At 38.0% G+C, this 72089-nt stretch overlaps 3 protein-coding genes across 7 annotated transcripts in view; all 3 read left to right on the top strand.

Moving 5' to 3' along the window:
* The window catches only part of LOC111874701 (dynein regulatory complex protein 1), an 18544-nt gene extending 17222 nt beyond the window's left edge, over nt 1-1322 (top strand). The window contains exons 14-15 of the mRNA XM_023870422.2: nt 635-723; nt 1058-1322. Of these exons, the coding sequence (XP_023726190.1) occupies nt 635-723; nt 1058-1183 (215 nt within the window). The 3' untranslated portion in view covers nt 1184-1322. The remainder of the gene's footprint in view (nt 1-634; nt 724-1057) is intronic.
* A 5512-nt stretch (nt 1323-6834) lies between these two features.
* Nucleotides 6835-45092, top strand: LOC111874697 (zinc finger protein 385D). 3 transcript variants are annotated; one of them, XM_023870412.2, is made up of 10 exons: nt 6835-6925; nt 10053-10116; nt 10522-10639; nt 19343-19450; nt 24771-24981; nt 31455-31544; nt 33152-33290; nt 34925-35083; nt 40342-40508; nt 44117-45092. In XM_023870412.2, the coding sequence occupies exons 3-10, from the start codon at nt 10584-10586 to the stop codon at nt 44306-44308; spliced, it is 1122 nt and encodes a 373-aa protein (XP_023726180.1). In that variant the 5' UTR covers nt 6835-6925; nt 10053-10116; nt 10522-10583; the 3' UTR covers nt 44309-45092. The 3 variants fall into 3 exon arrangements, with proteins under 3 accessions (XP_023726180.1, XP_033611456.1, XP_023726182.1); XM_033755565.1 differs by lacking the exon at nt 10053-10116; XM_023870414.2 differs by lacking the exons at nt 10053-10116; nt 19343-19450.
* A 21160-nt stretch (nt 45093-66252) lies between these two features.
* The window catches only part of LOC111874699 (androgen-dependent TFPI-regulating protein), a 16026-nt gene continuing 10189 nt past the window's right edge, over nt 66253-72089 (top strand). Inside the window, exons 1-2 of one of the 3 annotated variants that reach the window (XM_023870419.1) lie at nt 66253-66342; nt 71908-72089. In XM_023870419.1, the coding sequence (XP_023726187.1) occupies nt 71940-72089 (150 nt within the window). In that variant the 5' untranslated portion in view covers nt 66253-66342; nt 71908-71939. Of the gene's footprint in view, nt 66343-67749; nt 67857-71907 lie in introns of those variants that run through there. The other 2 variants (XM_023870418.1, XM_023870417.2) reach the window with 2 other exon arrangements.

Raw genomic sequence — 72089 nt, forward strand, 5'->3', positions numbered from 1 at the left:
CAGAGATCAGAAGAGGTAAATTTTGAATATTTCATGGTAAAGCAGATATATAGATCCACATTTTCTTGACCTTGGCAGTAGTTGGAGGTGAGTAGTCAGCTTCACACCCAGGAAAAGAACTCCCGGCATCCACTGGATAGGAGGCTGGGCGGGTCCCAGAGCTGATATGGACTACATGGAGAAAATAAATTTTTTTACCCTATCGGCTCTTGAACTCTGACCCCTCAGTTGTCCAGACCATAGCCAGTTGTTATACCAACTGCACTATCCCAGCTCCTGAACATTTTACAGTATAACAATTTAATACAACTCAAGATAGTAAAACTGACAATCATACAGAAAAGCTGTAAGAAAGATGATGCGTCCATGAGACACCTCTTTCCACTTTGTAGATATGAGGAGTGAGTAATTCAATAGATTGTCTGATTAGTTCAAACTGATTATCAGTCACAATGTAAGATTTCCTCCAACCACAAACACAATATGACATTTTTTATGTACATGGTGGGTAATTTACACAAGTTCAGCGTTTTCATCATACTTATATTTACTTTATATTTCTGTTATTATGACAGGAAATACCTTGTTCTTTGCAGTTCTTATACAGTACAATTCATAATTCTTTCATGTTTAGACCGCCATAAACTGAATGTGAAGACTGAAAAACTTAGACAGCAGAATGCTGACCTGAGACGGCTTCTGCATTTCTACATCCAGAACCCTGTAAGTAAGGAAATTTGGAAATAGTCCCATGTAGGTGATTTCTTTCTATGTACATGTATTTTAAAAATTATGATAATGTAGATTTTAACATTAATTTTATTTCACACTTTACTGGCTTATTGGCTCCAATACTGAATTACTTTGGTTACTCTTCTGTCCAGCCTTGTACATATTAAATGCTACATATACAGGAACTCTGATTCTTCCAGCAATTTTCTAAAAAGTCGGCACAGATGAATTTCAGATCATCTCTAAAATACATGGACATATGTATACAAATTTTTCTTAAAGTTGTGTATTCTTTGTTAATATTATGAACTTCTCTGATCTTTAGGAAAATGAATCCATGTTCTTGTCATCATGGGAACGTCTTAAACCCATCTCAAGAAATGGTCTCCAAAGGAAGAGCAAAATTAAGTTTGCAAGAGCAACTACAAGCATTGGCAGAAAGTCTACATAGAGGCAAGAGCTATCTTGTGAATCCAATACGCTCACAGCTACATCATTTTTTGTGTAACTAACTAACATCATGGAGCAAAGCCCTTCTTGAGAAGCCGCCAATTGTGTAGCTATTCAAGACTTTTCCAACAATTTATGGAACTCCAAGGTTCATTAGTGTTCACAAGAGCCCTTCACTGGTCCCTATCCTGAGACAGATCGATCAAGTCCATATCACCCCATCTCATATCTCTAAGATCTATTTTAATATTATTCATCCACCTATGTCTTGGTCTTCCATGTGGTTTCTTTCCTCCTGGCTTTCCCACCAATATCCTATATGAGGCCTAACAATAAAGTTCGCGAACTCGCCACTGTGCTTGTTGTGGCAACAGTGAACAGAAACCTCAGTATGGTTTGATGACGTTGGCATATCAGCGTATCACAGCTATGTTGTTGATCTATGGCAGTCTCTTTCTGAGTTGTGTCTATTATTGTCTGAGTGTGTTTTGGTGTGCTGTCATGAGAATATCGAAGCCTGAATTAGAGCAATGAGAAGAAATTAAACTTCTTGTTAAACTTCGCAAAAGTGGGAGTAAACTCAGATATATGTTCCGTGAAAGTGAAGAAAACAGCAGTTAACAAGTGGATGACACATTTTTCTGAGGGAAGAGAAAGTGTCACTGACAAAGAGAGATCAGAACAGCCAGCAATGAGCAGAACTGAAGAAAATATTGCAAAAGTTTGTCAATTGTGCAAGAAAATCGTCGGCTGACTGTTGGGAGCATAGCAGAGCAAGCGAACATCAACAGGGAAACAGTTAGAAAAATCTTAACTGAAGATCCTGACATGAGGAAGGCGTGTGCAAAAATGGTCCCAACAGAGCTCACCAAAGGGCACTGTCTGTGAGGGAGTTTTTAGCTAATAAACAAATAATTGTACTGGAACACCTTCCAATTCACTGGATATAGGCCCCAGTGACTTCTTTCTGTTACCGAAGATGAAGAAAATATTGAAAGGAAGGCATTTTGATAACATTGATGACATCAGGAGTAATAAGACAGCAGCTCTGAAAACCATTCCACAGAACCAGTTCCAAAACTGTTTTGAAGGGTGGACTAGGCACTGGCATCAGCGCATATCTTCCCAAGAGGAGTACTTTGAAGGTCGTTGAAGTGGTATTCAGCAGTGAGGTACGTAGCACTTTTACCATGATGAGTTCGCGAACTTTATTGTCAGACTATGTATTCTTTCATTTCACTTCAATTCATGCTACATGCCCTGCCTTTCTCACCCTCCTTGACTTGATCATTCTAATTATACTTGCCGAAGAGTGAACATTATGAAGCTCCACATTATGCAGTTTTCTCCAACCTCCCATCACTTATCTCTCTCCAGTCCAAATATTCTCCTCAGCACCCTGTTCTCAAATATCCTGTTTATGTTCCTCCCTTAATGTCAGAGACCAAGTTTCACACCCATATAGAACCACAGGTAAAATTAATTTCTGTATATTCTAATTTTCATGTTTTTGGACAGCAGATGAGAAGACAAAAGGTTCTGGACTGAATGGTAGCAAGCATTACCTGAATTCAACCTCCTCTTAATTTCCTTCTGAATCCAGTTTTGGTTTGTTCCTGTCATTCCAAAATATCTGAACTGTGGCACATTTTCAGCTTATCTGTTAGCTGTCTTCATGTCATGATTTTGCCCTGCATAAATATAAATTTGTGCCGGTCATGGTAGCCGAGTGATTTAAGTCATGCACTGTCTTCGCTCAATCGGAAGCCGGGATTGTGGGTTGGAATTGCACTCAGGGCATAGATGTTTGGTGTTTGTGTAACAAGCTGATCACCTGCCCAAGGAGTCCTACCATATGTCTAAAATCTAGTAAACCGAAGTGAAACGGAGAGTTTCATGGAGGTAGGCCAAAGCCCAAACTGGGGCTGTAGCACCAAAGGGGGAAAATATATATATATATATGTTTGTAGCATGTACCAGTAAAAATAAAAATTACTACAATACAATTACAACTTTATTCTAGAAGATTTAATCTCACATATATGAAAATATCATCCCATATGGCATTACATATTAATTTGTAGACAAGGCTGGCACATTATTCAGCACAAGAAGGATAACAGATGGATAAGCACAACATATCAATAGACCTCTGTTTATTACAATCTGCATCTTTCATGATTATTCATTGTGAACAAGCACATACAATAACAATTCTGTGTATTTACAATTCACTTGGGGGGGGGGGGGTCCAACTGGGTCCACTAGGCACAGTGGCCACTGAGTGTATTTACAATACTAGAATTACAAAAATCAGGGTGGCATTCATTTTAAATGTCTGAGACAGTGTAATGCATTTGCCATGATTTGAAAAGTACATATGGAAATCTCAGAATAGTCAAACATTTTCAAACTGTTTCCTTTTATAACACATATCACAAATGTTCATTATTTGGCTGTTCCTAATACTCTGGAAAAGACACACACATACACACGTCATACTTAAATAGGGATTTCTGCATCAGAGTTTCAACCTCAACTGAACATCCTTACACTGTGTTTAAAGTGTGGAGCAAACACACAAAACACATTTCATGCATTAATCGTTCATATTTACAGAAAATATGAATGTACCACATCAATACTGTGATCTGCTGCATTTGTGCAAACCTCATTAGTGCCTTGCAATATCATCTGATTGAAAACCAGCTCAGACAGATAATTCACAACACAGAAGTATATAAAGGAGATTTATAACCTGTGGCAAAATACTAACATTGTTATTTGCCTCAACAGTTATTTAACCTGTGACAGAACATGATTACTATACAAAAAGATATTTGGTTCTTGTTTAGTGAACTTCAAGGCTTACAAAACTACTTTTCATTTTCCACATTTCCATGAAAGTTAATGGTTTATTATACTTTCCATGCATGGCTTCTCACTGTCCTATACCAGATGAGGGAGGTCAAGTCAAAGTCACATTACAACTGAGAGTCAGTCAGCCAGTCAGTCTTGGTGCCAAGCCCCATGTGAGGTCCAAGACAAGATTGCTATTACCGTCAGACAGTTGCAGTTTTGTGGATGTGGGGTGCCTTCTCTGACAAGAAGACAGGTCTGTCATTTACCTCAGTCAAGATCAGTAGTACATGACATCATGTACATGTCTTCTGATCTGCTTGGAGCTCAACTGACTTGGTCCTTGTTGGATACGAACTGATTGGTCTCTTGCCGAGGTTGGACTGTTCTAGCCTACACTTAGGCTGAATAGAGAACACCCTGTCGAAGGGTTAAGTTTTGCCCGCTGTTATGCAAACGACTCTCTTGTCGCAGCGGGAATACATGTTTACTGCCTCAAACAATTAGTTGCTTAGACACTGCTAGCCTCTTTGTAACGATGGAAAACCCACTGTTAGGTTCTCGTGTTGTTCAAGTGATTTCCTAGGTAGCATGCTTTCTCACTGTCCTTTGCGTAGCGATGGATGTCCTACAGTCCGGCTTTCAAGCAGCACGTCATAATATATATACTGGTTTTTACCGCCGACCCAACAAATCTACCAAATAAATCATGTTAATTGTGCATGATTAGTATACAAAGTACAAACTCAATAATTTAGGATTGTGGAATGTATCACCTGATGATGGCTTCATGGCTAGCCGAAACATGTAGCAAAGTTGTATTTTAACACAAATAAACACACGAGGCCATCACAATGTCGTCAGTATAATAAAAAATTCTTGTATTTGTTATCTTTGGATTTCCTTTATAACATCAAAGGTCGCGAACTGAACCGGTTCGCTTGAAACATGCCGTATTATTTCCTATTTCATTTGACATGCTTAGATGGTCGCCAATCCTAACATAGTTGACTGTCAGCATGCTACTGATTACGCTTTTCTCAGCCTGTCTGCAATCAGGGATAGCTTGTATTTATGTATGTATGTATATGTGTGTACAGGTGGGCAATAGCAATTCGGCCCTTGCACCGCGACCATCACTGATCTATTGTGCTCCCCATTTGATTAATCCTTTATTAATCCCACACTTCGGATGAAATGTAGGACCCTATTTATGGGGGCATCATAATAGTCACTTGGTTCCATGAAATACTGGCCCAGGTGACAAAATCTTAAATAAGCTATGGCCTCACAATCACATAGAACATGTGTGGCTCATTCAGTCTCTTCTAGACACCTTAAACAAGTGGGATTATCTGTCAATCCCAGTTTGAAAAGGTGTCCTTTAAGGTGACAATATCCTGCAAATAGTCCTATCACACATCTTAACTGGTCTCTGTTTAGCTTCAACAGATCCTTCATTCTTATGGCAGAGGGCCCTGGTATAAATCCCTTTGCCTGTTTGAGTCAAATTATGGCTTCCCAGTTTTTTTTTTTTTTTTTTTTTTTTTTTTTTTTTTTTTTTTTNTTTCTGTTCATACAGTCCCTGACCGCTTTCTTGGAAACTCCAATTGAGATGCCTCAAGCTGGTTCAGGTCCGTGAACAGATGTTCAGATCCTGTTATTGCCAGTTGATCTGCCATTTCATTATTTCATTATCCACAATACCCTCATGATCTGGCACGGACATCAGTTGAACCCTGTTATGTTTGGCCAGTTGTGTGATGGATTGGTGGCAGTCCCAGACCATTTTTGAGGTGATCTGGTGAGTGTCAAGTGCTTTAATTGCGGCTTCACTATCTGATATATAGAACTTCCTATTTTTAGTTTCTATCTAGATTCTCAACTGTGCATGCTTTAATAGCACACACTTCTGCCTGGAGTACCGCTGTGTACTGCTCAAAGCTAAAGCTAAGTTTTCGCCTTGGTCCATGACAATACAACCCACCTCGTGCTTTCTTTTTTGTCTTGGCAAGGTTACCTTAGTCTGTATAGCGGCAAGCTACAGACTGGACGGTCAAGGTTCGATTCCCGGTAAGAGCAAGAGATTTTTCTCTACTCCACCGCGTCCAGACCGGCTCTGAAGTCCCAACTCATCGTCCTATCCAAAGGGTTCCTGGGATAAAGCAGCCGAAGCGTGAAACTGACCACTCACCTCCATTTAGTACCGAGGTCAAGGATGGTGCAGCCATACCTTCACTTCCTCCATACGTCACGGCGTAGTGCTTAGTTGCTCAATTAATTATGCACAAGGACAACTTTAAACTGGTGAATTATCCAGCCATGTTGTGATTGGATCAGATAAGCGGTAAGCGGCTAGACGATACCTTTCGTAAATAATTGTAATTATTTGCGTACACCTAAGTATACGCAAAAAAATTACCCCATAACTACTTAACCTTCGTCTACAAATAACACTAAGATCACTACCCATCACTGTAGCATGTTTTCTATCTTACAGTTCGTAGTCTTCGTAAGCTTCGTATTCGTAGCGAAGCGCATCATTTATCCGCCAACGGAACTGGAGGGTTCTGTGATTGGTTCACACCTACGCGATTCGATAAGTTGCGATAGATGTATTGTGATTGGTCCCAAACTATCTAGTTCAAGTTGATTGTGTAGAGATGGCAGTTCCTCAATATCTTTCCAGCAGTGACAGCAGCACACAGTTACTTTCCTTTGCCAATAGATGACACACTAATGGCATGTCCGTATCGATAGTAGTAGTCCTTTGTACCATCTGTTGGTAAAAATTGAACTTATGCCATTCCGTTAAGTAATCATTGTTGTGTTAGAAAGATTTTTATTTTGTGTGGTTTGGTGTAAGTTATTGCTCAATTTGTTGGTAAGTGTGTTTTTGAAAACTATGAATATAACGTTCACTCTATTTTAATGTATGTAGACACTGTAATTTATGTTCAACGGCTTAATTTGCAAGTCCATGTAGCCGGTTGTAGATGGCTGGCAGTGACGAGCTTTGCGTTTACCAACAACTTTAATCAATAATCAGCACGGTATCATTACAGAAATCGCGTTATTTAGAATCCGCATATTCGACATTTTTACTAATTTTGAAACTAATTAACATATTATTTCCATGTGTTGCGTTTATGCCTGAAGTGAGATAGTTCATTCAGAAATTGTGGCATTCCGGCAAGCTACGCCCGCAACTTGTATCGTGCACACAAAATTATAAAATTTAAAATCAATACGATTCGACAGTAAAGGACTGTGGTGCGATGGACTACAGGTGCCATCCTCAAATTCATTGCCGGGGTAAAGAAGTTCGATGCATAACATCATGCCAAGAAGGCATATAGAAAAGTGGCGGTAATTTTTCACGTATTCCAGACCGCGACATTAGCTAAATGTAACTCGTCAGCTTCACACTTCAGGGGAAAGAACCCTGGATACCCATGCTGTGGTGTAAAGAAATAATTATCTTTCCCCTACCAGGAATTGATAGTTATCGCATATAATATTTGTTTATTATTTGTTAGCATAATATGTAATAATGTGCCACCAGTACATCCCTAACAACTTCATTGGTACCGTAACTAACCAACTCCATGGAGTGGAGTCTTTCCTGAGAAGCCACCAGTCGCTCAGCTACTCAATAATTTCCCAACATCATATGGAATCTGAAGGTTCATTACCATTTTCACAAGAACCCTGCACTGACACTTATCCTAAGCCAGATGAATCCAGCCCATACCATCATATCCTATTTGTCTAAGACCCATCTTAATATTATCATTCCACCTAGTCTGTATCTTCCTAGTGGACTCTTTCATTCTGGATTTCCCGCCAAAACCCTAAATACATTACACCGTTTCCGCATTCATGCTACATGCCCTGTCTATCATCCTTAACTTGGTCATTCCTATTATATTTGGATCTTTGGAGTACGTAACTCAGTGAGATTGTCGTGGTTATTTGTAGTTACTAGTGTACATGTCTAATAAATCCGATTACCATTCCACCCCACCCCCCTATAATCACTCAACCACGTGACCGTTGATGTCAGAAGTGGGATAGGATTGGATTAGAAAGGTTTGGATTGAGTGGGGAATTAGGCTAAAGACATTGGATTGTTCTATCGCCATACTATGAAGACGGAACAATGATGGCACGCCTGTCGATCAAAATGAAAGCTGAAATAAGAACCAACCGAGAAGGAATGACGGCAAGCCTGGAAACCAAGATAGGGCCCAATAATCAGAAGGCTGAGGTCTTTCTGGAAAATATGTGGATCAGTCAAAAAGAAGTGATTGACATAATGAAAGTCGAGAAAGGATGGAAGCCCTGATGGGCGTCAGTATAGGAGCGATGGAGGCCTACCTGGAGAGGAAGAAGCCAACCCCAGAGGAGACGGCAAACGCAACAGCACACCCTAAGGGCTCTAACGGAGCGACGCGCGAGAAGACGATCGGGGCAACTGAGGACCGACCTAGGGACTGCCGAAGAAACGGACCCAGAGCAATTGTGGATCCCGGCAGAAGGTGGCCGCTGCCCGCAGATGGTTGACTCTCCGTGCCGTTCCTGCACGGCGTAAGGCCCGCCATAATGAAGAGCCGACAGTCGAGGGGCGATAGAAGGGCCCGGAATGCAACAACGTCATAAGAAACCAAGGCCTTAAAGAACGACTGTGACTAGGAAACGAGAGAAATATTAACGACACTCTCGGGCAGGTTCTCGTGCTGGATATCGTGAAGCGAACAGACGCGTCTTCCATCAGGATTCGCAAAATGAGTGTCAGGACATAGTGAAGGAGTCGGACCCCACCAAAAACGGAAGAAGGGACAGAACACAGCTTAAGAGCCGGCGCGGTAGGAGCACCCGGCACCCCCGGATATTATCTCCCCGTGAATGGAAGAGATGGTAACACACGGATAGGTTGCTTAGGACAAGCAGCTTTAAGGGGGGAACAGTGTGATATATTTGCTCAAAACAAGCAGCCTTAAGGGGGGAGCAGTGTGGTATATTTGCTCAAAACAAGCATTGTGGAGCCAGAGAAACAGCCATTGCTAAGCAACAGCTGTGTAAACAGGCGACATAAAACGGCCGTTGCTAGGAAACAGCTCTGTTGACACATTTTATCGACAACGAGAGGGCACACAATAACAGAAGAAAAGTTTTCTGTGCTCTCCATACCTTCGCTATATAATGAGGACCAGCTGCTATTACGAGATATTTTCGAGACGATAGTTAAAAGAGCAGGAGGTTGGTGTGAGATAGAAACCAGCCTGCTAGGATGTGATCCTGGGAACAGAGGAATGTCCACTGTTGAGTGCTAAGAGTTGTTGTGAGAAGTGAGAATGTGATAGCTGAGCCCGGGGACAGTTGAGGAATTGAGAGAAAGCGGAACGTTCACCGTTGGAATTCGCTGCCAAGCAACGGCTAGTGATGACTCAGAAAAATGTTGTGCTGTAGATACAGTGAGACTGTCGTGGTTATTTGTGGTTACAAGTATAAGTGTCCAATAAAACTGATAACCAGTCTAACCCCCATCTATAATCAGTCCATCAAATGACCAATATGTTTATTTCACGACAATTAATTGAAGCAGCAATTTAATGAAGGTTACTGTGTTTTGGGATGTGATGCCCTGTAGTCTAATAGATATTTACCAACATTTTGGAAGAACTTGCAGCCTCCATCTTCAATACATCCATTGAAAAATTCATAAATATGTGTTAGACTACACGTTGTCACATTCCAGAAGACAGTTACCTTCATAGTCATTGCCATGAGAACCTCAGATTCATAACAGCTGTAACGACTTCCTGATGATTTTTTTCTTATGTCATTTGGATAAGGACCAAAATTTGTGTGAAGGTTGCAAGCTTTCATACCTGTTACCTGTATGTGGAAATACTTGTAATTTGGCAAGGAGACAAAGGCATTCTGAATTCCATTTTTATTTTACATGTGCATGTGATCTTTTGACGCCACTATCGTTGAAACTAAAGTGTCTGCAAGTGTATGTCATGCCCCATTAACGTGTGGTGTTTTGCTCACACAGCTGCTATATAGGTATGTATAAAATTAGCCTGGCTTAATTTTAAACCCTGTCTTAAGAGTGCATAATAATGCTGGACCGCTGAATAAACTCCAGCTGCTGTGTTGACAAATTGAAAGAAGTTGTTGGCACAGTCCCTAAATAATAACTCAGTATAAGGTTTACTGTAATACACTGCCTTCAGGCCACAGTGTAGTGCTGGAATTGAATTGCTATATTTGACGTGTCCTGGTCATTATAATGTGTATAGATGTGGATTTGAATAATTAAATTTAATGAAACAAATTGCTAACAGTGTTCATGATGAGAATTGTGCTCTAACAGTGATCATAATGTTACTTATAGTTATATGAAGAGTCATGATGCTTTTGTGAGTTTATAACCTGGTCATTGTGACATTTCTGTGTTGCTGTGTTCAGCTGTGCTGGTTTTCTGGACTGCCAGCCAGTTGCTAGTGGAATTATTCAGTCAGCTCTCAGCCATGAGTTTCTACACGGCTCCTGGTTTCCAGGCAGTAGCTGCAATGGTGGGTTACAGGTGAGTAGATTGTAATGTGATATGAATTGAATATGTAAATGGAGAGATTGGTCACTGTTTTCGTGGATCACAGTGTTGAAATACGTGTCATCTAATGTTAATACAAATAAAGTTTTAACTTAAAAACCTGTTTTTCTTATCTTGAAGATCGATATTGGATATAGAAAAAAAACGATTCCTTTATCTTCAACATTTAAACTTTTTTCATCTTACGTCTGGGGTTTTCATAATGCAGAAAATTTAGATTACTTTCTTCTGATTTATGACACCTTGTAGTCTCACGGGCATTTACCAATTTTTCACAGGAAGTTGCCACCTCCATCTTCAGTTTAGAAATTGGGGATGACAGTGCAGGCAGCAGATCCAAAGATTGGACAGTAACAAAGAAAACCATTATCTAAATTTCTTTAGCTGTCCTTTTTCAATGAACTTGTACCTTTCACCTCCTGCGCAAATTTATATTATTAATTTTATTTGAAGATTATGTTGGCCAAGTACCTGACAGTTCAGGGCTTCTGAAAGTTAAAAGTAAAAGAGGCATTGTTCTTTTATGAGAGCAAAGTACTACATTTAATTCATTTTGCCATTTGTGATCAAAAAGGTAAAGCTATCACTGTAACAGGCCATGGGGTTGTTAGACATTGAGGCACTCACATTTTCTAGACAGTTGGTCCACATGTGGCAGTGAGGTTGTCAGACTTACACGCCAGCTGCCCCTTACCCCCATAAAGATTCCTGGTACTCATTTCTGTTAGAGGCTTGAGTCAGCTTAGGGCTGAAAGCATTAGATCAATTGAAGAATCCATTGAATACATTGAGAATCAAACCCTGGGACATTCAAACTTGTAGCATAGTGCCTCAACCAGATATGCTACTGCATACCTCCGCCATTTGTGATATCAGTATGATTATTATTGTTCGGTTGTGGTGTTGACTGAGGGAACAGTGCATTCTTTTGGTTTATAAATGCTCGTCTTAACTAATTTTCTCCTGTTTTTGGTTTGTTCCACTGTGAATGGAAACTGTCGATTCTGAACTTCTTTTACTTTTAGAGTACTAATTAGGCTGAAGTAAGGCCTGAACTGCTACAACCTTCAGACTTTCAACTGTACTTCATGCACTACAGTTTATGATTGCATGTCAGTGCTTCAGGAAAAGCAGATGCCAGTAATGAGATATGTCAAAGGAAAGAATGTATATTTTTGAAGTTCATCAACAAAAAACATCACCTGTGTACGAGTTATTAAAGAAATTTAGGAACTAATGTGAGAATAAATAATTTATCCTTATTCCTACATCCCTTATTCACAAATCTGTAGTACTTTTTCTGTTTTATAGAAAATAGATGGTTATGTTGTTCACCAGTGTGTACCACTAAGGAAGAGAGCACTGGATACATGCATAAATCAAAAGTTAATTTTTGCATGAACTTCTGTTTGGTATAAGTTGTGTAAGACACTCCTTAACGTTTTTAAACATTTGGACATGAACCTAGGGTGTGTGAAGAAAATTTAAAAGCTGCTTCAGTGTTGTCATTTATTTAAAATTTGTGTCTCATTTATATCCTTTCTACAATTACCTGATGTAGCATGATTTAACAAATATCATTGCACAAGTACCAGAATAGTACTTTTGAAAGTTACTTCTGTGAGTTTTCATTTTGCATCAGAATGAATATGTGATTTTTTTTATCATTTCATAATAAGTTAATTAGGAACGTTCACTAATACTATTCTGCGGTTTATTTGGTCGTCAACACAACAAATTTAGAAACAAACCAGTTCAGTATCACTGTACTATCATTGGTTTTATTTAGCGACTGCTACATGTTTCAATAGCCAGTCACATTAGCTGTACAGTATAAGGCATGAACTGTCTTCGCTCACCTGGACGCTGGTATCGTGGTTTCGAATCCCACTTAAGGCATGGACNATTTCAATCGCCAGTCACATTAGCTGTACAGTATAAGGCATGGACGTTTGGTGTGTGTATGCATTTATTCTGTGTTTGTGTTGTCGTGTGATTAGCTAGAGGCCTTGCGATGAGCTGATCACTCGTCCAAGGAGTCCTACCATCTGTGAAAAATGATTACGGAACTAAATAAGATGCCAGGACCCTGAATGAACTGGAAGAGCCATTGAAGAAAAAAATGTTACGATCCATGTTTGGTTCAACATCGAGCAAGTTTCTTGAATACATGCTTGTTAGTGAATTGTCCTAATATGGATCCATATTAGTATTATTTTAAAAATCCTTTCATTTCTATATCTTGTTATAATGTATGATGGTATTTTGGTTTTATAGTTAATCCTTAGGGCTAAACTGTTTAAATTAGTGTTTATGTCTTGTAAGATTTGAGGCTTTCACGGCGGTGACTATGAAGAAAGCAGTCTTCTGGGATTTGGCACCGTGTATGTGTGGTGTTAACCGACGTTTCGGAGGAACGTATCGCCTCCATCTTCAGGGTAGAAGAAAAAATATAAGAAATCTGCACTGTAAAAGCAGACTGTGCACAGTCTGCTTTTACCGGTTCTCACGGTCTCTCTGCTTGCAGATTTCTTATATTTTTTCTTCTACCCTGAAGATGGAGGCGATACGTTCCTCCGAAACGTCGGTTAACACCACATATACACGGTGCCAAATCCCAGAAGACTGCTTTCTGTTTATGTCTTGTTGATACAGTGTGGGTTTACATGATACTTGTCATCTAATAGAGGGCGGTAGTGTTTTCTGGGATTCATTGTTAATGTTTTGTATGTTTTGAGTGATTACTCATGTACAGTTGTTGCTAATTGTATATTTATTTCTTTATGATATTCTTATGTAGCATCACGATGAAGTTATTTTCTCTTTGGAGTGTATGTTTGCGTTCTTTTGTATGGATGTTTTCTTCCTGCTATTGAATGTTGTTCCTGTTTGTGGTTCTGTGTGGACTCTCCACACAGAACCGCAGTATTGTGATGAAGTTATTTTCGTTTTGGAGTTTGAGTTTGAGTGCTTCTTTTGTATGGGTGTTTTCTTCCCACACAAATGCAGAACAGGAACAACATTCAGTGGTAGAAAACATGCATACAAAAGAAGCACACAAGCACACATTCCAAAGAGAAAATAACTTCATCATGATGCTACATAAGAAATTCATATACAATTAGCAGCAACTGTACATGAGTAATCACTCATAACATACAAAAGATTAACAGTGAATCCCAGAAAACACTATCACCTCTAATATACAACAAACATCACTGAAACCCACTTACTTATGTACTTACTTACTCATGGAGCTGAGCCCTTCTTGAGAAGCCGCCAATTCTGCAGCCACTCAAGAATTTCCCAACATTTTATGGAACCCGAAGGTTCATTACCATGTTCACAAGAGCCCTCCACTGGTCCCTATCCTGAGCAAGATCAATCCAATCCATACCATTTCATCCTGTCTCTCTAAGATCAATTTTAATATTGTCCACCCACCTACGCCTTGGTCTTTCCAGTGGTATCTTTTCTTCTGGCTTTCCCACCAATATCCTATACGCATTCGTCTCCCCCATTCGTGCTTCATGCCCTGCCCACCTCATCCTCATTGACTTGAGCATTCTAATTATACTTGGAGAAGAGTACAAGTTATGAAACTCCTCATTATGCAGTTTTCTCCAACCTCCTGTCACTTCATCTCTCTTCGGTCCAAATATTCTCCTCAACACCCTGCTCTCAAACACCCTCAGTCTATGTTCCTCCCTTAATGTCAGAGACCAAGTTTCACACCCATACAGAACCACAGGCAAAATTATATTTTTCTATATTCTAATTTTTATGTTTTTGGGCAGCAGATGAGAAGACAAACGGTTCTGGACTGAATGGTAGCAAGCATTACCCGAGTTCAATTTCCTCTTAATTTCCTCCTGAATCTGGTTTCAATCTGTAATCGTTGTTCCCAAATATCTGAACTGTGCCACATTTTCAAAACATCTGTTTCCTATCTTTATGTCATGATTTTGCCATGCATTTTGGTGACGAGACGACGACATATACGTAGTTTTCTCTGTGTTTATTTCTAGACCAACCTCCTTACTTGCAACAATTAAAGTTTGTGTGTTTTTCTTTATGGTATCTATATTCACATCATCGGCATAGACCGACAGCTGATGTGTCTCATAATTTGAGCCCCATCTGGTTTTCCTGGACCTTCCTAATGGCATATCCTAAAGCGAAGTTGACAAGGAGTGGCGATAAAGCATCTCCATGTCTTAGACCATTCTGGATAGGAAATTTATCAGATAAATGTTTACCTGTACGGACTTTACTATAAGTTTTGTTTAAACACATTTTAATCAGCTTAACTAGTTTCATGGGTATCCCACACTCTTATCAGAATATTGTACAATACTTCCCCCTAACTGAATTATAGGCGTTCTTGAAGTCTACAAATAGCTGATGTACTGTCTCATTGTACTCCAATTTTTTCTCCAGTATCTTACCAATGCAATAGATCTGATCTGTAGCTGATATGTTACGTCAAAACCCACACAGATGATCCCCAATAATTTCTTCTATGTATTGACTTAACCTTGAGAAAAGAATATTGGATAAAATTTTGTATGAAGTTGATAGCAGTGATATCCCCCGGTAATTACTACAGTCAGTTTTGTCACCCTTCTTGTGAACTGGTACAGTAATGGACTCCTTCCACTGATCAGGCGGTTTTTCCTTATGCCAAATAGAAATAATTGGTTTATGGATCTTACAACATAATATTTCGCCTCCTGCTTGATCAAGTTCTCCTGGAATTTGATCACTACCTGGCAATTTATACCTTTTCAATTTTGCAATAGCACTTTTAACGTCGAAAGGGCTATTATGATCAGGTACTAACTGATCATCTGTATGTATTTCTATCTGCCTAACATCACTGACCCTACGTGCATTCAATAACTGAGAGAAGTAGTTCTTCCACCTATTCAAAATGTTGTGGGAATCTGCAAGCAGATCACCATTCTCATCCTTCACTAAGTTACTTTGAGGTTGGTAACCCCTCTTAAAGTCATTTATTCTTCTGTACAGGTCTCTAATGTTCTTGTTCTTACTGTTCATTGCAAGCTCATCAATTTTGTCTTTCATATGTTCCCTCTTTTTATTCCTGAAATGCCTGCTGGTTTCACGTCTTATATTGTTTAGATTATCCCCATTTAACTCGCTTGGATCCTGTAACCATTGCAATTTGGCTTGTTTTCTTTGGTCTAATACTTTTGAGCATCCTTCTTCTAGCCATGGCTTATGCTTCTTCAGTTTATAATAACCTAGAATATCATTAGCAGAAATATTGGTAGTCTCTCTAATAGTTTCCCAAGCTTTATTAACATCCACCTCAGTGTTCAAGTTTTCCAAAGCCACGAACCTCTTTGAAATTTCAGCACGATACTGCTCTTTACCCTCTACCTCATTTAATTTCTTGAGGTTGAACCTCTCCACATGAACTCTGTGCATTGTTTGTTTGCTCACTGCCAGCCTTTCCCTAACCTTTGCCACCACCAGCTAGTGGTCAGTATCACAATCTGGTATTGACGAGGCATAAACACTAATTTAAAAAAAAATTAGCCCTAAGGATCGACTGTAATATCAAAAATGCTAACAAACTTTATGACAATATAGAAATTAACGGATTTTTAAAATAATACTAATATGGATCCATATTAGGACAATTCAATAACGAGCACTTATTTAAGAAACTGCCTGTTGATTGAAACTTTGCAAATGCAAAATAAAACCAGCTTTAGGACAATTATATTGAATTGGTTTGTTTGAAAATGTGTTGTGTTGACAGCCAAATAAACCACATTGTGACACACAGCAGGATGCACACAATAAAAGTACTATTATTCTGTTGAGCCCTTGAATTAATTGATATGAGCACAGTGTCAAGTAGTTACAGCATATATATTTTAGGAGTTATGTGTTAGATCCCTTATATACAAGCTTTCTTACAAGCATGTTCTTTTACAGTTTTACATTTTTTACAGAAATATAACAACTTCACTTAAAATATGGAAGAAATATAGAATTGAAAAAAATAAGTTCCATAAGAGAAGTTGATTGATTTTGTAGCTAGGGGTGGATTTTTTTTTTTTTATTTTGCTATGTAGGGGGTGCAGTCCAGCTGGGTCCACTTTCACAGCGGCCACTGATCGGCATATTGTAGCCTGTCTCAGGTGATTATAATGATGGAGAATTTGGTGAAATTAAATTGGCAGGGGAAACCGAAATACTCGGAAAAAACCTGCCCCATCTCCACTTTGTCCACCACACATCACACTTGACCAGACCCAGGATCGAACCCAGGCCACTGCGGTGGGAAGCCAGCGACTAACCGCTTGAGCTATGGCGCAGCCTTAGCTAGGGATGGAAAGTGGGATCCATAAGAAGTAAGGGGAATAAGGCACACTGGGTAAATGCATAAAATATATTGTGTTTTTATAATTGTAATTGTAATTAAACATCAGAAACATGATAAATGATACAAACTCCGTCCTAAGTGCAAACAATATATATTATATGTCTTTGATCTTGTTCTTTCTACACTACATGTTTCGGCCTCTATCGGCCATCATCAGGTGTATACTCTTAACGTATACACCTGATGATGGCCAATAGAGGCCGAAACATGTAGTGTAGAAAGAACAAGATCAAAGACATATAATATATATTGTTTGCACTTAGGACGGAGTTTGTATCATTTATCGTGTAGAGTGCAACAGGATGCTTAAATATAATATTGTAATCAGAAACATAGTCAGGAATGCAAATATTTGTTTAATATTCCAGACACTAGCTAGGAATTGCAGTCATTTTATATTAATATATGAATACTCCTTTTTAAACTTTATTTAGAGAAGAGGATAGCCTTTTGGGTTGTATAGCTTGGTAGATATCCACTGATGTCTCAGAGGAATTCCTCACCTTCATCTTCAGTGTTGAAGATTAAGAAACCAAGAACCAGACAGGAAGCAGAGCGGATGGAGACAAAATGTTGCTCCAAAATGGCTTTGGAGTTGTGCCAAATTACATGACATTGCAACCCAGAAGATTATGCTTGTCGTAGTCAATGTTGTGAGAACTTCAAATCCAACAATATTCAGAGAACATTTTAGTGACTGGAATGAGATTTATTTCCTGGACATATAAAGCAAGCAGATAGTATTGTATCTACGAACCAATTAGGAGTTAAAGAATGAAGTTTAAATAATTTTAGATTTCCTCTCTTAACATATAGTATTGCATAAGATGTGTAGTGAATATTTGAAGTTCTCTCAGTAGTGACTATGAAGATTATTGTCCTCTGGAATATGATGCCATGTAGTGTGGTAGTGTTACCAGCATTTAGAGGAACCCATTGCCTCCATCTGGCAGCTTGATCCTCTGGAACACTGGTAACAATCTATTGGACTATATGGTGTCACAATCCCAGAGGTAGCAATCTTCGTGTTACGAGGATTTTGGTCCGTTCATATTTAGAATTCACATAAAATTTGACCCCAGATTATTCCTTTTTGAATCATACTGATCTCTATTAATTCCTTTTCGTGCTTGAAGAATAAATAACGCTTGTAGAAATCTTATTTTAAAATTTTGTTGTAACAAACAAATTGATAAAATTTGAAAGAAGGCGATGTTTTCATGTCTTATGCATTTTTGTTTATATTAAACAGCTTTTTTCTGAATACACTGGTGGAGATAATGTGACATTTTATAGTTGAATCGCTTGTTGCCAGAAAGAATTGCAGGCTTTTGACAGTGGCATTCAGGATGTCATATAACCAACTCTTATTTTAAGGAAATTTGTTTGAATGCTGGCACCATGATAAGTCTGCTTCATGAGGTGGTAATTATAAGGCATGCTGATGGCTGATGTCTTCACAGACTAGTTAATTGCTTGCTGACATTGCACTGATGCAGGGAGTCATGCATATATTGTCTGTGGGTGAAATCATTAGCAAATAATTCACTTCTGATGACAGTACCAGAGGCATGCTAACTTTAATCATGTTGCTATCCACAGTAGGCCAAAGATCTGAATAAATGGCAATTCATGTACAATGTACATCATATTTGTTTCTACACATCATTCTGTTATTGCAGTGAAGTAAAAGTGTTATAACTTTTCTGTAATATATTTCAATCTGTGGAGCATGTACTGAAATATGCAGTTTGGCCATTGTATAAAGTGATATCCCAGGTCATTCTAATTTAGACTATACTATCATTTTATCAGTACATATTATTAAGTACTGTAAATATCAGATTTCATCAGAACCTATTTACCCACTGTAGAGTCATTTCTTATTCATACACAGATACACTGAGGAAGATCTGAGTATGCATAGATTTACAAAATGTGATGGAAAATGGTCTCTTCATATTGTCAGTAAGTGAATGGTGTTGACCCTTGGTGTACAGATTAGTGTAAATGATAAGATGTTGAAATTTATATAAATTAAATCCTTATCTTTTGTCTGTGCTAAAATGTTTAAGGATTTTGTAATTAAAGGATTAATTTGTGTTAATTGTGCCATCTGCTGAACTTTCTTACATGAGAGTAATGCAGGCCTGAAGACTGAAATATGAACTTCTGAAAGCTACTTGGTCTAATGTATACAATAAAGCGTATCCCTAAGTGTGGGTTTACTCAGCATGACCAAACTTTGGTTTTAGGTGGGTCGTTTACCCCAAGACCCCACTGGGTGGGTTAAACCACAATCCAAGTTTGCAGACACCTGACCTGCCTCACATCTGTGCCAGAGAAGTTGCCGCACTTACATGGTGATATAATTCAGCATGATCTAACATAAGTTATAGGCAGGCCATTTATGCTAAGCACAGGCGGGATCAGAAATTTTTATACTTTATAGTTGAATATAGTCCCATCTCTGCATATCACAGCATTGTAAGCAGATGCTGTCTGAACAAGGGAATTCAGATTCATTTGTGGGGAATACTAATGCCTTCAAACTAGAGAAAAAATCTAATCCCATTGGAAGAAAATCTGGTTACACAAAGACTGAGTCTGCTACTGTAGCATTTCCCTTTATTTTCCATCTTTGTACATTGTTACTTCAATTGAGACTGCACACAGATGTCAGTACTCTGGAATGTAAACTGGATTACTCATAGAAGATACTGAAACTAGCACCTCTTGTGCAGCCTGTCTATTTTAAATTACAAAATTACCTTTTGTGCTATCTTTGTCGTGCATTGATCAGTGTGAGTGTGATGATGCCACAAGTTATGAGCACTGTCAGCTGCTGTAGTCTTGAATGTATTGCTATTATATAATATTAAAAAAGGCACAAATTTCACATTCTATTTAAGTGAGTATTCTTCTTTATTGAATGGGAAAATTTAATTTTGAAATAATTGTGTAACATCTATAACTGATTGGGCTAAGAATCTGATATAAATATTTAATGGCATTATGGATTTGAGGTTGTCACATGGGTGACTGTGAAGATTGCTGTCTTCTGGGATGTGACAGTGTGTGGTCCAGTAGACATTCAGTGATATTTCAGAGGAACATCAGTGAACCAACTGGACTACATGGTGTTTTGCCCAGAACATAGTACTTTTCATTTAACACCATGTACCTAAATGGAAAGAGGCTGCAAGGATGAAAGGTTAAAATCAATATGGAAGTCATTTTGACAAGTAGAAGTATCTTTGTCTGTGATTGAAAATTTCTTGCAGATATCATTTATGCATAGTTAAATTGGACAGATTGCTTCTTTTTACATGCATGAAAATATGTTGATATTTGCTGTAATATGTTCTGGTTGACAGGTTATTACAACTTGTTTGAAAATATCTTTTTCCATATTATGAATGTGGAGGTTTAATAGAAAATTTCAAAACTTGATATTTTACTCATGTGTGAGATACTGAATTTGCCTTACATGGGGCTATTTCTGGATGTCTACAGTCATCATCTTCCCTGTCTTAGGTTCACACATTTACCCAAATTTATGGGATGTGTAAAAGTATTTTTTCTTACACCTTCAGTTATTAGAACAAAAGATTTGTTAAAGAATGTAATTGATATTAACTGTGTATCACATTAAAATATGTTGTTGTTTATTATTTTTGTCATGACTTTCCCTCCCCTCTTCCCAAATGAAATACTTGATTGTCAAATTAATTTCCCTGTAGTATATAACATATGGAAAACAGGGAAGTGAAACTGTTGCAATGTACCAGGGATCATGTGCTTTTCATGTGACATCCACTACAGATATTCAGTATTTTTATTTGTGATGAGCATTGTATGTTTTGATGCTTATTCTCTGACATTGTCCTGCAAATTAGCATAAAGTGAAATGCACGTCTCACAAATTATAACATATTATCCGGGAATAATTTTGATTTGGTGACATTTTATGGCGTAGAATTTCTTGATTAGGCCTGCAGTTAGTTTCTCAAGAAGGATAGTTCTCGGTGGAGTTTGTAACACAGGTATCATGTATGGTACCAAAAATCATCTGAATATCTTATTTTAAAACATTGTATGTTAACAGCAGTGGGCCTTAGAGACTTGAGGTTTACGTGGTGAATTAACTACCAATATGAAATCTTTTTAACTTCTTATACCAGAAGTAAAGTAAGTAAGTAAAAAGTAAAGCTATCCCTGTAACAGGCCATGAAGGCCCATAGGGTTGTGAGACGTTGAGGGTCCCACATTATCTTGACAGTCGGCTCAAAGATGGCGGTAAGGTTGTCAGCCTTATGCGCCGGCCACGCTTTACGCCCCAGGAAAAGTATTTATTTAATTCCTGATACTCATTTCTATTAGAGGCTGAGTGAACCCCAGGGCCATAGTGCAGCCGGAAGGATTAGGTCAAGTGAAAAAAATCCAATGACCTCATCGGTATTTGAACCCACGACCTTCTGACTTGTAGCATAGCGCCTTATACTAGAAAACATTTCAAAAATTTAAGTTGAACATGATTTTCAAGTTGGAAGTGCTTAAAAGTGGAGGCAGTAAGTTCTTTTGAAATGTCAGGAAGTTCTCTCAAAACAAGATGACAATTTAAACAAAAATTCACTACAGAACTGACTGACTTCTGGTTTGCTCCCAACGTTTGAGAATTCCAAAAGCTTTATACAGATCTTCATATTGTGATCTTCTGGGTTATGACATCCTGTAGTTTGGTAGAGGTGGGTACCAACATTACACAGGAACATATGGTCTCCATATTCAGGTAGTATGTCCCTCCAAAATATTGGTACCCAACTACCAAGCTGAATGGTGTCATAACTCAGAAAACCATAATATGAATTTTCAACCCCATGAAATCCTCAAATCTTGGTATTTGTGCAGACTTTGCGTTCATTTGGTATGATACTGAATTTAAGTTATTTTTTACTGCATACTTATGATATCATATGGAATTTGGCATAGTCATGGGTTTTTCTGAAGTTCCATGTAGCATGTTTTGAACAAAGTACTGTTAGGAATAAAATCAGCAGAATTTTTATCAAAGAGCAGAACACTTCAAAAGTTGTGGAAACAGCACTGGATAATCTTGATATTATCTGTAAAATATTTTACATTTGACATAATTATTAGGAGGAGTCATATACTGTGATTTATAGCCACTCCTGTGATATTCTAGTTGTAACTTTTTGCATGATATGGTTTTTGTACTTATAGGAATTTAGACCATCCATTAAATTATTAAATATGACAGCATAGGATCACTTCCCTTGCAGTCCTGATTTTGTTTTTGCCATTCACAGCCCACATCTGCTTCTGTTGAACAAACATAGATCTCACTGTATGTACAGGAGAAAACACAGTTATCTCTGAATATTATTGGCTATTGCAACAGGTTTACCATAGTCGGTCAGAGCAAACTCTAGCACTGTTTCTTAAAACAGACCAAACCATTTCCTTCTGTGCCCTTCCCAACACTAACATGTGCAGTTGGCAAGGAGTTGTTAAGGAAATCGTTTTATGAAAGAGAACTGGTAACATAGTAAAACTCTGAGAATTGCCTTGTGCTGCAGAAGACTAACTGTGTATAGGAATGGATGTGTTATGTTCTCAATCACTGTGATTCTTCTGTGAATACTGCTGAAAAATGAATTTAAATCATGAATTATAGAGGCAATGCAGCAACTGTGATTGGCGCTTGTATTTGGTAGGTATTATCGTGGGCTCACCTTTCAGCAGTGCTTCTGTCCTAGAATGAAAATTTCCAGTTAAAGGAGGTGCTAGAATTATTTTCTTTCTAGGTTTGGCAAAAAAGTAAACCAGTAAACTGAAGTTCACATTGGGAGACATGCCACTAAATTTATCATATATTTTTTATCATCACAATTCAGCACATTCAGTTACATTAGTCAAATTAACCTGACATATTTTCAGATTATTACAGTTCATCTTCAGGAGCCACCCACATCAGATCATAAGTTGATACAGCTTGCGTAATATTGCAGTCATGTAGCAGAACCAGTGTGTGGTATTTGTAGAATAATTACATGGCTTTTAAATTAATTAAAAAAAAATTTAACTAAGGTGTTCATTTTATGATGACATGTAAACTGGTTTTGGCATATGATTATAATATTGTACTAACTATAATAGATTATCTGATGTGGATGGCTTCGGAGGGTAAACTGTAATAATTTGAAATGTGTCAGGATAATCTGATGAGTGTGAGTAACTGGATATGTTCTCTTGGTGATACAGTAATATTGAAACAATCCGTTACATCAGCTGCCTCCAGTCTTTCATTCTGTGCAACATATTATTAGTTTTTGTGTTTTAAAAGTTGTGATAGTCTGTCATAATTTTGTTTACTTCCAGAAAAGAAATTATAGATATAATGAGGATGTATGTAAAGTCTGAAGTTTTTGCAATGGCTGAATCCAGTGCAACTTTCTTAGGCAATCAGCCATACAGTCTCTCTGCCTCCATTATTATGGCCTGATGTGATGAGTGACATAAATGGATTGAAACTGTCATGAGTTAGTGACTATGCACGGCGTTCAGATTGATTGTTGCATTTCTGATGCCCCCCTTCTGGCTTTCAGGTGTCTTGTCACCCCCCCCCCCCAATCCTCCTCCGTTGGAGTCCAAACCTCATTATCCAAGTACTGGCTAATGGAATAGGAATAGTGAAGGATCAGGAAGTTACCCATCCCACAGTAGACCATGCTTAGTGTTGCCTAAGCTGGCCATGTCATTCATAGTTATTCACCTCCCTTGAGTCGACAGCACTGAATGTTCCTTTATTATGGGTTCCATGTTTCAACAGTCTACATCCACTCCACATTCAGGTTGTTTTGATAGCCTCCCTGTGATTCCATATCCTCTTGGTTTGTGATAAAAAACAAGTTTCAGGAGCCTATTATTGTTCATTTTGTTAAAGCGGCTTAACCATTTTTGTTTATAATTGTTCTTCAGTTTGCCTGATAAGTATTGTGTTCCATAATATATATCATAATTTTAAATGTAGGTCAATTTGGCACATTCTTGACACTTCTCAAGAAGTGATTTCTATTGCATGAAATTCTTTGACGTTTTGTTCTCCGTAACTCAGGTTTCAGTTCTGTATAAAAGTGTGGGAATGCCACAACAAAATTTCAACGTCTTTTCCTTCCTTCTCTGTTCACATTATTGTTTCACATATTCCTTGAAATCAGTGGTAAAAGAAAGAACATGAGATTTGAAATTTTTATGACAGTAAACATTCATGTTATGATATACTGAATTATGTGACACCATGCACTTTGGTAAGTGGTTATCATGGTTTCAGAGGAACATATTGCCTCCCTCATCAGAATAGATATGGAGGGAGATGTTCCTCCAGAATGTTGGTGACCACCTACCAGGCCACTTCTGTGATCCAAGTGAGCACAGTATGAAGGAATGAGCAACTTGTGTGTCATTAATCTGGCAGGCACTCTTTTCTTTCTCACTTATTGTACGTTGTTAATGTACTCATCTTAATCTTTCATAACTGTATTACCTGGCTCATGGGCAGGAAACCTTGCATGTTGAGTAAAACTTATCTTCTTATGGAATTGTAAGTGTTCAGCTGTTACAGTTGGCATGAATGGAACTTGTGATGCTGGAATGTTGCAGCCCTGCTCTGACAAGCACAGTGCCTCTCAGTCAGCCTCTTGTGGCACCACTGCCCCTGACTACAGTGACAGGTCCTGCCCCAGCACCCACACCTGGTCCACCAACAAAGCCAACTGATGTACTTCCGGCAGCGAACTTCCACAATAGTGACCCAGTTACCAAAGCAGTCATGGATAATATTATGGGAAAGCTACCTACAAAGAAGCAGGCTGTAAGTGTTGCATGACAGGTTGTCAGTGTATTGTAGAACTATAGGTCGAGCAGTGTGCAATTTGCAGTTTGAGGCATGTACCCTCTTCTATATTCATTTTAAAAAAATTATGTTTTGAAAATGGGAAGTCTGCAAGATTGCAGATATTCACGCTTACCACATAGCTTACTAACATTCAGCAAAGAGAGTTTCTTAACCCATAATGGCCATCACTCTATTTATTTTAAAGGGTGGTACATACTTCTGTATGAAATAAGGTATAATATGTGATTATAAAATTGATAAAACCCATTGTTAATATTTATACACTGGAGTGGTATTTTTTTCTATATGTGCTAGCTGAGGTATGTTTATTTTGAAAAAAGCTAAAAGTAGACTTATATGATTTCCATGCTGTGTACCCCCCTCCATTCAACTTTTGAATGGCTGAACCTATCTTTATGAAACTTGATATATGTATATCATAGCACGTGAGCCAATCTCAGTGGCTCACTTCATTGACCCCTCCCATCAGTCTATGTTTCTACATGTTTATCCTCCTATTGTTGCTAGGCAATATCTCAGGAAAAGTGTTACTGCGGCAATGAATATACATGCAGCAATAGAAGAATTGTTAGATGTGTCGTTTTCTGTGCAACCCCTGTCATATCAAAGGAAAGTAGGTGATTAATTCTTCCTTTTCTTCCACTTTTTAATTATCTAAGAAATCTGTATTTTATACCTCTCTTATGACAAGCTTTATTTCATACTTTTAACCCTTCATTGCCTCCATGCAGGATGTGTCAATGAACATTTGGAATTTTTATTTGAATTTGAATTACACAGGAGTGAAACATATTTCCTGCCACCATTGACAGTTTTTCCCTTCTAATGCCAGGAAGTTGCTGGGTGTAGCAGTTCAGAATACCAGGCATGTCAATTTGGATTCATCTATTGGTGCTGTCACTTCAAACATTTTATTTTAACATCAGTTTAATTAGTCTTGGCAGTTTGTATGTGTATTTTTGTTACAAGTGTTAATAATAGCTAGAGATACATTTGTGCCATGGTAGGAAGTTATTTTTGAAGTAGCTGCAGAAAGCATATTTCATCAAGGTAATGCTGGTCGCAGGCAGTAATGATTAGCTTGTACTGTCAGAGTGCTTGATTCATAGCTTTATACCTGCTTACTGCTTTCAATTCATTTTAGTAAGAATTTGTGTGATGGGCTGGTCACAGGCAGGTATGGATATTATGAAGAACATCAGACATTTGATATAAAGAAAGCAGTCTTGTGGGATGCGGCGCCGTGTAGATATTGTATTGACCGACGCACAGTTACATGGCGTCACGTCCCACAAGACTACTTTCTTCATAGTCACCGCCGTGAAAACCTCAAATCTTACACAGTTTTGATATAATTCTGTGAGGATCATGTAGATCAAAATAAACAGAAGGTTGTAATAATAATTGTTTTTAATATGGGTAACATCAAGGTCCCAGAAAGCTGACATTAAACTGTAAGTCCCAAATTATAAGGGGGGAGATGTGGTAGCATAGCTGGTTGAAGCACTATGCTACAGGCTAGAAGGTCATGGGTTCGATTTCCAATGAGGCCATTGCATTTTTCAATTGACCTAATCCTTCTAGCTGCACTATGGCCCTGGGGTCAGCTCATCCTCTAACAGAAATAAGTTCCAGGAATCGTCATGGGGATGAAGGGCGGCCGGCGTGTGAGGCTGTGATCTGTTGCATTATGGTACCATATAACCTGGTAGGTGATTACATATTTTTCAGAGTAATGTATGCCTCTGCCTACAGCTACCACATTCTTCCAAAATGCTAGAAACAGACTGAAAAGCCATGTTCATAATGCCAATTTAATTTTAAATATATTGGAGTATTTGCTACATGCCACAACCTATTGGGAGTCTTTTACTGTACATATTGGGTGCTGATGGAGAAGAAGGTTGTAAAATAAGCGACAGACAAGAATTGTCAGCAGTTACAAATGTGGGAGCTGGGTTTGTTTTTTGTTACCTACTGAGTCAGTCTTGGTACATATCCAGCAGCAGCAGTGCTAATGAGCCTCACAAGGAATGCAGCTGCTAGTAAAATTGACATTGTACTGTAGCCCCTTGCATTCCATAGCAAAACGCTGACTCATACATATGAACATTTGGCACAAGTAGCCATCACTGTATCAGAATGATTTCTGCCAGGATCAGCTGACATGTTCAAGGATTTTCACAATTTCCTGAGTCCTGGGATAGTAGTGTGTTTCAACTTTAAATAACTACTTCAGGTGACATGAGTACAGTGACTCATAACTCATATTGAACAAACTTGCCTTCTTCCTCATTTTACCCAACCCATTATTCATTATCGTCCTAGTGCATTTTGGAGTTACATAACTGCTGCAGTTGATACAGCATCATTCAGTAACCTAGGGATCATAGTTCCATACTCTTTGAAAATTAGAAAACAAAGATGGTTAATGTTGCATTTCCTCCCAGCAAAATGAACGTAGTGATAATATTAATTTGAGTTATTTCTATAGAGAATTTCAGTCAGTCAAATCACTGAAAGTTGGCTCTTTTTTTAGGGCATTCAACAATCTACAATTCATGAGTTGGTTAATAAATATGATGCTGTGTGTGTGTGTGTGTGCACGCGCACGTGCGTGTGCATGGGTGCATGCAGAAACCATCACCAGTAAATTCGTGCTTTTGTCACACTCAGGTTTATGACAGACAATATAATATTACTGTCATAAACAGATAAGCCAGATTTTATTTTGGCATGAATCTTGAAACTTTCAAGCATTCTTTTTTCTGGGATGCAACACTGTGTAGCCTGTTGGAAGTCAATGTTTCTTGCTTGGCTTTTTCTTTGACCCTTACAATGGAGGTGACATGTTCCTCCAAAACACTGGTTGACTTCTGGCAGAGTACATGGCCTTATATTACAGGTCAAACTGTTCCTAACCACCACTGTGAGAACCTCAAATCCAACCTTAAAACTTTCAATTTGATTTTGCTAACCATACCCCTAATGCTCATTTAATTAAGCACCATCCCAAGAATATGTTGGGTGGGGGGGGGGAGTGGAAGTATAGTTCCAAGCATTTTATACCTCAACACTAGGTAGAGGTGAGTGGTCAGCTTCATGAACCTGCCAATTTACACCCAGGGAAACAGCTACCAGTATCCAGTGTATAGGATGCTGGGTGGGTCCCAGACCAGAATCAGCCTGGACTCTGGAGGAGATGAGAACTTCTGCTTGCCACCTGCTTTCATACTGGTTTCTTGCTTAGCTATTCTTCGACCTTGAAGGTGGAGGTAACATGTTCCTCCAAAACACCGGTTGACTTTTATGGACTACACATCGTTATATCCTGAAAGATAGAGCTCTTCATAACCATTGCTGTGAGAACCTCAAATCTTGATTATGAAAATGTTGGGCTTTGTATGTCAGAGTGGAGTAAGATTTACAGAAGTGAAAATTAAACAATTATGCATTTCTGCTGTGGAATTACTGTGTTTTGGCCTACACTTTATAGGGTTTGGAATTATTTTGTTGATTTGAATAATTTATACTGCAAAAAAAAACAATTTTTTTTAGGAAAACTTAAAAAAAAGAACAGTTTTTCATATTTGTAGCAGCATCTTTCCACAAGCAACTTTGTTAAGGAGGAAATAGAATACATTTGAATAAACTATCATACCTCTGAGACCTATCAACATATCAAATGTGTAAGCATAGTTTGTTTCAAATTGTTTATGTATAGATATGAAATTTTATCAGTTTTCAGATAATGTCTAATATCCTCATAGATGTTTTTTTTTCTAACAGTTGTTTTACATTCGAACTGACTCAGTTATTATTTTGTTATTTATAAGGAACTGGCCCATTAAGTTATTTACTTTGGAGTAGCTGTAGTTTCCATTGCCAATACAAACACACTCCACTTACTGTAGCTAGTAGGTGGTCCTTGGTGTGACAGAACTGTGGTCTACCACCATGGTTGCATGCAGTCAGACATCTGTTCCCCTCCAAGACTTTTAGAAGAAATCAAAATTGAAAAATAAATAAGATTTACCAAATATTAAAATTAGATTCAAAATGTAGTCATCTATCCTGAATATCACAGGGGGATCAGTGAAATTAGTCTTAAATGACTTAAACATAACTTCATAAAAGAAATTTTAGAAGCAGCATTTATAAACAGCCTGAGGAGCAGTCAATGAAATTACTGATATGCTGATGAATTATGAGGATTTTAACCCTTGAATGCCTTTTATCTGAGCAGTGGGGATGCCAAAAAATCATATTTCATGCTGATGGTCAGCTGTGACTGGTCCAGACTCTTGCAGTTCTAAAGATTATGGTACAGTGAACCATTGATAATCCAGTTACAGTTAATCCGGATGTCAGATAATTTGAATCAAAATATAAAAAATAAAAAATGCTGTTTACAGTTGAGTATATACTTTAAAAGATACATGGCATTTAGGAAAGCACATGAGTCACTTGACTGTTCAGACAAAACTTGACAGTTTCTTCACACCTGCATTATTAATTTTTTCCCTATTTCATTTCATGCATCCTGCTGTGTTACAATATATACAGCTTATTTATTTGGCCGTCACAACACAGCAATAAAAGAACTTCAAGGATAATGCCCAGAACTATATCTGGGCATTGTCCTTTAAATTCTTTTATCATTGTGTTGTGACGGTCAAATAAATAAGTTGTATATACTGCATTATTACGTTCAAAATCAAATATGACTTCTGAGTCTTCTACTGATGAATAAATATATTGTCCTTTTATAGTTTTTAAACAGAGGCTCTACAGTGCTATTTTGTTATTTATTTTCATCAGCACTACTTATATTATTAAATTTTCCATTCATTTGTGTTTTAAGTTTCTGCTCCTCCATTTTAGGGCTATCATTTGCTTTACTAATCAAGATTATTGCTTAATCCAGATGATCTTTACCCCCAATTAATCCAGATTAGCAAGGGTTTACTGTATTTTGTTTTCAGAACAGTAAAGATTTGCAAGGCTGAAAATTAGTCATACAAGACTGCATGTTAGCATAATGAATACAGTGACTGGCTATGGGCTGGACTCAGCACTACTTATATTATTAAATTGTCCATTCATTTGTGTTTTAAGTTTCTGCTCCTCCATTTTAGGGCTATCATTTGCTTTACTAATCAAGATTATTGCTTAACCCAGATGATCTTTCCCCCAATTAATCCAGATTAGCAAGGGTTTACTGTATTTTGTTTTCAGAACAGTAAAGATTTGCAAGGCTGAAAATTAGTCATACAAGACTGCATGTTAGCATAATGAATACAGTGACTGGCTATGGGCTGGACCGCCCGAGGGGTCAGAGTTCAAGTCCCACTAGGTTTGAGAATTTTCTCTTCTCCACCTCATCCAGACTGGCTCTGGGGCCTACCCAGCCTCCTATCCAAGGGTACCAGAGCCTCTTTCCCGGGGGGTAAAGCAGCCAGTGCATGAAGCTGGCCACTCACCTCCAGCTAGTGCCAAGGTCAAGAAAATATGGATCTATACATCCACTCCCCCATATACCTTCATGGCATAGTGCTTAATTAGTTAAGCATAAGGACAATTTTACCTTTTACAGGACTGCATGACAAGATGAATGTGTTTCATAAAGTGTGCAATATTTCTGTGTGGGCATGGTTGTGGGAGAGGGGGGGTAAGGAAGAACTTGCAGTATTTGTGATTCTCACAGCAGTGATTATGAAGAGTTATATCTTCTGCTATATAGCATCATGTAGTACATTCAGAGGTAGCCATATTTTGGAGGAACATGTCACCTCCATCTTCAGAGTAGAAGAGTAAGCCAAGCAAAAAGTGAGCGTGAATTGGGCTGCGGTAACCCTGAAGATTGGAGAGACATGTTCCTCCAAAACATTAGTTGACTTTCAGCAGGCTACATGGTCTCATACCCCAGAAGACAAGAGTCCTTGGATTTTTGGTACAAGCAGGAAATATATTTGTTATACATAACAGAGAAAGTTAGTTTAGTGATGTTAGTATTAAACTAACTTTCTCTGTCATGTACGGCAAAGATATTTCCTGATGTACATTTTTAAGTCTTCAGGGATGAATCCCATACTTGTGACCTATAAATTCTCTCTGTCAGTCCTTGAAAGAGGCCATGACCCATTTGTTTCGCCAGACACAAGAAATCCATCACCTTCTGCTGCGTGATCCAATTTTCAGTATGTTGTCCCTAACACAGCAATGTCTGGAGAATATTTTGGATCACCCTGGCTGTCACTATATATGAAATAATGTGACTGGCATAAACTGTGTAATTATTGCAAAGATGCATGCAAAGTGATCAGTGCACATTTCTGAAAGCATCTTTGTTACATATTGTAAATTCCCTGTCTGTGATATAAGCTCCATGGGTCTTCTTACCAGACTTGTTCACTTTGGATTTGCAGGTGACCTGTAAGTGCGATATTTGTGGCCTAGAGTTTTCAGGGCAGATTGTCCTGGAGACACATCTTGCTGGAGCAAAGCATGCAAAAAAGGTACTGTGAGTAAAAATTGGCAACAAAAATCTATGTACACAGATGAGAACTGCTGAAGTGACATTATCACATTGCTTCTAGACATAGCAACACAAAGGAGTCTTGTAGAACGTGATTATCCTGCTTCAGTACAAATTGGAGAAAGAAAGGGAAATAAATGACCATGCTTGACAGTTTTGAATATTCATTAGAGAAGCATGTCACAAATGAGGTGTGCATGAAAATAATATTGCACTACTGATGTAGATAGTTCTACAGACAATTTTTAAATATTCTTTGGTGCAACAGAGATTTTCATCTAAATTAATTTGTATCTTCAGGTGAAATGGTAGTCTTGTTCTTATTTACAGTGTCTCAGTGATTTACTCAATACTTCCTAAATTTTCTCCAGTATTTTACTTTGAATTTTGGCACAGAAAGTTTATATCTAAATGAAGATTCTTGTTTATTTTCACTGAAACATTGAACTCTGCCTTGTATAGGTCAGTGCACAGTCACAATCTGCATTTAAAATGCTTGAGTTTCGACTATTTGTGCGTATGATAAAATTAGCGCCCCCTTTTTCTTTGTCAGCACATCTACAGGTGCAAGCATAAAATTGTTCATTTTTTGTAGTCTGACACTTAACCATGAGATTTATTTATATATATTTAAAATTGGTTGTGTGCCGGTCATGGTAGCCGAGCAGTCTAAGACATGTACTGTCTTCATTCGCTTGGAAACCGGATCGTGGGTTCGAATCCCACTCAGGGCATGGGTGTTTAGTTTGTGTGTGTGCATTTTTCTGTGTTTGTGTACAGGTAGAGGCCTTGTGACGAGCTGATCACCCACCCAAGGAGTCCTACCGAATGTGTAAGATCTAGAAAAACCGAAGTGAACGCAGAAGTTCATGGAGGTAGGCCTAGGTCCACAGGGGCTGTAGTGCCAAGGGGAAAAAATTGGTTGTGTAGTGATTTTTAATATGGTCTGTAAAATAAGCAAAGAAACAAGAATTTTGAACATAAAACATTACAGAGAGAAATGCTATAATTACACTGTTTCACAGAATGTAATGCTTATGAAGGAAAATATAGGTGGAAATGCTGTAATGGGCGTTCCCTGCATGTTAAAAATAAGGCTTTAATATCTTTGATTATGTTCAACTGTAGAAACAAATACATTATCCCCACTTTCTCTTGGACAGTGGCTTTCAGCCATTTGTGACTCATATGAGGCCTACCCATGAAACAGCAAAATATCTTTTAAGAATATGCCGTTTCTAGTAGGTGCAGAAACTGAGCTTCCCACTGAACAGTTACATACCAAAAAAGTGGTAGCACATAATAAAAATAATAATATGAACATAAATTGTCATTGAAAAGAAACAAGTAATTTAAAAATGTCACTGGTTGTAAAATGGAAATTTAAAAATTTATATTTTAATATACCTATGTTTGAGGACAAAAGTGAAGTAAACAGCAGAGTGGCAATTGCCTGTAGACTGCTAGTTGAAAAATGGACTGGAAGACCACCTTTGATTCATTGAGATAATGACGTATCTTCTTGAGGGAAGTGTCTTCCAATTAATGTAACAGCTAAACGATAAGATGGTTGTTGTCACTGTGCAGGTAAAATCACAGGAGATTCTGAAGCAACTGCAGAATAGTGGCCAAACCTTCACACGGGATGAGAAAACGAGGATTCTCAAGTGTGAGGTTTGCGATGTGGTAGTGAATTCCTCCCAGCAACTACAAACCCATCTTGCAGGTACATTAATTACATTGCAATTCAAGAGTAACTAATGGGTCCCTGAAATAGGAACAGTTTTGTAAATTTGTATCAGCATGACCACAGCATCCAGCATGCAGAAGGTGCCATTGCTTCTGTCATATTTGGAAGCTCCTGGGTGCAATTCTTGGCTGAGAGGTCAGCTGTCTTGACTTAGGTTTTTCATGGAGTTTCCTCAGTCCCTCTGGATGAATTCTGGTCCAGTATCTTAAAGTAGTTTTTGACCCATTTCCTTGCATTGCTTTCTAATTAATTTCTCACTATCATCCTCCCACTCAGTTTTCTTGACCTGTGCTGTTGAGAAAGCATTATTAAATAAACCAAGAAACATGTTGAGGGTTGCTGTGTTCTTCATAAGGAGATAATAATCACACAGATATTGAAGGAGTGTTTTGCCTTCTGTGAAACTCAAAGATTGGTGGCCATATTCACCTATCATTGGATGCTATTCAGAACCAAATAAATCCATTTTACGTTATCACACCCAACGTGGCTTGGCCGTCTCTCTTGACGCTTTGTCAATCCCTTTCCCTCTTACATGTTTCATTCCCTTGAGAAAAGTTCATTATGGCCCATACATAAATTTTAACAGGCATGAAACTGTGGTTATGAAGTTTGGCAGGTAAGTTAAGTGTGATCATGAGCTTAGAAGTGGTGTACAGCAATTGTATATGGAGAAACGGTGCATACTATGAGACAAGAAGTTATTTCAATGCTGGCAGCGACACAACAAGAAGAGAATAGTGCAGTGGTATAAAGCGAAATAATGGTGGACTAGACAAATTGACATCAAGATCTTAAGTTCCTGCTGACAGTAACTGCTCCAAAACATATGCTTGACAGTATTATCCTCCAATCTGTGCCAAGCTTTCCCAACTTAAACTTTATATTCATTTCTCACTTCTCCTACATATGCTGATGTGACTTTTAATCGCATCATCATCCTTCATTTGATCACCTAAATAATATTTGGTAAAAAATACAAGTTATGTAGCTCATTATGCAGTTTTCTCCATGGTTCTGCAACTTCCTCTCAATTTGAATGTATGAGGGGTAGGCCTTCTCGGCCCTTGCACCACGACATACAGTGGTCTCTTGTGCTTTCCTCTCAATTTGGTACAAATATTCTCCCCTGTGCCCTAATGTAATACTCCCTCATTGAACAGTTTTAGAAATGTCACTGAAAATCAAGGTTTAATGGGAGAATAACGTCATTCATCTTCCTATACAGTACTGCATTACCAATACACTTGAATGTGAGCCACTCAATAAAGTAAATAAACATTTGTAATTTTAGTTCTGGAGATATTTATTTTATTTTAACATTGAATTATACATATATATCTATATATTTGCATTACCCACAGCATTAATACAGTTTGCTGAAAGACCAAAAAATTAAGAAGTTTATTGTATTTTCAGAGACAAGTGCTCATGCAGATGATATGGGTATGTGATTTCAGTTGTATAATACTGCCTAGTGTCACAACCAATGAAGGATTGGCTTAGCCCAAAACATGGCATGATAAACAGCTAAAGATTACAGAGAAGAACATTATAAAGTTTTCCACACCTGCAGTAACTTGATGATCACACAGAGCTATTGTTTGCAGGCAGCAAACACAAACAGAAAGCATTGAAGAAAGGTGCATTAACGAATGCTGCTCAGAAACCAGCACAGACAAGTACAACCACCAGCAACAACACTACCACCACTACCACTACCATTACCACAGCAACCACCACAGGAACAAGTGCGATCAGCAGCAAAGGTACAGATGCTAGCAACTACGAGTGCATGGCTCCACATGGTGTTCCACAGTTGTAATCGCTTTATACCTTGTTTTGGAGGCCATTCACATTAGTGGCATAAGCTTAAGACAGGATGGGGTTCTGCCTGTATCTTGCCCTTGTGTGCATTTTTTTCAGTTAGTGCTTTTGCAACAAAATCTTAAAAGAAGTTAATTTCAAAAATGTAATATTTAAGTTGTATTGATTATGTGCACAATGCACAATGCGCATGAAAGGATCAAGCATATTTAGCCTTTTGAATGTGGAGTATATCTGCAGCGTACTTGCACTGTTTATGCTGACAGCTATGCTGTGTTTAGAAGTTTAAAAATAATTCCAAAAACTACTGTGTGTAAATTATTATTATTGTTGTTTTTGTTGTTGTTATCATCTCCTCCATATGAGTTTCTGTGTTTTGTGGGTAATCCTGTGAAGCAGTTTTATCATTTGTTTTCATCGCCATTTTACTCTTATGACAGTGATGTGAGGGGGAAGTGATTACTCCATGTGTTGATTGGTAAAATCATACAGACAGTTCCATATGTCTGACAGGAGCAGTTGGGATTGCTTAGCACACAAACTGTTGATTATGAATTGGATGGACGTGAATTACAAAGCTTTTGGATAGGAAACTATGAGAGAGACACTAGGTAATTTACATTAATGTAAATGGATTTTAACACCCAAAGTGACAAGTTGTCATTTTCATTTGATCTTATTATTTCTAAATGATGTCTGTGATGAATTTATACATATGCTATTATTGTGAATGGTCCCCAAATGTAAATGGTGGTTGTGTTGGCTTTCAGGTTTGAAGATATGCTAGCACATTAACAGTGGGGGCAGATTGTCTGTGGTTTGTCACTGTAGACCAAATATTGTTATTTTTAAGTATGAAGATAGCAGTATTGAGTGAAATTGATGTAAGCCCAAAAGTTTCAATTCCATTTTGAGCACTGTAGAAAAAATAAACGAGTATCTTCAGTCCATGAATTCTCTTTTACTGCAATTTCCCATGTATGTACATTTTTGTGGTAGTGAATATGAGGATATTTTGCATTTTGTGTACAGGTGATCAGGTCTGTACATTGAATAGCTTACTCTTCATCTCTATAACTTCATCTTAAAACATTTTCATTAATTATATTACATTACATTAATTACAGAAAATGTTTCTATATGGACACCTCCATGAATCAGGATAGCTCAGTTGGTATAGCTATGGGTTGGACATCTGGAATGCAGTTCCCAACAAGGGCAAGGTTTTTCTCATCTCCATAGTGTCCAGTCTGACTGTTGCCCATGCGGCCTCCTATCCAGTGGGTATCAGCAGCTATATTCTTGGGGATAAAGCAGCCAGGGCATGTAGCTGACCACTCACATCTGTCTAATGCCTAGGTCAAGAATGGAGCTATACCTGCACTTCCCATGTATCTTCATGACATAGTACTTAATTAATTAAGTACAGAATCAGTTCTACCTTTTGCCTCATATAGGCACTGCCATTAAATGACATGAATCTTTGTTGACTACCAGTGTACTCAATTTTAACTTTTTTTTTNGTGTAAAACATTAGATTGAGAAGAAACATATGGTGCCTCACTGTTCCCTGTTAAAATTCTGTATTAATTTTTTCTTCCCAGTCTAGTTACATCTGTAAGCCAGCTTAAGTTCCTTGTTTGTTAATACTAGGTAATGCACAAAAGAAGAAACGTCTTCTGTTAGGTGAATATCTTCTTATTACACTGCTTTTCATCATTGTTACATGTGAGATTTTAGGTTCTTAAAGCCTTGAATATTACGATTGCATTCTTGTAGGAAGTGACACTAGTTGATAGGTAGGTACCATCATTTCATAAGTAACTGCTGCAAGACCCTTTACTGGTCAAGTTAAGGTTTATCCAACTAATACAGAATACTCACTAAGAATGCTGTTGTTTCCATATCTCTTGAACTTGGTAATAAAATTTATTATACCCAGTGGAAGGCATATCATTGTTATTGAAAGCACATCCTAAAAAATTAAAAGCTTGTAGAAAGTAGCTGTCACATGTTTATAGTTACAGTGCATAAAGAGTATGGGGATGGAGGGAGATTACAGCAGAAAGGAAGTGGCATGCCTCCTATAGATCACTTTATCACTCATAACATACATGTTACAGTGTAGCCTGAGAACATCTGTTAATGTATTTCCTTATGTTACTGCATGTTAAATCGGTGTCACGAATATCAGCTGTAAAGGAAAATAGCCCTTCTGTTTTGCAAGTTTACAGAAGAAATATACACACGTATAAAGGCCAATATGTCCAATTTTATCATTACATGTTAGTGCTGGCTGAAGTTAAAATAGGAGCAGAAGATAGCAGCAGTGGAAAATATGCTTGTTACAGCATCTCAATTGGAGTTGCCAAGAAAGCAGTCAGGGACTGGCGGAACAGAAATCACAAAAAAACATTGGGAGTCCTTAACTGAACTGAGACAAGCAAAGTGACTTATACTAGGGCCTTCTGTCAGAAGAACAAAGGCTCAGTTAAAATTAAACATAGACCAGTTAAGAAGAGTGGTAAGACTACTTACAGGACACTGTCACCTAAAAGGACACCTTTTCAAACTGGGACTGACAGATGACCCCACTTGTGAACCGTGCCGAGAAAAAGATCAATCAGCCACACACCCTATTTATTTGTGAGGCTAGAGCATATTTAAGATTTTGTCACCTGTGCCATTTTTTTATGGAACCAAGTCACTATTATGATGCCCCCATATTCACAGTCCTACATTTCGTCCGAAGTGTAGGATTGATAAAGGGTTAACCAAAAGGGGGAAGCACAATAGATCATTGAAGGTTGCAGTGCAATATCTGGAAAGGCTGAACTCTTATGCATTCATTCATCATTCACTACTGCTGTCTCCACTCTAGTCAAGAAGTAATTCCTCTATGTTATATTTTAGCGTCCTGTTGCACTGATTTAAGTTCATGATTTGTTTATTCCGTCTTGCAGTGCATACACTTGTCTATCTTCTTCTCTCACTCTCACTACATGTTTCGGCATAAGGATGCCATCTTCAGGNAACAGCATCATTTCATGTATATTGTTATTCTGTCACGTGTTAGTATTTAGTACTTATTGTTTTTCTTATTGTGAATGCAGCTGTCTTTCCAGAATTTTACTAGTTATTGGGGTTCGGTATTTTGGGCGAAGTTTGTTTCTAACAATTTCTGATTGAAATTTCAACGTGCTGTATGCTAGTCATCTTATGTTGGGTTGAGTACTGTTTCATTTCCCATGATCCAGCATTACTGCCCTTGGAAAGCCTTGAACCCTAAACAACGACTGTGCTGGCTAGGCACATATTTTCTATATAATAGTTGTTTGATTGTGTTTAATGTTTGATTGTTTGGTTTTGCTTTGTCTGTTTTAACTAATGGAGACGATCTGCAGAGTAAGTGTAAGTTGATACAGTATTAAGGTACATAAAGACATGCAAGCATGGAGAATTGCTATAGTTGTTTTGTCAAATTTGTATTGGAACATGGATATAATTACATTTAGATTATACTTCAGTACATGAATATTAAAGGAAGATAAGGAATGTGAGAGCAATGAAGAAACAACATTCACAAACTCCTTGCACAGTACTTCCCCTTCACTTGAAAGTAGCTGGTCCCCGCAGCTTGTACAACAGAATTTTCGCAATTGAATGTTCTGATTAATAGGCAAACTGTAGTTCACAGCGAATTGAGTTTCAGGAGATCTTTTAGTTCCTTATGTGGCACAATGGATTACATCACCCTGCATGTGTCGCTACATGTAATGAACTACCACTGCTGGGACTTGATCCAAAGTCGTCCAGCTTGTAGCCTGTCACTTTCTGGCTCTCTGTCATATGTTGTAATATTGTTTAACATCTGAAGTACTGAATTTACATCTCATATGTTTGAAGATGTTGTCCTGCATGACAATGAAAGTTTAAAATACATATGACAGTGGTTGATTGGTGAAAATGTAATAACCATGTAGGATTTGAGGTTCTCACAACAATGGTTATGAAGATTTTTGTCTTCTGGGATGTAACACCATGTAATCTGTTGTAAGTCAGCCAGCCTTTTGGAAGAACATGTCACCTCCATCTTCATGGTCAGGAAATAAGCCAAGCAAGAAACCAGTGTGAAGCAGATAGCGAGCATCTGTGCAACACATCCTTCAAAACGTTGGTTGACTTTCAGTGGATGACATGGTGTTATATCCCCAAAGACAGAACTCTTCATATAATAATCATGTACATAAATTATTGGTACATAAACTTAAAGTTATTCAGCATCTGAGGTTCTATCAGAGTGTCAGCTCTTGAAAAATCAAAATGTACACTCACTTCTTAACTAAACCTGAAAGTACACAAACAAATTTTGATAGTGACATGTCCTCCACAGCAGGTGCAATAACTATATTGCTATGACTTGGTTACCAAAGCCTTATTTGTGACAGCATGTGCAGACAATGTTAGCACCAAGGTAATGAAAGTTTTAAGATAAGACATCTTTCCTCTTGCACCTTGTATGCCCATAAACTTGTCTTCAGAATTAGAAGATATAGAATTACATTACATTCCATGTCTTGGTTTCATAACATAGGTTAAACTGTGACCCCCCCCCGCTCTCCAAACCTCTTTGAAGTTTTCAAGCCACTGGTCTTGAACAGAACTTTAAGTAAATTTAGTTAATTTAGATGTCCAATATGCTAAGTATGTTGGACATTAAATTTACCTCAGTAAGTTTATTGCATTGTGAGATACAACAAAATATAAATACATGCAGAAAAATATGTATAGTGAGCTGTCTTCTGATAAAAATCATCAAGCTGTGGCATTATTTTCCTCTATTTTTATGGATCATAAGATCTGTTTGCTATATTTAATTTAGCCTTGTGCTAAATTTTAAATTTTCTCATTACAAGTGTAGTCATGATAAATGCAAATTTGTACATATAGTCTGAAGATGCAGTAGATTGGTGGTAAGTCAAGTCGGTAGTTACACTTTGGTTGTATTCATGATATTACTGCATGATGATGGTCTGAATGTATGGATTTATTTTGTGTTATGTCTTTTTCTTTTCGTGTGCGCCTCTGGTCTCGGCTTGTTCGATGAATCAATCTGATTTATTATCCCATCAGTAATGCAACCCTTGGCAGGTGGCTGATGTGATACATAGATAGTATTGATGATCAGTGGTGCTGGTAGGTTCGGATGCTGGGACTGCAGCAAAGGAGGTGACCCCTGGACCTGCAGCTGCAGGAGAGGTTCCCGCAGGTGTTCAGAAGCTGCCCGACGCAGCTGGGACAAAGGCCAACAAATACTTCTGTGACACATGTAGTGTGTCCCTTAACTCAGAGATTCAGCTGGAGCAGGTCAGTAACTATCAGTATTTGTCCGTGGTGTGGATTTTGGTGACTCTTCTCCCATTATTTTCTGACAGTGTACATTGTCACTGTGGTCTTGAACTGTATCTTGTTTGTCATGTAAGAAATGTTATGTATTAGTACATACAAATAATGTTACCATTCTCAGGATTACAGATAACCATGCACATCACCACCAAGAACCTCTCTCAAATCCTTCCCAGCCTTCTAATCGGCTTGAATATTACTGCCCTTCCTCTAACTAGCACATTTCCTCATCGTTTTTTTAATGCTAGTGGGGTGGGACTAAGTCCATTATACTGCGGCCACTTCTGGCCTAGTGTACCAGCCCCAGATGATAGGTGAGGGTGATTGTGGAGCAATTGGTGGAATGAAGATTGGCAGGGGAAATCGAAGTACTTGGAGAAAACCTGCCCCAGCGCCACTTTGTCCATCACAGATCACACTTGACCAGACCCTGGATCAAACCCGTGCCGCCGCAGTGGGAAGCCAGCGACTAACCGCTTGAGCTATGGTGTTGCCTTTCTCATCATTAGTATGATGTCTCATTGCCCTCTCTACCCATCTTTATATTATCTCTTGTTCTTGATACCACCATCATCAAAATCTCTGCCCCAACCACACTCATTTTCAGTATTCCACATGCTCACCTCCATTGTCCTTATCCTCCCATATCTCTCATCTCCTCTTTCCTTTGTCATCTCCGTTCCTCCCAATATACAATACCTCTGCCACTTCAGGTGTACCACTATTCTTCTTTTGATGGTGGCAGGGGATCCTCATTGGTTGTTGTCAGTCCTTTAGCTGTCAGCTGCTGGAAAGAAGTGATGACTTGGAAGAGAAAGGTAAATACAGGAAAGGCCTGAAAGCAGAGATTTTATAAGGCTTGTATGGATGACTTTTATGGAGGTGGATTAGAGGGCAAGAGGATGCCTATGTTGGGATATTGGTGTCTGTATGTATGCCAAGAAGTTACAAGTTTGCCTGGAAGAACATGGAAGATGAGATATAATATATAGAAGAGAAGTGGAGGCTAGAAGTTGAGAAGGTAACAGTTGTCCAGTTGGTGGTCCTTGTGCAGCTGCTGATCATGGGATCTGGCACTGGTGGTTGGTGGTGACACATCTGTACCTGATGCCTTCCATGGATACTCCTGCACAGCTGCTGCCATGGTTGTCCACAGGTGTTGCTCCTGATACTTCTCTTCATTGTTTTTATGTGTCACTCTGTTGTTCTGGCTGTTTGATGCTGTGAAATTATAACAGTAATTGAAATTTATCATTTCTGTTTCGCATTTGTAAACATCAATTGTCTCGTGTTGAATGTCATCAATTGCCACCAAACTAATGCTGCCATCTAGTGGCGATAGCCTCAAGTGCCTCATTCAAACATGTAGTACCCCACATCAATTTGTAACTTACTTATTGACTCACCTATGTATAATACCTTAGTAATTAGTTGATTAGTGGGAACTCTCATATAGACTTGAAAGCTTTCTGACAATGGTGTATACTGTACTTATTTTGGCTTATTTTGGACTTGATTGAGACTAGCTCTTTCTAACGGGCCCAACTGAGTAGGTTTATCCTTCCCCACCCACCTGAAGATGGAGACAGATCCAGTCTCTGAAACATCGCGGTCTTTTGTCTTTTACATACCAGACGATGGATGAAGTGCAAAATAAGCCAAAAGAAGTATGGGAACTCTCATCTCCATTAGCAATAAAATAGCTCAAAAACATCAATTGCATCCACTGAAGTTGGCTCCCAAAGCTGTAATAAAGATCTGCATTTGAACGCATACATACACACACCCTGCAGTTTTATGAATTGCTCTATGTAATGGATGGTTTGAGTTATATCTAAAATTTCATTACTGAGACATGTTAAAAAGATTTCAAATTATCATTTGCTTCCGTTGCTGCATCGTGACCCAAATCTGCTGATGAGTTCCCCTTCTTTGGTGATCCACAGAAGTGAAAACTGCTAGCACACAATCTGAGCTGAGTGATAGATGGGTATGATATTCCCAGTAGTCTCTAGAGATGTTGGGAGCACAGGGCATTCTTCTTCTCAGTTCCTGAATCACAGGACAACAGTGAGTGCATGCTGCTGTTGGTTAGAACTGAGGCGCCCGAAGGAAACAACGAGCTGCAATTCCTTCTATATATTTTTAGGGCAAATGTGTCAGTCACTCTTATAATTATGTAGATAAGAGAAGGTTTGTTCATTATATCTTGTTGTGAGGAGTAGTGTCTCTTGGGGTATGATGCTATGCAGTCTGTCTAAATTTGCTTACATTCGGTAGGAACAGTAAGCTAAGTGAGAGGAGGAATGCAGATAGGCTGATACAGGAGCCCATATTGGCCCAATAGGAGCAGAGCAAGGAGAAGGGAATCTTACATGGGCTGTTTTTATCTGAAGGAAAAATGGGAGAAAAAGGTCTCAATTGCCAAATGGTAGATTTAGAAGGGCCTAGAGAGTAATAAGGGTAGTAGGGAGAGATGGAGGAAAGGAGAAGTGAAAGAGGAAGGAGGGCAGACAAGACATGATAACTCAAAATGTACTATTCTTAGTCACCACCATAAGAACTGTAAATCTCACATTCCTTGTTTTGTTAGACATCATATTGAAGTAATAAATGCAAGTTGTATACATTCTGGATGTCACTTATTAAACAGCTGTCATGTAAGCCCTTGGATACATTTAGGAATGAAAGTTTCTGTGGTACAGAAGCAGCAATCAGCTGCCTGTAGTGCCTGACATGATGATAGAAAACCTTGTCTGTGAAGGAACGGTGGAATATTTAACTTTCCTTACCGTAATTAATAATTGTGAAAAATGGAATAGAATTTCACAATGGTATCTTTCATTGCATACTGGACACATAATATCTTGAGTCTGATTTCTAAAATTAGTGCCAAAAGTTTTCAGTATTACTGACATGCTGATTATACCAGGCAACAACATGTGGTGTGGAGGCTTAACATACTAGAGTATGTCAGATGATGCTGAAGGCTTATTCCATTTTTAGTAGTGACATGCCACCCATATGAATCCCCTGAAAGAAACATGCCCAGCCTTTATGTTTTTGGAACTGGTAATCTCTGCATATGACATTACTGTACATTCTTCACTCAGCGGGCTTAATAAAAGTTAAAGTTGTCCCCTGTGCTTAACTAATTAAGCACTGTGCCATGAAAATATACAGGGGAGTGATGTATAGATCTACATATTCTTGACCTCGACACTAGTGGAAGGTGAATGGTTAGCTTCATGCCTTGGCTGCTTTTTTCCTTGGGAAAGAGCTCCTGGTACCCAATGGATAGGAGGCTGGATGGGCCCCAGAACCAGTCTGGATGACTTTGAGAGGAGAAAAATTTTTCCCCTACCAGGACTTGAACTCTGACCCCTTGGCTGCTCAGCTCATAGCCTGTCGCTATCCCGGCTCTTGAGGAGCTTTATAAAATATATATCATTTCTATCTAAACATGTAAGATATATTTTGAAGTTCAGCAACCAATACACTTCTTTTTATAGAATGGTTGATGTGTAACTCAGATACTGTTAATATCCTCTGTTATTAACATGTTACAGCATTTGGGCTCTAGGAAACACAAAGATAAACTTCTGAATGGGGGAAGAAGCAAACCTCGAATGGCGCCATACTGGAAGAAGCCACGCCCAAGCTACCAGCAGGCAGGGAAACCTAACAAGATGGCAATGGCAGCAGTTCATTATTCCCAGCCGCTTTCCAACAACTTTGTGAGTGGTGGAGCCATGATGTGAAGTGTTGAGCACCTGGGTATCTGATATTCTGATTGAGTTGCCACATGTTCCTTGCTAACAAAGAGAAATCTAGACACTGTAATGCGGTTCAGCCAGCTGTGTCAGTATAGTTGATATACCATTCTTTTAATTCAGACAATATTAATTGTAATTATCCCTCCATTAAGTTGTCATTTGCTTGAGAAACTGCCAAACAAATTCATAATACATTGTAAACTACAATATGTTTTTAGAAATAAACAATAAAATGTTAGTATGTGTTTATATGTATATATACATACATATAAATTACAAATGGGATAAGTGTTTCATGTGATGCTGTGCCTGGCAGTGTGTCTGTTTTGTGCAGATGATTTCTGCAGACAGTATTTATCCTTGCTGAGCCCTTCCCTGATTTTCCTCAGTCCGTCCAAGTAAATATGAGTGGTTCGTAACTGATCCCTTGATAGGAACCTACCTATTTAATATCTCTGAAGCCATTATTGATTGTCAAAAAAGTACAAGTATACACAAAAGTTGGTGAGAAAATTAATTATATTTTATTAAGTTTTATATATTTTTTTGTTAGCTTTGAATTGTTCATTCCTGTATTCAGGACCATTATGCACAACTCTTTATAGCTGGGGATTGCAGATTTGTAGCTAAATGTAACATCTAAAGACAGTTTACACCCCAGTCTTCATGTTGTCTAATAATTAGAAACAGTCTTACCATGCATTTGGTTCATCTAGTGGTTGGGTATAGTTGCCGTTATGGTAGGATTTCATCTCAGTTAAGTTCCAAGCAGATCTGAAAATGATAAGCAACACCTTAGTTTGTATGGTATCTTCACAAAGAATATCCAAGTTATTAGAGATTTGAGAGCAAAAGTCAGGAATATGTTCTGTCTTCTGACAAAGTACCTTTGTGAAATTTTACGTCTCATTTTTTGGTATCTGTATATCAAAATTTTGTTTCAGAAAGTGATAAAGAATTAACTTTCATATGATAACCCAGAATTTTTTAAAATTGTGTCTGTTTGTACTCAAATTACTCATATTCAGTTTGATTTAAATCTGTTAAGTACTCTTTGTTGTTTTCATAGTGGTGATTATACAGATTGTGGTCTTATGGGTCATGACACCATTAGTCTTCTAGGTGGATACCAACATTTCAGAGGACTATGCTGCCCTTATCAACAGAGAGAGTTTCACCCTCAAGATGGAAGGAACATGTTTTTCTGAATCTATGATGTCCATCTACAAGAACACATGATGTCACATCCCGTAAGACCAAAATCTGCTAACTATTTATGTATAAAAATTGGACTTTCATTCACTTGAATTTGTAATTTCATTTATATACTTACTCTTGGTTCTACAGTTCTCTGAAAATTTTGGCCTCTTTTATGGCATACCCTATTTTTTCTCCATTATTTGCCTTTTTGCTCCATATGTGTAATTTTAGTTTCATGGTATGCAGTAAGCCAAATTGGTGCATGTCAGAGTAGAAGCCTACTGAACTGTTAAATTATAACCTTTAAAAACAATAATAAGCATAGATGCACTAATCAAGAGAATGGTAGAAGCTTGTATAAAACTGACCATGTTCGCTTCATTTCCAGTGAACAGTTTATATCTAGGAAGGAGCGGGGCCAGTTATTAACTGACTAAATATTTGTTTGCACATCACAGCATTCTAGATTTCCCATTGGAATGAAGGAGACGTGGCAGCAAGTCTTGTCTATAGACGTACATTAAGAAGTATTGTTTAAATGATGGTATTGTGGCCTTCATTTTCCATGTAAACTTTGTATATTTTGTTCCCTTTCAATTTGTTTTTATGGAGAGAGAAATATTTTTATGTCTGATGTGTTGCTTGAATTGTGGATTGGATTTGTGACACATCGATTGTATTTTAGCTTGCCTTCATATATCCCAGTGACAGACCTGTGGAAAAGAAAAGTTGTTTCTTTGTGATTTGCATATGTATACAGTGGATAACAGAGGTATTTGTTCTTGATATTAGGTGATGATCCTTGGATGTCATTGTCACTGTTTACCATTGGGATGCATTGATTTACTTGGTTGTTAGTAGGTTCTGTAATTGGATTTGGTGATCCATGGCTTCAGTTTCATGAATTTACATGATTTTCTTCAGTCCCTGGTGAATATAACATGTCTTGTAACTGTGTTTTGGTGATAAATCAGCCATTGTCAACTCACAAAAAGCAAATTGTGATAAAGATACGAAGTTTAACAGCCTGCTGAGCTGTGTATTATGGTGTTAAAAATGATTGTAGACCATATGATCATAATATATAAGGTAAATTCTTATTTCCAAGAGGATTTGATTGTGTATGATGACAATACAAAGAAATGTATGGCATAATTGTTGTGGGAGAATGGAAATGTTAGTTTTCACTAATGTTGAATTGAATTAATGAAACTCAACAATGTTAGATTCCTGCATATTAAACCACGACTTTTATGAAGTAATGAGAATTATGTGTGACACACTAAGTGTAGGAAGGTGACTTAGTGATGCTGACTTCAGTATATATTTATAAAGACAAGTTTCTATGTGTATAAACCATCATAATACTGTATTTACTGAAGTATATTTCACACGACTTTCCTCAGAGTATGATTCTAATGCCAGGTATTATGTATACGCCTTGAGAGTAGTTCCCAGAAGTATTTTGTGTGATACTTCTGGTTCCTATCTTTGCCCATTAGTTTGTCTGAACTTGTCATGTCCACTTCAGGATGGCTGTCATGTACATAAATCTGATGAGACAAGAATGGTTCTTTTGATTCCTGCTTAGTGTATGTGATTGTAATGCGTGTAGGATATGCGAGATATGTATAGAAAATTTTGATCGGAAAACTGGATGAAGATTTGAATGACGTAGATTAACATTCACTGACAGGCTGTTGTGAATACAGTGGTGTAAAGGTAAAGCTCTCCCTGTAACAGGCCATGAGGCCCCTAAGGTTGTCAGACATTGAAGCTCACACATTTTCTAGACAGACAGCTGACCGATAGCACTGAGGTTATCAGTCGAACGTGCCAGACGATTCCTGGTACTCATTTCTGTTAGAGGCTGAGTCAACCCCAGAGCCATAGTGCAGCTGGAAGGATTAAGTCAATTGAAAAATCCCCCCACCCCCCATGATGTAAGAGCAAGAAAAATGTTGACCTTCTCTTCCAGGAAGACTTCATCATGTTGTTAATTAGCTGCTACTCAAGGAGGTTCAAAATAAATTGAAGTATGCCCCAACCATAGCAATTAATACTTGAACACTATAATAGGTTAGGTTTTCTCATCCCATCACTATTACCATATCCTTTGTCATAACCAGGACCCAGATTTTGATGACATGTCATCCTTTTTTCCTTGTATCCTATGCGATGCTCTTAAATATATAAATGTTGGATATAAGCTGCTGGTTACAGAAATTTAAATTTTATAGGTAATTTTTTGTCATTTTTAGGTTTAAGGTCATTTTTTCATTTTGGAGGTAATTTTTTGGAAGCAAAGTGTTCCTTCTTTTCTCCTTTAGGTCATTTTTCTGGATTTTTTTCGGACATGTTGTAGTCATTTTTTTTTTAATATTTTCAGGTCATAAAATCCGGGCCCTGCATATTACATTTTCGGGTCATATTTTAGGTCATTTTTCTGGACTTTTTCGGTCATTTTATAGGTCATTTTTAAAAAATTTTAGGTCATAAAAATCTGGGCCCTGGTCATAACAGTTGTTGTAAGTAAACATAGCAAATAACAAGTTGGGTTTGTGTGGGGAGAGCAGTAGTAAGTGTATGTATACTGTGTTTAGTACCAGGTGCAAATAAAAGTTGACGTAGTAAAACAGGTGGGCAGAGTGGAATGAATTTAGAAGGAGAAGTTTTTGGAGAGATCAGTGGAGGAATACAAAGTAGTTCTGAATGTTATCTGGTTATAAAAAGAATATTGTTGAGCAAGATCACAAAACAGTAATCTTGTAAAGCACATTTTAAACCGTTAGTAACATATGATACTAGAAGATAGAAACTTACAGAGAGGGGGAAAAAATCAGAAACCCCAACCAGTTTCTCTTAAAGTTTTTATGAAGTTACGAGAGAAAGGAGAGAATTAGAAATTCAGGATTTAGGGACAAAATTAAAATTCTGAATTTGTTTGTCACATTAGAAGAGAGGGAGAGTTACTGTGGTTTGGCCGTGTAGAAGGAACCGATAGAAAGAGATTACTGAGGATATTAGAACTGAAGTTTAAAGGAAGAACACATTTGGTATGACTCCGGTTTAGCCAGATACTGGAAGACTTAAAAAAGAAATGAAAGAACTTGACAGAAATCAAAAGATAAAAATTGAATGAAGAAAAGAGAGATTAGAGACTTTTTGTCCATAAACCCATATAAAACAGAAATGATGCTGGAAAAAGGGAGGGAAGGAGGAAGAAAAATAAGTAGTAAATTTGTATTCATTGGTACTATGTGGTTATTAATTCTTACACAGTTGTACCCTTGACTGCCATGAAAGTGTTCCAAGGGTTAGGTTATACTGCTGATATGTATTTGAGATTACCACAGGTGTCTGTTAATAAAGAATAATGGAATATAAAGTGATAAAATATCTTGCAGTAAATGTACTATAAGCCAGTCACGGTAGTCGAGCGGTCTAAGGCATGTACTGTCTTCGCTCGCTCGGAAGCTGGGATCGTGGGTTCAAATCCTACTCAGGGCATGGATGTTTGTGTGCGTTTTTCTGTGTTTGTCTACAGGTAGAGGCCTTGCGACGAGCTGATCACCCGCCCAAGGAGTCCTACTGTATGTGTAAGATCTAGAAAAACCAAAGTGAATGGAGATGTTCATGGAGGTAGCCCACTGGGGCTGTAGTGCCAAGGGAAAAAATGTACTATAAAGGAAGGGTGAACATGTAGAGTGTGATGTTGTGTTTCAAGAGGCTAGTTGTGATGTGGTTATAGCTTACATAAATCTCTTTGAAGGGGATACCATGACATCTTTTTCATAACATTTCACTTAGATGTGGTCCACAGCCCGCTTATGGTGTGTACTGTTAAGCATTAGAGAGTTCAGTATATTTACAGAGAAAATATTTTGAAAAATGAATGTGACATATATTTCAGTTAATATGGTATATTTTGTTTTATTTAGGTTCTGTTTTGTTGTATGGCTGTGACTGGAGTAGCATAGTTCTGTTAAGTTTATGTGCCACTGTGGCTTTGATCCACAGTTATTGCAAGTGGCATTCTGTTAATAATGTTGTTAATGTAGTTCAACCAGTGATTGCCATACAGCTACTGGGTAGCCGTAGACTTGAATTGCACAGGTTATCATAGGATATATAATTCATGTTAAGATGTCTTACTTCTGAGACGGTTACATTCAAACTTTAGACATGTTGATGCATGTCTGATATGTTTTTCCGAACCTACTGCCTCTTATATGAAGTACATTGAGGAAGTCCATGTGTCTCTTGTTTGCACCAAATGTTATGTTTGATTATCATGTTGTACCATACAGCAGTTGCTGTTGCCTATGTAGAAAGTAATTACAGAATAACTTTGTGTATTCAGACTTTCATAACTGCCTTATTTGTCATATAAAATGAAAACAAGTGGCATGAGGCTGAAGACAAATATCTAACATTTACAGTTTACTACTGCCTCATATGGATGTTGGAGTTGTTGTGGTAGGCATATTATTGCAGTTCAGTCCCCTGTCACGCTTATGGAACATGTTAGGAGTGACATTGAAGGCCTAATCTCGCCTTACATTTCAGTGATGGATTCTGCTAGGATTACTATTGTCATGCGTGAAAGTTTCACTGTACTTGTGTTGCTGATATAGTTTCCTCTGCAGGCGTGAAATCCAACAGTTTTGTTTTTACCTATAACAGTGCCTCTGGTAGACAAGAAAACAACTGCAAGCTGTAAATGTTATGTATATCTCTTCACAGTCATGTCATATGTTTTCCTTTTGTGTAACAAATAACAGCTACAAAAGTTTGAAGTTATAAAGGTACTTAGTAATTGCTCTATATATCAAGCAATTTGTGAAGATGGATTTGACGGTAGGAGTTAGTAATAAATGGCGTATTTTCTGCTGCAGTCAGTTTATCAAGTTTTTCTGTGGTTTGTGGTGTCATTGCTATGCGCACAATTTCTATAATCTAAAATCATAATATATTTTTAATTAACACAATGCATACATTTTTTCACAGAACTAAAAAAACAGAGTTCATTGAACATTCATTATGGTTGAGATGACAAAAAATGCACAGAGAAATCTGCTGTCTTTCTGAAAGGTGGCAAAAAATGTGATCAAGAATTAAAGAAAATATAAGAGAAGTGGCAGTACTTGCATAAATTTTTAAGAAGTTATTTCACCCTTGCAAAGTCATTGCCATGGATCTTTGTTATTATCATAAGACATAGTTTCCATGTGGTAAAGGCTTTAAGCATTTTAGCACAGGCCTCACTTGCTGAATTAGAATAATGATTCTTAGCAGTATAATGGCTAGAAAAGTGATCCATAGTGCAAAATGGTTAAGGATTCAGCTTTTGTCTAAGGGATGTCAGTACTTTATAAAAGAGATTTTCTACTTGACTGCTGGAGAGTCCCTGTTCCACTCACATATTCCTTGTATTTCAGGGAATATAAATGTGATCTTTCTTCAACCAGAGGATTCTGCCATCTTTTCTGTTTCTTGAAGAATGATATTGGATAACAGATAGTTACAGACAAACAGAAAATAGAAATATAAACAGGCCTTTTAGAAGAAAGCAGTCTTAAAAAAGAGATCTATAGAATATACATATAAAAGAAATTTGAGTGGACAAATTTAAAAAAAGATATGCTGAAGCTTATTCTTGGGTGCAGCAGAGTGGCGCTGGCCATAGAGTGGAAATTTGCTCAGGCATTTGAACTGCTAAATGTTGCAGCTGCTGTAGGAATCATAGCACTTGGTGTGCCATGTGAACTTCCAGACAAGCACATCTTCAATTTTGAAATTACTGTCTGAACATTATGATAGATGTAGTTATTAACATGTCACTCCATTGAGAGATATAGACTAGCCTATGTAGTATTATTGAAACTTATCATATCTATATTGTTAAACAGAGTACCTATGTTCATCTTCCAACTCTTTGACAGTACAGATCATGTTCCAAGACTGGGTAGCAGGGGTGTCAAACCTTTTTATGATTTTAATAATGAGGAATGTGGAGCAATAGGAGACATGGAGTGACTACTCACATATCTTCACTCAGAAACTTCAGTATCATTTTAGTTTCTCAGATAGAAGCTGAAATTCAGGCCTATAATTTTGTGTAGTAATGGGGTGTCAACATCTGCACCTTTTCAGATCTCTGTAGAAGTATTCAGTAGCACCTGTGATGCAAAGAAAAATAAGAATCTAAACTTGCAATTTTAGACAAATGTACATGCACTTTTGCAACATTTCAATGTAGTGAGAATATTAAATGTCCTGCTTTATGGTTGTACCACATTTCAGTCCCTGAAACATTCTTCATTTTGCTGGAATGTCAATGTAGTATGTTATAGATGATGTTAGAACAGCAGACATGAGACAAAGCAAAGTTGCTTCTGTGTTTAGTTAAGCTCTATGCATTCTTAACTTTGGCACTAGTTGGAGGTGACTTAACATCCCAGCTACTTTACCCCAAAGATAGAGCCTATAGGAGCCTTTGGATCAGAGGCTGCATGGGCTCCAGAGTCAGCCTGGACATGGTGGTGAAGAGAAAAATTCAACCTCAGTTTATTAGTTTTCCAATTCATAACCTGGTCACTGTACTGGGAATTGAAGAACACTGTATGTTACCTTTTGAGAGGAGGAATGGTTATAGGTAATAGAGGTGAGAACAATAAGTCTGAGTAGGGCACCTCTGTTATTGAAGCAGCAGAAGGAATGTGACTTGATATATGGCCTATACTATATATGTAGGAACTTGTCATTATCAGTTTATTATTACTTTCAGTTTAACCAAAACTTCTGAAATGTAGGTAGTTTTTTATTCTGTATATCTGTGATGATGTGATGTAAATCTCTGGAAACTATAATATGTTTCTTGGTTTTCGTCAGGACCTTCATGAGAATTCCAGGATTAATGCAGCTGACATCTGGTTTCTTCCACATTCCTCCAAGCTCACCAATTATGGTCATGCTCGCATCTAATTTGACATTACACACTGCACGCAGTTGAGATGGAGACAGAATAATGTCTGAAAGTTAATAAACCGTAATGTTTACGACATTCTTTCGATGTTCTGAAGCAGATATTTTTATAGTTAGAATCCTTGTTCAGAAATTTACTTTGTGTGGTATGGAAATATGTGAAACACCAAAGTTCCGAAATAAGTGTGATGAAACATGAGAGAAAAGTTCTTGTCCACATCAGTATGTTCACATGAAACATGTTTCCAGTTTTGTACTTGAAGTTAGAAAACTGAATGTAGTGGATCTAATTTTTTTGACTTTGTAATGTGTTCGGAGGGAGGTGTTCCATGGCCGTATCAGTACCAGGACTGTGTAGTGCTGAATGGTGGGGGACTTAGCAATTGGAAACAATCTGGAATTAAATGACCATGACATGGTCAAAGTATTATCCTGCCATTTGTCTGGAGGACCTGAGGAAAAACATAAAAACCTTTGTTAGATTAACTGGTGTTCTGGGTGAGATTGGAACCAGGCACCTGCTGAATAAAAGTCTAGAGTGCGACCACTATGCCAGCCCTCTCAGTCTTCTTTCTTATGATGAAGTGTGATAATTATTCTGTTGATATTGAACTATAACAAAGTAATAAGACAAGTAACTGTGTGTAAGGAAATGTCATAATTTGCCATTATAAATTGCAGAAGAGTCCACACAGACAAATGATTGTACAATAAGAATGTGGCACACCTGAAGCAGAAAATATAAATAAATAAAATCTATGAGCATCACCTAAATTCATTAAAATTCTTTCTCAGTATTTAATAAAGAGCCTACAGAATTGTGCCTAAATTGAAAAAATGTGTTCTTAAAACAGCTAATAGTGTATGCAGAAGTTGGCACCTCTGCCATTGTGTTCACAGTTTGTATACATGATGTTTGTATTTTTTGACATTTATGTTCTTGTTGAGTGGCAGACATGCTCAGGATTCAGTTTGGTGCACATGCAGTGTAAGGAATGACAAATAGGATGATCACATGCTCAGTGTGATATTCTTTGAATGAGTGTGATATACAGATGTGAAGTATTTTTAATTAACTGTCATTTTAATGTGAAGAAATTGGGAAATTATATTTTAGAATATGGGAAATGTGTTTGTATTATAAAAATTTTAACTTGAGGCATGCCTGTCTCAAATTGCAGTTTGTGGCTGTCCCATTCCTAGCATTAAATGTGTCAGGCATCTAATACATAGGTTGTTCAGGGTATGGGTGACTACTGGTCCTTGTATTATGTTTGACACCCCTTGCATTAACTTTGTAGTTTATGTATATGTACATATATATATATATGTAGTTTCCCTCACTCTTTGGGGTGCAGTTCAAGTTTCAGCTTGGTTTGAATTTGTGAATAAGCCCCCATTAATGCTGTGGTAAGAATTTGTGAAGTAGGAGGAGAATTCTGCCTTGTCTTTCATAGAGCAGGATCTTATTGTAAAGCCGATAGGTTCCCCTGCAAGTATACCAGAAATGAGCAACACTCATAGACCTCTTAGGGAAGTGTTCAATCAAACCTAGTATTGCATATGAATGGATGTGTTTTTCCTTCTAGACCTAACAGAATACATGTAGAGCTATTGTAGGTATCCTGTAATACATAACAACTAAACAGATGCAAAAGTTCTTTTTGCCAATTTTAATCATGGTTGTCTTAACATTTTACTTGAGATTATTTAAAATGTAATTATTTAGTGTAGTACTCCACAGCTCATCCACACGAGTAATATTTACGAACTCTGTCATTCATCTGAACTTTGTACCCTCTACAGTGCAGTACAAAATTGTTGTGTGGCACTTTACAAAGCAGTTTGATTTGTAGTATCATGTTGACCGATTAATTGCACAAATAGGGTCATTTTATTATGGCTTCATCACACTCCCAATAATCCTAGAGTTGTTGACAAGTCACTAAAATTATTCTAAATAAATTATCATGCAAAATATTGGTGTTCGTAATTATTTTTTGTGGGGATTTTAATGTTACTGTATTTAGAAGTTAGATGTTGCTCAACTTAAACATCACCCATGTCTTTAGTCACATATCAGTTCTGCATTGAGATTTCTTCCCTAAGTGGCACAAATTGACCTGGTTCTGTAGGTTGGATAGATTACAGATGCATGTTTATCTCTTAATATTAATTACTATTCTGAAACTAAGTTCAAATGAGAACATGTTGTGTCAGATCTGTAAGAGTTTTATTTTTTAAACTTGCATGTATAAAGAAGTAATATATGTGTTCATGACTGTATTACCGCTTACTCCAATCTTCCACCTTTGGCATCACTGTGACTGTTGTGATGCTCTGCAGAAACATTATTGCAATGCAAAACAGGGTAAAGGCAGACAGAGCAATGAGTGTGCAGATATTAATGCCTCAACCAGTTTTTCATTCCATAAGTAACCATATACTAATGGGCTTTTGTTATTATATAATATACCATTATGCCAGAACCCATTCATGTAGTGATTCTAACTCAGATTTGGCCAAAGATATACTTTCTTTGATTTGGTAAACCTGAGACGAAGAGTGGAATCTTGATTATTATCTTTATTTCATCAAAATGCATAGTTAGTTATGATTCTGTACTGAATCCAACACAGTTTTCTCCCTAAGTGGTTTTTTATTCATACCAAACATATTGAGAACTGTCTGGCCAGGAATTTTAAGAATTCTCATACATTGACAAATCTAAAACCTTACTCCAGTCTCCTTTTCCACATCACCTCTACTCAATATATTGGTGTATCAAAAATGAGTCTGATCTCTGTGTCCAGCCATTCTGACAAATCTGTGGTCTCTCCATATAAATGCTGGACCAAAACCACCCCCTTTCAAATTCTGAACATAATACAGTATCAGCTTCTCTCATCTCATTTGATGCTGTAAAAAGACCTCAGCCATTGAAACAGCATGCAAATTAACTAAAGATCATTCATGTAACATCCTGCCTCATTTTGTCCAGACAGTATTCTGGTTACCTCTCAAAGGTATTTTCACCAGTCACTTCCAACTCTAGTACTTGCAAGAATTTTGTGGCTTTCTATCCCTTCTGTTTGTCCGTACAATCAAAATCTATTTGTTGTAAATTATTGGGTAATATCTGCTTCTATGAATGCTTCAACAAACTGGTTTCAAAATATAAGTTTAAGTGCTGTTGAAATCTGTTGTCATCAATGTGTGTTCAGTTGTAAAATGTTTTCTGCAGTGCATTATAAGTCATGAAATGTATAATATCACAAGGCACTAAGTTCTGACTGCTGACTGTTCAAATGCATGGTCTCAGCATTATTGCAGTACCCCTAGAGAAAAGGGGTGGTAGTATAAACAGAGTAAGTTATTTTATGGGAGGAAAACGTTAAGAAAATTGTTGGAAGGAAATTTTGTAATGTAGAATCTGTGTTATATGCCATAACTATATTACTATGAATGCGATGAGCTCCTTACAGAAGAGAAGTTGAACTTAAATACATGTCTGTATTATTTATTCATTGTGTGCATTTTCCTCTGACATTGCAGGGTATGGTGGTTTACTGTGTTGTTTCAGGTTTACAGGACCAAATTAATGTGTCTCATTGACAACTGTATAACAGTTTTCACAAGATTTAAGTGTATTGGAAAGAACTAGGTTCAGAGTAACACTCAAAATCTCCACTGGCTGCCTCTATTAGGACTTAATGTCATGATAGTTGTGATAATTTTCCCATTTCATTCTGTAAAAATTTAATTTCAAAGGAATATTCTGTAGGATTCAAGAAAATGCAAACAAAAGGAAGAAATCTGTACTGTTAAGTGTAAAGGAAAAGCTCCATGAAGCTCTTAAGATTTATTGTTCCGCAGCCTTTGTTCTGGTGGGGTTTAACTANAATGAAGCTGTGTTATATTTTAGCGTCCTGTTGCACTGATTTAAGTTCATGATTTGTTTATTCCGTCTTGCAGTGCATACACTTGTCTATCTTCTTCTCTCACTCTCACTACATGTTTCGGCATAAGGATGCCATCTTCAGATGCTACTCAATTCACGTCAAACTAGTACATTGTATGCCTTGTCTTCACTTTAAAATAACTAAAATATATGTCCATCATATATATTGACAAATGTCAATCGTAAAAATATTAAAACTGTTCAGGGTTCCCGATCGCTACGTCGTATCTTATTACGCCAGTCCTGTTCATCCTACTCTGTTGGAGCTCTTCTTCCCTATCGTGTATATTGTGTTTCTGTTGCGTCTTGTTCTCGCGACTGCGTGCGTTATGCTGTTGGGTCTGCTGGGTATGTGTCAATGAAGCTTTTAAGATTTATTGTTCCGCAGCCTTTGTTCTGGTGGGGTTTAACTAAGAATACAAAATAAAATACTTCTTAAAATACCTTGTCTAACCATGTCACGTGTATGAGTGTGTAACTATAGACAGGGTCTGGGTGAGTAATTGGATTTATTGAACTCTTGCAGATCCATGACTACAAGTACTTATGACTGTTTCATAATTCACACACTTAAGTCTTCTCAGCCTGCTGTGTCTTCACCAGTCTTCTGGTAATGGTGTCCAATGGCAGATGTTCCCCTTCCTCTGGGTTCCAGAACTTCCCCTGTGCCTCAACTAGCAGCTTCTGACAGCAACAGCTCACAATAACAGAACCTCAGCAGTTCTCTGACTGCTCACTAATTCCTCATTCAGTCCTCGCTAACTCTCCAACCAACTGACTGACTGACTGATTGACCAACCAACTGACCAACTGCTAAATTGCTGTTGGCCCTTGCTTATAACATCTCAGCATGGACTGCATAGAAAACACTGTTCCTCTGTTGCAGAGCAGTCGTTGCCATGGAAGCATGCTTGTTGGAGCCATTACTTAGCAACGGCTATTGTGTAGTTGCTTATTTCACGGTCATTGCCTAGCGACAGGCCTACATGCCACAATATGTTGTACGTAGGAACATGACTGTTATTACTTTTGGCTATAATCCATGAAGCAACATTACTCATGGTTCAGTGAAGGGAGATTCAAGAGAATCATCTGAATTTACATTAACCCATTCACCTCAAATTTTTAGAAAACCAATGTAAATTCCATTCCACTTTTTCTGTCCCTCTCCAAATACTGAAATTGGTATTTCAGGTTACTATTTAACACGTCGGGGCACACGATAACAGAGTTGGTTGAGGCTACAAGCCGGAATGTCGCGGGTGCAAATACTGATGAGGTGGATTTTTCAATTGCCCTAATCCTTCCAGGCACAATAAGGTCCTGGGGTCAGATCAGCCTCTAACAGAAATAAGTACAAGGAACCTTCCTGGGGGGTAAAGGGTGGCTGGAGCATAAGGCTGACCACCTTATCGCCATCTGTGAGCCAACTATCTAGGAAATGTGGGAGCCTCGACATCTCACAACCCTATGGGCCTTCACGGCCTGTTAAATAAAAAGCTAAAAGCTATCCCTCTATCATGTTATTCTCTTAATTTATACTACCTCTTCAACTTACATTCTTTGAACTGGCCAAAACACTGACAGAACTAAAAGAACACAACAGAAGTGTATTTAGCTTTGGTATAAAGAAAGAAACATAACAAACTGGAAATTAGTGTAGTTGGGACTGGTCCATTAAGTACAGAGATAACATTGCCTTTTACCTTGGATGTTGCCTGTCTCTAGAACCAGCATGAGATCATTAGTGATGTATTAGGGTTATCATGTATCCTAAAATATTGAATATGATGAAGGAATGTATGTTACCAGTGTTATATTGTGGCATGTACACCCATTGCGAGGCGCCAACCACAAGAGAAGCAGCTATACAACAGCCATTACTGAGTAAAAGCTTCACAAACAATCATGTTTGCACAGCAACAGAGGAATGGTGTCTTCTGTGCAGTCCATGCCAAGATGTTATAAGCAGGACAGTTAGACAAGAGAAGCTGGTAACTGAGGCTGGGGACAGTTCAGGATCCCAGTGAAAGGGGAACACAGCTGCTACCGAGCAACAGTTAGTGAAGACGTGTCTGTGGACACTGTTATATGTGCACATGTGTGAGATAGTAAATTGTAAATCGTATTCACACACTGTATCAAAGAGTCCAATAAATCTGATCATCAGTCCAAGACCTGTCTATAGTCACTCAGTCACATGACAGTATTATTTATTTGCTGTAAATAGTAATGAAAGCTAAAGCTGAATACAGTTTTGGAGGTTATGATAGGCAGTCAATAAAATTCTGATTTTTTAAAATGCAGTTTCTGGAGTAACTGAGAACCTTACTGTAACTGTCCTGAAAGCTGGCTTTAAGCGCCAATTAAGTTAGCTGTAGCCACCCAAATTTGGGTGGTTTATGGATGATGATGGCACAGACTTGTAAAGTGGTTTCAGGCTAACTATTGTAACTGGTAATGTGGGACCAGAGGGTAATTCAGATGGTTTATTCAGCCCCAGAAGGATATCAGGGAAAGAGGATTCATCCCACTTTTACAGGTGGGTATGATAGGTTAGCTCAGGTAAGCAGGCACTTTAGCAGGCCATGACTCAGAAAGACCAGGAGGTATACACACTGCACCCATTCACTCAGTCAGAAGATAGGGGATTGCTTGTTCTGAATATGCCTCCCCCCACCCCACCATAAAAGTTATGACTTCTATGAACATCAGGTATAGAGTTTTGAAAGAAACTCCAACCATATACTCTAGTGTCCTATTTCAAATTTACTTGTGAAGCCTTCTGTCTTGCAAATAAATGCAAAACTTCATCCAAGTTAGTGAATCTGACTTACCTTACTTAAACTGATTTGGTTATTGATGCACTAATTTAATTCATGTCAAAAAAATCAGTTAATTTAATTCAAATTAAGGTAATTAAAGATCACAAAAGTATATGCCAAAATTTGGACATTTACACTGCCTGCTAAGTTGGTGGATGGTTCTGCTGGTAATTCATGCAAGAAGTTACCTAAATTTGAGAACTTCCTGCTACTCTGTACTTAGCACAGACTTTTATTGCATTATACATTCTGTCCTGAACTACGTGTTTTAGTTTTTGTGTTCTCTAAGGTTCTACTTGCATGTACATAATTTATATCTACCAGTAAGATGGAGTATAATTTTACAAGAAATTGAGCTTTTATCTGGTGAGAAACTAGTCATGTCATTAAAACAAGAGCAGAGGCACCCAGTGTTTGGCAGTAATGACTGTAAGAGACAGGAACCTACCTATTTAACAGTATTGTAATATCCTGCCTTATTTCCACATTCTATAATTCTTGTGCTTGTTATAGATATTTCCAAGGAAAGGACAGTTTCTGTCAGTCCAGTATATGTCAAAAACAAAAGAGCCTTAAAATTTTTTAGGAAGAGATATCATATGCATAATGCACTTTAAAATACATGGCTGTGTTTAGAGCGCCTGTTTCACTAGAATGCCAGTCAAGTGGATTATATTCCATGAAAATGAAAGGTTAGTTAGTTCTGTAAATAAACAGAACACAACTTACAAGATTTGAGTTTCTGATGGTGGCAATTATGAACATTACTGACTTCTTGATTATGATACCATATAGTCTGGTAGAATAGTTACCAGTATGTTGGAGGAACCTGCTGCTTCTATCTTCAGGGTATTAAGATGGAGACAGCATGTTAATCCAAGAGTTTGGTAACTGTCTACCAGACTGTACAGTGCCATATCCAAAAATACAGTGATTATCAAAGTTAAATTTATATTAAAATTATGTAATTCATTGCAGGACATTTCCAAGAATATGAACTGTCCTGGGAGATTTTATCCTTACCATCTGTTTTAATGTTTTTTTTTGCGCTTCTTGGGGTACATAAGACAATTCATAAAATGCTCTGATGCAATGATTTCTGTTTGTGAATCAGTTATATCAAGTACTCAAAAGTTTTGGGCCTCTTTTATGTGGGTAGCAGAAGAGGAATGTGAGGGGAGACGGGCAAATTATGATGGATTTATGAAATTATGCTCTGTGTCTTTTTATGGAAATAACCTGTTACATAAATAAAGAAATGCCCTAACTCTTAAAATGAAAGAGAGTTCTTTGTCATTGACTTTTGTTTGTGATTTTCTAGCTATATTTACTTTAAATGTCTTATATGTTTGTCCTCTTTAAAGAATTATGGAATACAGCATCTGTTGACGAACTTACTGAGCTATTCTAAATTTCAAAGGTCTTTATCCAGTCACATGTAAGTTGAAATAAATCAGATAAAAGGTGTTGACATTTTGACTTTTGGTTCTTGTTTTGTTTGGTTATGGCTTAAAGACACCTGTTCTCTCCCTTAACTCTGAACATACAAAGTCTTCAAAGTTCTGTTATGTACGTTCTCTGATAAATGCAATAATAATAATGACAACAATAATAAAAATAATAAAGGTTTTCATAACTAGCCAAATTATGTGGGTGCCTCTGGTATAGAAAATGAAAGAGGAAAATATGCATGAACTTGTCATTATTACAGTATTAACGCAGGCCTGAAGATGATGGATCTTGTCCTTTTGTTGCTGTTATTTATTGTATATTCCTGACTTGTCATTTCTGAGGCATAGTAACAAGTGGTATGGCTTTTTTAGTCAGTTTACATCCTCATGACTTCTCAAGGGAGTGCACCATGACATCCATGCTTCTTATATTCCTGAACTGGTACATCATACAGAATACAATAAACAGCCATGGTTACTTAAGAGCACTATCTCTGTACCTCTGAAAATCTTGCTGTAGTTCATCGTCCCTTACAGGATGAATAATTACTGTGTTGTCATTTACATGAAGAGTGTTTTTTAACAAGTAAAAAAAAGGTAAAGCTATTGCTGTAACAGGCCGTGGAGGTCCATAGGATTGTGAGATGACAAGGCTCCCATATTTTCTAGACAGTCGGCATGTCAGTATTTTGACATCTGCTCCCAGCAAGTGATGCAGTTTTGCAATAATGTTAACTGATGAAAGGGTCCCATGACATGCAACTCACATGCCACCTTTTCTCCTGTAGGCAGGTTTATGGTGCACAAAGCACTGAACTGACAAATTGAACACTTCAGCAAACTGTGCCCCCTGTTAGTTATGATTAAAACTATTACTCTGCTAGTAATGGCCTTGAAACCACAAGGTGCAGAGCAAAATCTGAAACTCATTAGTCTTAGTAACAGCTTATGTTGTCTAGGAAAACAAGTATCATTATAATTGTATTGGAATTCACTCCTTTTTTGTTCTTTGATTGAAGGAAAGATGTGAGAACTAGTTTTGTTGTAGAACATCTTTTGAACAGTCTGTATCAATATTGGGAATTTGGAGTATTGTTATTTGGACCCACATGCCACTGTTACTATGTCCTCAAATAGTGGAATGGGATTGATAGTTTTAACGCTGGTTACATGTGTAATCACAGAATGACATTACATGTAGCAGATGCTGTTTTACAAAACTTCCACTGTTACAAAATGAAGACATCTGTTTATTCATTGGTTACGTGTTTATGAATTCTTGAAGTCTTTATTTACAATAGTCACAACTGATTACTTTCAGAAATTACAAAAACAGGATGGCATTGTCTTTTTTTGTGGTGTAACATTGTAAAGGCCAGCCAGTTGTTGTATTTATGACACACTACAGTGTCTAAGCTAAGATGATATTATGCAGCTGTAATACATTTTAAAAGGACTTCTCTTCCATACTTTCAATAAAATGCCTTTCACAAGTGTAAATTGTATCATCATTTGGCCTGTTATTCCTGGGATTTGTATAGTGTGTCCACAAAGTGTTGCCATCAAATCTCAGTGAGTATTTTAACTTCATTCTATGCTTCCCCTTTGAACTTCCTTGGTTGTTCTCTTACAAGTTCTTCTTGAGCTTCATTTACTTCCACCCAGTAGAGTATTCCAGTCCAGCCTGTCCTTTCCTACCAATCATTCTACTCTCTTTATTGTGTGTCAAATCCAGTTCAGTTCTCTTTTGATTTCTAGTATATATCTTCCTGCTGTGGGCTGAAGTTCAGTATATACACTCATATACTTGTCGCACTCATACTTTCATGCAGCCTTTTTCAGAAAAAGGAAAGGCATTGGGTGAATAAAATTTCAGAATCAAGTTAGGAAGTGGAATTGGCTGGCATTTTCTAATTTACACTTTATTAAGTGTAGAAACTGGGGAAAGAATTATGTTTTTCACGTGTGTGTATGGAATGTGAAATAGATTTATAGTACAGGAGTACTGATACAGAACCCAAAGATTCATCATAAAAACCAGCTGTTTCACCTGGCCCCATTCAAATTACTTTATACAATTTCACATTTTCACAAATTTAAACTGATTTTAAAAACTGTATCTTGTAGATGGCAGTAACAGTTCCTCAGAAACTTTTATATATTTTTACCAGCCTACGTGACAGCATATCCTAGAAGATATCAATATCCTGTTATCCCAAGCTTCAGTCGAAACTGTGTTGCTGTAGCTTCCATTCACCATACGTGTTACATGTCCAATTCATTGCACTCGTCTTGATTTAATTATCCTAAAAATAGTGATCAATGGATACAGATAGGATAAACCTCTCTTTTAATAAGTAGTCATGAGTAATGGCACTGATTGCATTAATCTCATTGTCTCTGACATATGACATTGTGTCAGCAAGTCCATTCTAGATGATCAAGGTTGTTTACTCGTTTGCTCATGGTGCAACATCCAATGTTAATCTTGACCTCATTTGAAATATTGTTTAGTCTGGTGAATTTTTAATTGCATGTATTTTTTTTAATATTAAAGAAATTGAGCCAGTTTTTAAGACTAAATATACAGCGTCATCTGCAGTGGCAGAGGTGACACAGTTTTGAGTTGAATTAAAATGTATCAGTACAGACAGGCATGAAATGTGCCTGAAAGTTACATACATAGAAGTCGTGGTAAGTCCATTGTAAGAAAGCCAAATATTCTGAAAATGGCTATGTGTGAAATGCTGTCTTCTATAATCATCCATCTGCCAGGGCAGTTCCTTTGAACCTCTCACCTCCATGTTTTTCAGACATTGACATGCCCTCTACACCTTTTTTAAATATAGTCATTATTTCAGGTATAACTGTTTTTATTAATTTTGTCTGAAGGACATTTTGCTGCCTTTTTGACATTTTTTTGAACCAGACAGTTAAAATATGTTAAAAAAATTATAACGTAGGTGTATTCAGCACTGGCGTTAAGAAAAAGTGGAGCAAACTGGAAATGCACTACACAGTATGTATGGTTGATTCAGTAGTCACATTAGAGGGACATGATGTATATCTGCGGTTGCTCTTGAAAGGGTTAGTTAGTTAGTTATTGGAGAGGGTGGGTTAAAGGGTTAAAGTAGTCTATGATTGGAAACTTCCCAGTTTACTGTTTGTACGTCCACTACTGTCATAAAAAATTTTACAACTGTGGTTGAAGCTCCGGTATCAAATTAAGATTGTTACTATCACTTTCTGTAGACGTGTTTGTAACATTATTTCATTGTAGTGACTGCGTAAACATCAAGGAACCCAGTGTGGTTTAACTTAATTGTGAAATATGCTGTTTCTGGTGATGCAGAATATTTTCCGTGTTCACAATCACATTTATATTTTTATTTATCCTTTTCAAGCGTTTAAATGTCCAGCAATTTTAAATAATAGCTAATATAAAATATTTAATATTTTTGTTAGAATATTGTAGTAACTGTCAGCATAAATTTTACAGTTTCCCTTGTCTTCCAAATTCAGTGATATTTTGCTATATGAGAGATGAATTTCTCAGTGCTGAATACTACAACTGAGGTATTCCAGGATGTGTCACTGTGTAGTCCGGTAGATGGTTACCAGTATTTTGGAGCAAAATACTGCTGCAGTCTTCAGAGTAGGAGTCTTTTTTGTTCCTGCATCCTTAGTTAATTTTTCTGTTTGTGTGTTGTCTGCTATTATTAATTTTGTCTTCAGAAATATGGAGCCCCATATAACACACTGCTTTGATCAGTAAAAAATAGTTACCCCTGTATTGTAGGTACCACAAGGGTACTTGAGGCGTGGAGATAAAGTTCCATATATTCTAGACCTAGACCCCTGGGGTTGTCTTGCAGCGGTACCCATCACATGGTGTGGCAGGGAGGGGTCAAACAGTTGTTTCGGTGAAGAGAAAAATCCCATCTCTTCTACAGGGGTTTGAACCCCTGTTGTTGAGCTCATTTCAACGAAAATAATATTACTGTGGATGAGCAGGACCTTGCTACACCTGACATTCTCTTGTGAGAATTCCAGCAGCGAGAGATGCAAAATGCGGTATGGAACAAAGATTGAAGGCATGTGCAAGGTTTTCTTCCTGAACAGTAAGTGTCAGTCGTAGTACGTGATCATTATCTTCAGCTAAGTTGAAAGTATAGTGAGGTTATCTCATGTTCAGTGACGCATTCCATCCTGCTGCACTGGCTGTCAGTTTCGCTCTGATTCGCATAACTTCCACTGTTTGGTTTATTTTACAAAAATGTATCGGTTGCTATGTTTATTCAGCGTCAGATAAAATGCTGTGTGAATTAATCGGGAAGGATACGGCCTATGTAAAGATACTGTGCCGGCCTTCTAGAGGGGTTTATATCAACTACGAAGAACTTCACGAATTATTCATAATGTCAACACATCGAGGGAGGTGAATGATAAAATCAAGTCTGCTTCATTTCTGGGAAAATAACAGAATGCGCGCTAGGCAACCGGGTTCGGTTCTCGGAACGAACACTGGGTTTCGCCATTACGTCTAAGATTGTTTCTGTGACACTGGGAAGGATATCCGCAGGGGTAAAGTGACAGATGCTGATGGCTCACCTCCACATAATGCAGAGGTTAGACTGTATGGAGATTTATCTCCATATCACTAGATACCAATTACCGACTACAGTTTCTAGAGCGTCTTAAATAAACTACGAATGAATCAAGAACACGACATCCTTACTAATCTAAAAGTAAGGTAAACGATGTAATTCAATAAATGCACTCTTTGAACCATACCGAATTTGGATTTATGAATTCATGCATGCCGTTAAGATAAAGCACAGAAACTCATAAAACAGACACTACTAACGACGCTGATCTGGAAGTGAATGCAGTGACCTGAGTAAGTTAAGGCGTCATCACTAGAATTCGGGACAAAATCGTACGACAGTTAACTTATCCTTAGACAATGCGGCGCAGTTTAATTGTTTTTTGAACAACATTAACGAATCAAAATTAGATCCTGAATAAATTGTGAGTAAATTAAATTTTGAAGACTGCTTGCTACTATTCGGTTCCAAGACTTTAGCTTCCAGTCTTGTATCTAAAAGCTGTAGATTAAAATGCACATGACTATGCATGTAAAAATACGTCCCTCGCCCTAAGGGAAGAACTTAGATTGAGTGTGAGGGGAGCACTGAGCAGAACATTTTGATCTAAAGGTAGGGAAGTAACAGGGGGTTGACGAAAATTACATGATGAGGAGCTTCATAATGTTTACTCTTCAGCAAACAAGGGTTATCGAATCAATGTAGGTCAGATTTTTTTTTATTTATTAAGCAATCAGAATCTACAATTCTATAAGCTAGTTTGCTGGCGTAAGAGCTGTGATGCTCTTTAATGACGTGGTGAGTCCCTTCCCCAGTGGGAGGTTCCTCATTAGTTTTCTTTTAGGTCAGCTGGCCAGTGTCTTCGGAGTCTTCGATTGTGCTGCGGTTCAACGAGTGGCTGTAGGATGTCGTTTGGGTGATTTGCTAGTTTGTTGTGGTGTGAGGTACTTTTCTCTCTAATGACGTCCTTGATGTATGGTATATTTAGGTCTGTATNGTATTCAACGCTTGGAGACTGTGGGATAATGTTATTATACAGTCTTACTCGTTGGCAATGCTCTCGCCTAAGCGTGAAGTTCACTTGGACAGATTTAGTCTCGTTTATTTTAATTTTCCATTTGCGTAGCCATGCTTGTATTTGGTTTAAGTGGTTTTGTAGGATACTGGTGGCCTTTGCTGGATCTGCATGGGTTGCTAGGTGGTGTTTTCATCGGTTGGTATGTCCGCCGTATATGGGAGGTATAAAATGTACATCAGATGAACAGGAAATGTAGCACTCATGGGAGAGAGACGAAAAAGTTATAAAATTTTAGTCGGGGAACCTGACGTGTAGAGACCATCTCGACCCAGAGGGGAGGTTCCAATAAAACTGGAAAATTGTAACTAGCTGAACAATGTCAACTTCTCAAGAGAGAAATTTTTGTACGCATTAGTTGAAACCTATTACGGCTGCTCGAATTAACTTTAGGTTACGTGAAACCGAAATTTCACTAACTACTTCGAATTTCGAACTCTTTAAAACTCGATTTTGTTTGTTTTAATTACAACATCTTATCTGTATGGACCCGAGATTTTATATGAATTGTTATATGGATGAATGTTAAACTTTGAGATAATAGTCATCGCAAGCCGTAACGGAGTTAAGCCACGTAAGTGCAGTCTATTTCAGCCACTGCTTTCACGTATTACAAATCTTTGTTTCACTGCTGCACGGCATTTCGGGAACCTGTGGTTTTCCGTTCGACGAAGACATTGAAACCGTTTATTTCTGTATGCATGGAATTTTATTTCTGAAGACTGAATTTTTACTTCTTATGAAATATCCTAATTTCGTTTGTCTTCGAGAAGAGCATGCTTTGCTCTTTTTTTTTCGTCACAGATCCATTTGTGTAATTAGCAGTTCCATTAGCCATGTTTCCTTATCCAAATTTCACTGCCATGAAGGAAGTGCAATTAGCAGTTCCATTAGCCATGTTTCCTTATCCAAATTTTACTGTCATGGAGGAAGTGCAAGTAGCAGTTCCATTAGCCATGTTTCCTTATCCAAATTTCACTGCCATGAAGGAAGTGCAATTAGCAGTTCCATTAGCCATGTTTCCTTATCCAAATTTCACTGCCATGAAGGAAGTGCAATTAGCAGTTCCACTAGCCATGTTTCCTTATCAAAATTTCACCGCCATGAAGGAGGAATAAAGGAACTATAGTCCCAGTGTTTCCACTAATGTTGTGATTTTGCAATACGTATCTTTCTGTTCTTGATACGATAATACACAGTCCCGGTATTTAAAGGTGTTTACTTACCGTAACATTATCAAGTATAGTTTTGCGTGTTACTGGTTCTGTATCTGAAACAAGTAAATTGGAAAAGTTTTAAAATGTAGCCATTGTCAGAACAATTCGCTTCCTGACATTAAGTCAAGGACGTCCACATTCCACCGTGACATGACGTTCAGTTGTGCTCTGTCTGCCGTCGCGATAGCTACTGCACTCCACTGACTCGAGGTAAAATTCTTTATTGCTTAAGCTTAGTTTATAACGTATAGTACGAGGTCTCTGAGTGTCTGAATAATTCGTAATTACATTGAAATATGTTTCAATATCGTTATCATGATAAAATAAACATGTATGACGCAAGGAACTAATAAATACTTGTAAGATTTGAGGCTTTCACGGCGGTGACTATGAAGAAAGCAGTNACTTGATGGTGTACCGCATTCCGTGGAAAGGTAAGGGTAAATTGTTCCTGTGCTTAACTAATTAAGCACTATTCCATGAAGAATATGCGGGAGTGGATGTATAGATCCAAGAGTTCTTGACATCGGCACTAGTTTGAGGTAAGTGGTCAGCTTCACACCCCGGTCGCTTTCCCCTTGAGGAAAGAGCCCCTGATACCCGTTGGATGGGAGGCTGGTTGGACCCCAGAACCGGTCTGGACGACGTGAAGACGAGAAAAATCTCGTCTCTACAGGTAACCGTACCCTGACCTCTCGGTGTCCAGTCGGTAGCCAGTCGCTACACCGACTGCGTTCCGTGGAAATTTAGTAGTTAATTACTTAGCTGGATAATAAGCTTCTCCAAAGTAAACAACCATAAAGTTCATTATAAATGCTACTAAAGACCACATCCCGAGCCAGTTATATATAGACTATACTTCCAAAATCTTCTCGCATAAGATTAATTTTAATATTATCCTGCCAAAGCCTAGGTCTCTCATATGATTTCTTTCTATTAGGTTCTCCAACTAATTTTTCCGTTCATGCTTCGTAAATTAATCATCCTAACAGTCCAAGTAAGGTTGTTCGTGTGACATTTCGTGTCGTGGTATCATTTTATTTGCAAGTTCCCACGAAAATACTTGTAGATCACGTGGGAGGCCTAGAAAGATATTGAAGTGCCCATAATAGCCGTGAAAATCACACAGCCTTCTATTTAGTAAGTTCAAAACCTCTTCCTTTGTTGACAATTATGATTATTTAGCAATTTGGCGACGCTTTCTCAACTGCATTGATTAGATACGTATTTTCGAATGGCAGAATGAATGCGAGTGATGAATTGAAGAACACGTGAGAAGAAACAATCTGTTATATTTTAAGGTATTTTCCAACGTTTTCCTGGAATTGCTGTGGAAATTCACGAAAAGTGGCATGTGATACACCCAGTTTCCAGATCTAAATTCGAAACCAGGATCTCCTTAATTACAAGATGATAATAATAATAAGGGACCAGGATAGCGCAGTCGGTATAGCGATTGGCTATGGGCCGGACAGATTTCGAGTCCCGGTAGGATAAAAATTTTCTCTTCTCCACGTCGTCCAGGCCGGCACTGGGGCCCACCTACCCTCCTACCCAATGGGTACCGGGGGTAAAGCGGCAGGGGCGTGAAGCTGATTACTCACCTCCTACTAATGCCGAGGTAAAGAAAATGTGGATCTATACATCCACTCCTCCATACTCCTTCACAGCGTAGTGCTTAATTAGATAAGCACAGACAACTTTACCTTTTACCAATAGTTCAATTGCGACTTTCAGGTTTTCCTGGTAGTAACGGTGACCGGAGCGTGAAGGTGACCACCTATCTTTATCAAGTGACGGGTTAATGAATGTGTGTAAATTATTTCCGTGCCTCGTTGAAACTTTATTGCAAGGTACATAATCACGGAGATAGCACCTAATTTTAATATGAGATACGATAATTGAATACTTGCGTAACCACTAGAAGAAGTTTGCCTTTGGAAATGGAAGGTAATGCAATTAGTCAACGTTACTAAGTAAAAGTATTTGGTTTGACGAAATGAAAACAAGGTTCTAGATAGGCTTCTGCTACAGGATGTGCAGTTTATCATTAGACCGGTTTCAGCAGCAAACACGGCACCCTTCTCGCAAGGACCCGCTTCAGTAGCCGATAATTCACGACCCACTGTGGAGCTGTCGTTTAAATAAACATATTTCTTAGAAGAGGCACGCAGTGACAACACTCTGCTTCTAAGGATACCTCACATGAATTTTATCTTATGTTACTTAGCAGTTAACTCAATTATGTAAAAGTAAAGCTAGCCCTGTAACAGGCCATGAAGGCCCATAGGATTGTGAGACGTTGATGTTCCCACATTATCTAGACAATCGGCTCAAAGATGGCGGTAAGGTTGTCAGCCTTACGCGTCGGCCGCGCTTTACTCCCCAGGAAAATTATTTNCGGAAGGATTAGATCAGCTGAAAAAAATCCAATGACCTCATCGGGACTTGAACCCGCGATCTTCCGGTTTGTAGCATAGTGCCTCAACTAACTACTCTACTGCGTGCCCCAACTCAATTATGTAGGCATTTTTTTATTGCTAGTGGGGTGGGACTGAGTCCATTGTATTGCGGCCACTTCTGGCCTAGAGTACCAGCCCCAGATGATAGGTGAGGGTGATTGTGGGGCAATTGGTGGAATGAAGATTGGCAGGGGAAACTGAAGTACTCGGAGAAAAGCTGTCACAGCGCCACTTTGTCCACCAAAAATCCCACTTCACCAGACCCGGGATCAAACCTGGGCCTCCGCGGTGGGAAGCCAGCGACTAACCGCTTGAGTTATGGCGCGGCCTTATATAGGCATTTAATTCAATTTCAGTAGAATTTAATTTCCGAAACTAAAAAAAACAAAACTCCGTGGTTTTAGTTCTCAAGCGAACTATACCGACCGAGCGAACGCCGCTTGTCAGTGAAGTTAGTGCCAACACTAGGGGATAGAGGGTATTGCGTGGTGAGCGCAACGAATCCCAATGGCCTTTAATTTCGGTTTTCTAGATCGGTGCCGCTATTTCCCTGAAATAGCACCTCAATTATCATTTAATTTCCGATTCACAATGAATTGCGAAACTGTATTATTAAATGCATTTGGAACTGTTACAAACAAGACATGGGTTTCAGTTCGAGGGATAAAAGCTGTTTAAAAATTGGTAGATAAATCCGAATTCTAATATCAAAGTTAGCTACTAAGCTTTCTCTTTTGCAGGAAGATATCTCTTGCACATCACAGAGAGATATTCTGGTATGGAATGATTTTTATTCTCAAAACTTCACCACAATTATTTGTTTACATTATTTCTCAAGAGACCGTACCTGTCACACTGGTAGTTAAAATGACATTTTAATACTGATAAAAGATTGTAAAGCACAATTCAAAGAATTTGATTTGTTTCATCCTGGTCCGTCACACTAACAATTAAAAAGACAAAACAACTCCGTCCAGTGTGACTATTTAAGTTTTACTACTTGAAAACTTAGCACCCTTACATGTTCCGAGTTTTACGCATCATCTGCAGAGGGAACATCGATACTTATTTGGAAACTACTATCACAATAGGTGTTCTGAATGCTAAATTACATACACACACTGCCTGGAATACACAATATACATAAGATCCTATTTTTCACAATCACAGTATCTTTCTTGGTTAAAGTTTTTAAATTTTTAAAAGTTTGTTGTTTAAGATAAAATTTATAAACCAAGTAGGTTCGTGTCACTTCTCCTATCTTCTTTCTTGAAAATAACACAGCAAACCACGAACAAACACGGACAACGCTAAGAATCTCCTTCTCAAGATAGACAGACGGCACAATTTCAGCCCCCTTCAAGAAAGAAACTATACCGACCGAGCGACCGCCGCTTGTGGGCGAAGTTATTGCCAACTTCTGCGGATAGAGGGTGTCACATGGTCAGCTCAACGGATCCCCACGGCCGTTAATCTCGGTTTTCTAGACCGGAGCCGCTATTTCCTTCAAAGTGCTCCTCAATTATCCTGATGAGGCTGAATAGACCTCATTCCTAAGAAAATCTGGCAGCGCTGGGAATCGAACCCGGAACCTCTGGAACTCTGACCACTATACCACAGAGTCGGTCTCGCATACGTACTAGGGACAGGAAATACCATGACAGTGGTTGACTCCTTCGGGTCTAATTTTTTTACTCCTACAATAGCGTAATTCAAATGCGTTATATTTATTTTAATTATCGTTGTGTGCCTAGTGCTATAGCGACGGTAATGGGAGTGATTTTCTTTCACTGCTCTAGACATGCGGTGCTTCTGAACGGTTTCCTTCAAGATGCGACTAGAAGCGTTTCACCTGCTGGCGACCTTACACCACATTTACGCCATTGTACATCTACTGTCCGTGAACTACGCGGGCGCCACTGACTCGTTCGTTCTTGCCATGAGGGATTTGGGCTTACGGTACCTGACGACGTGGAACCTG

The sequence above is a fragment of the Cryptotermes secundus genome, unplaced genomic scaffold (assembly GCF_002891405.2).
Source record: "Cryptotermes secundus unplaced genomic scaffold, Csec_1.0 scaffold285, whole genome shotgun sequence".
NCBI lineage: Eukaryota > Metazoa > Arthropoda > Insecta > Blattodea > Kalotermitidae > Cryptotermes > Cryptotermes secundus.

What these genes read in the sequence shown, in the direction of transcription:
- LOC111874697 (XM_023870412.2), top strand. Translation starts at nt 10,584, where the DNA reads ATGAGTTTCTACACGGCTCCTGGTTTCCAGGCAGTAGCTGCAATGGTG. An exon ending in GAGCAAAGCATGCAAAAAAG is followed by an intron (nt 31,545 to 33,151) that starts GTACTGTGAGTA and finishes GTCACTGTGCAG; the next exon opens with GTAAAATCACAGGAGATTCT. An exon ending in CAGAGATTCAGCTGGAGCAG is followed by an intron (nt 40,509 to 44,116) that starts GTCAGTAACTAT and finishes AACATGTTACAG; the next exon opens with CATTTGGGCTCTAGGAAACA.